Raw genomic sequence first — 72089 nt, 5'->3', positions numbered from 1 at the left:
TAATTTTAATGAGTTTTCATTTCACTACAGTCTCACAGTATGTCTGTGCCATGACCTCATGTGTGAGGGCTTAGACTGTGGTAAAGGAGGGAAATATGAGACAGATGAGTGGTTTGAGTAACTCTCATGATTAAAAACTGATTAAATTCATTTCACATTTTACATTTATTCATTTGGCAGACGTTTTTATCCAAAGCGACTTACAATTGAGGCAGAGTACAGCATGCAAAGAGCAAAAAAAAACAAAAAAAAACCCACACAGGCAAAAAGCCACATAAGGAGACAACAATATTACAAGTGCAGCATGACTGAGTTTCAAAACTTGGCCAGAGGAGGTATAAGCTAGCTGGTAGAGATAAAAGTACATGAAACCGTACATTGTTTTTTTTTTTTTTTTTTTTTTAATAGAAAACAAAGTTTACAATGAAAGAAGTTGCTTTGGGTGGTAGTGTTTCCGGTGTTCAGGTGAACACGGAAGAGTCTTCAAATTTTTCTTGAAGATAGTGAGGGACTCGGCAGAACGGATGAAGTGTGGAAGTTCATTCCACCATCAGGGGACAATGGTGGAGAGGGTTCTGGAAAGTGATTTTGTGTGGCGAAGTGACGGGACCACCAGATGCTGTTCTGTAGCAGAGTGTAGTGGTTGGGTGGGAACATACACTTGTAGTAGAGTGTTCAGTTAGGTAGGTGCAGTTTTATTGGGTGAGCTGAATGCAAGCTTCAAGGCCTTGAACTTGATGCATGCAGATACAGGGAGCCAGTGGAGCAAGAAGAAGTGGGTTGTAATGTCCCTCTTCGTTTGATTGAAGACCAGTGGCACTGCCGCGTTCTGTGTCAGCTGCAGAGGCTTAAAGGTGTATGCAGGTAGGCTAGCCAAGACAGCATTGCAGTAGCCCAGTCTTGAGATGACAAGAGCCTGGACAAGTAGCTGTGCAGCATACTCAGATACTGTAGGTAGGGCTTCCATGATAGTGTGTTTTGTGTCGATATCTGTACCTACATCCTTTGCAACCTTCGCATTTATCTCAAAATGGTGTTGCGCATTATTGAGTTTGACCTGTTAGACAGAGCTGTTTGATGGTCACTGAGTACATCTGGCAAAGAATGGCATGCTATTTTACCACATTATTTCAGCCTCAATGCATCCTACTGGATTTGGTGGACAAGTGGACAGTTTGAGACTGCAAAGTCTTCACATGACAATAATAATTGTGAAAAATTAAGAATAATGTATTATACTTCAATCTTCCCTGTAAAAGGACTACATATGCTCTGGAATGCTGATACATATAATGTCCCCGGTCTGAGGCCAGGAGGCCCTTGGACACAGTCATGTTGAGGACATCAGCAGACATGTGCATTGGGCTCTCTCATTCAGTGACAAAGCTAACACTCTGTGTGTACCATTGCGATCCTTTTTCATAATTCTATCCACCTAGCAAGGGGTCCGTATGCATGACTGAAACATCAAACATCATGCTATGAATTAATATCAGTGACAAGATTCATTACCAAGACCTAAAAGGTTTTAATTTACATCAAACAAAATTTTTTCCAAGCTGTGATTTATTTTGCATCTAAACATTGTGCAACAAGTAAGATGTTAAATGAGGGATTTAATGTCTTACAGTTTCCTCAACAGAAACATTGCTTAGAAAGGAAAGTATAACTGTTAATGCCCTCTTCAGCTCATGTTAATCCTTTGTGTAGAACAGACCAAGCAAAAGATAAGAGGGAATCAATGGGGCACAGTAAATGACACAGGCAAAGTCACTGTACTGTATATTTCTGATTGAACTGACTGGACTATTAAAAAAAACAACCAGTCTCTGAAACAGTGTAAGTCTAAACTAAAGGACAGACTTTAGCAATGACCAATGGTAAACACGCCACCTAATTCTGTAAGTCACTCATTTACTGAGTCTTTCCTTTGATGTTATCTTTAGTATTTCATTTCATATTTTGAACTGTGGACCCGGAAGGAGGTGAAAAAAACTTTCATGGAGCAGCTAAATCAAGATCTCGAAGAACTTGAATGCAATCTTTTGTCATGCACTTGTTATGTTAAAAACAAGTGTGCGAGAAATGCAGCATTAATTATGGTCATTTTTAAACCTTTGACAGTACTGACTAATCAAGGATTGTAATGCGGTCTAATAATTTGATTTGTGTGATGTATGCCTCATAGGTCATCTGACCTTTGAAAACACCCCAAAGGGCACAGTATTCTGAAGTTTTCTTTGCAGGTCTGTAAATGAGTCTGGGTCTGTGCATTCTCTTATACCTACCCTACATCAAGAAGTAAAAATAGAGACTAGTAGAGATTAGTGTGTGGAAAAAGTCTGTGAAATTTAAAGTGAAGTTACATTAGTTTATCTGATAAAATTTAGTGGAAGAGGATGCTTGGACTTAAGAAGTCTGACTTCTGTGCTTGCTCCAAATGACCAGCAATTATTTGTTCGTTTTCAAATAATTATATACTAATTTCAGGCAGATAAAATTAATGTCCTGTTTAGGGTTAGCGGCAGGGTTAGCCTGTTTTTAATTAGTTAACCAGCAATATACACCTCTAACATACATCTGTTGAGCAAGTGACCCTCTTTTTTGTATGATGAAATGAGAGGAATAATCTATTATATGCAAACACATTTTGAAATAATGATTGAAACCAACCCACTTTCAAATGTCATTTACCTTTATATTTCAAATATGTAACATCAGTTGCTGTAAATGGTTTAATTTTTTTTTATTTAATCACATATCCAAATGGTATTAAAATAATATTTTAAATGAACTTTATAAAATTGCTTTTGATTGGAAATACTTGGAAAGACCTGTTTTTTTTCAGTTTTATTCAATATAAGACTTTAGGCAAGTGAACTTGAATGAACTTTATGTCTTAAATGTAATGATACAGAATAAAATAATGTTTTGATGATTTTCAAAAAAAGTATTTTTTCCACAAAGTAGCTAACACAATTTAGTCACTTTTTTGGCCTGGACCTCATGAAAACATGCACCCCTCAAACACAGATTAAAATAGAATAAAAACAAGAAATTTCACAAAAGGGAAGAAATTAGGAAAAAATTAAATATGCTCTTTGAATGTGAAACAGAAAACCTTCAATGTAAAGTAAATAGTTAGCTTTACATTTTTCCTTTCATATAAAATAATATAGAATAAAATAGTAATAACATTTGTAAAATAAATCAGTGCTAATCACAGCGTGTAGGTACCACTTCTAGCTATAAAACAGATTCACATAATTTTTAATTAGTTGCATATACTGTTTGTAATAACACTTTTTGATAAAGCTTGTGAAAAAGCAAAACTATTTATTTATTTACTTTCATTAAAATAAAAATCATGACAAATCATTTATTAAAAAAAGGGAATCCACAGGAGCTGGAAAATCATATGGCATAAAAATGTATTTCTGCCTTTAATATTCCTTTTGTACAATGCAAACCTGTTCATGACAATTTATGTAGCTAGCTATCAAAGAAAATTGTCCTTCATAGTAAATCAATGAAAAAAGGAACAAACAACAGGACTGTGTTTCTGCATACTAACATCTTAGATAGTGCTAGACCAAAATATTAAATTTTTTTTTTCTTTGAGCAGTTTAGCTTTGGATGTTCCACTATTGGTTACTATTAGGGTTACATTCCTATGTTCAATAAATATTTAATAATAATAATCATAGTAGTAATAATAATAGTAATAATAATCAATGATCAAGAGATCAATGATGAAGAGTCAAAGGTATATTTATTTTCACAGCTGGAATGTGAATCAATGATTATTTTTTTTTAAAATACCGCTGAAATGAGAAAAGAAACATAATGCATATTACAAATTTTGCTTAATTTCTAAGCGTATAGCATATCATGCCATCCTCGTTTGTGAATGAGCTGCTATCTGTTGCGTCTTTACTGGGTGCTGTTATGGTTTTGTTACAGAACATCATTGTGCATCGAAAACATGTAGCCTATCCTTTAGCACTGTCTAGGGCACTGTCTAGAAAAAATGTTTTCCCTCAATTGTGTCAGACTTCACTCATATTTCATTTGCAATAGACTAGAGATCAATGAGGTATTCAGACACTTGAAAACAAGACATACAGTAGAATATTTAAAACAAATCACAAAGATTGGATGATTCACATTTACAATTTTGCAACCAAATTTACACATAAAAATCTCATCTGCCACCAATGACGTACCTCCCGTCCTACCACGTTGTTTTCAGATGAGCTTTAAAATTTTCCCTATGTCAGGTTTGCCCTGTTTCAGTTGTGTATGATCAATTTCACTTAATTGTCTTGAAATACTTGCTGAAGATTTACTGCTATTACTGTTGATGCTAATTATAAATCGTAAGAATTGACCACTGACTAGGTGCTGCCAGTAATTTTTATGCAGTTCTAGTGTGCTTGAAAGGTTATTTGTGTTGTCGATTCCCCTTGGAAGAACTGCTTTAGCTTTTTCAGATCTTTTGGTCTTCATTTGGAACTGATTTCTTGACTTTGTATCGCAGTTGTTGGATTACTGTATATAAGGACAATTATTTCATGTTTGATCATCAATTTCTTTGTATATTATGATAAATGTTTTAGATCATTGTCATGGTTAAAAGTCTATATTCAGCCGTGCTGGAGGTTCATGGTACAGTTTAGAGATAATTAGAGATAGGTTTCTGGTTGCCTAGAAATAAACAACTCCAAAACATTTCACCCCAACATATTTCATGGTGCTTGTTTTCTTTTTCTTTTTTTTTTTTCAACTCACTTTTAAGGTAAAGGTCCAAAAAGTTCAATTTTAATTTATTTATTAATATTTCAAAAAATGTATTATTATATAAAATATAATAGTAACACTGATTCTCTACTCTCCAGATGATATCACTTCATGTAATACCTACAACAATGGTTTACTGTCACAATGTAGCAGTGATGGAGGTTATAGGAAGAAAGTGCTTCCAAGGTTTAGTTGAAGGTATCATTAGATAAGCACAATATTGAAAATAATACAGCTGCCACAACAACTGCCACAAAGGCTTGTGTGTAAAAACTAACAAAGATCAAACAAAACAGAGGCTACATTGACCTTGTATTATAAGTCAGTGCTTTGAGCTCTGTTGATCATTAGTGATGTGATGTCTCAAGGTTAATGAGGGTAATGTTGGTATTGTGAATACCGGTTTATTTCCTGAGATGGTTGGGACACTGTGCACCACATTTGAACCATACTGATCCCTGAGGACCTACAACAGGTCAGTGACCCTACAAGTCCATGGTAGGAAGTCAAGCATAACAAAACACATTACCTTCACTTTTCAAACATGGTTGGTATGAGACAACAACACCTGGCCTTGCCATTGGCCGCTGAGTAATCGACTCTAAGTAGATATGGAGCGCATCAAAGATTCCTCTCAAAAAGGAACCCTGCAAAATTGTTAGGTTGAACATACCAAGCATTAATATTTATCAGCTATGAATAGTTGGCAAATGGTTGTTATCAGGAGTCTGGGGTGAATTCAGCCTTGGACTTAACCATCCAGGCAGTGGTCTCTATGTAAGTTTGGGGGGATGGGGTGGGATTTGGGGACATGTTGACAGAATGTAATTAAGTAACCATATTATTGTGCAGAACATACATGAATGGTAACAGCAATACCCCCTACCTCCCCGCCCCCTGCCAAAGTGTGTTCCCTATGCTCTTGATTCAGTGTGACCTCAAATGCTGCAGCTCAACACACCTGAACTGGTTGCAAGAAACACAATGGGAAAACAATTGTGCTGTGCAGGGTCAGACGGCTTTGCCTCCAGCTTGTGGCAGCCTGGGTTCAAGTCTGCTGTGGAGAAGGAAGGGGTATATGGATCCAGCAGATATCAAGCTGTGTGATTTTCTAGATGAGACACTGAATCAGTGTGAATGTAAGAACAAGATTTTTTTTTTTTTTTTTTGCCCATTTTAGACCTCCCAGCCTCCAGTTTGTAGTGTTATTCCCACACAAATTTGATTGAGTCAGAAACAAATCCTCCATTTGAATGGAAATGTCCGGTCAATGTCTTTAGTTTAAGCCATCTCTGCTCTTGCCTGGAGACAGGGTGAAAGGACATGTACAATTTCCAGTGAGATACACTATCATATCTGAAATTCTGTCACAGCAGACCTGAATGAAAATCAAAATCCAAATATCTGAGGAGACCACACAAACAGCCATGCCTGCAATAGTCATTATTAATCCTTTTACTCGAACTGAAAAGCTCTTTTCCAGCTGCACAAAATTGTCTTGATACCCTTGGATGTCCGTTTTTCTGATTAATTATTCATGCGTCCCAGCTCCAGCAAGCAAGCGTTTCCATACTCTGGACAGGCCCTTTAAAAGGAGGAGCTCCGTCACACTGAGAGACAAACAGATTCGGATTTTGGCCAAGCGTGCGACTACAGAAAGGGGCGACTCTTATGTGTTGGAGGCGTCTCCCAACAATGCAGCTTTTGTTCCCCCATGGCGTGCTTGACAACTTGTGAACTAATCAGCGTAACGATGGGGGCTTGCGCTGACCTCCAACAATGGGGAGGGGGGGGGGTTGGTAAGAGGGGGTGGGGGTTAGGAGGTTAAGCAAACAAATGCCACCCCATGACAGCAATCGTCTTGTGCCAGAGGCCCATCCGATGTCAGAGTCCAGTAAGGAGGCCCTTTATCTGCACTTAACCCAGCGACTCAAGTGGGACAAATCGGTCTCATCAAAGAAAAACAGTTTTTTTAAGGAATCCAAGACCTGCATTAGTGCCGCCCTGCTGGCAGCAGACAAACAGCGGCGCAGAGATCCTCTCAGCGGGCTGCCGTCTCCTTCTTCTTCAGACTCAATTATGAACACAAAGTGCTGCACACAGCCCGCCTATAGCACACTCGTCAAATCTCATGCACCCCACGTCAGGCTCATATCATATCGTATTGACCTCAGTGTTGTATTTTCAATCTTGCCCTCAATAATCTGTTCTTCTTATGTCAACCTTTTTTTTTTTTTTTTTCCCAAATTTCAAATTTAATTTTTGGAAGTATAGCTATAAGTGCTGTTGGCTGTGAAGAAGCTAACTAGGTACTGTATATATAATGCAGGGGTGGCCAACTTGACCCAGAGTAGGAGCCAAAGTCATAGTCAAAGCGTCACAATAAAAATGTTTTTTGCTGTTAGTATATAATTCATTCATCATATTGAGAAACATCAAATTTTTTACTATCCACATTTATATGCTAGACCTGACTCGAGGGGGAAGCGATGGAATAAGTAAACTGCAGGTCTGCTGGATTTATGCTTCTGGTGAGGCATCAGGCATAGTCTGGACACTCCTTGCTCCACAGCGTCCTCGTGCATTATCTTAACATTCAGCATATTTCACAGGACCTATTAATAAGATTTTAGTCACAGCATTAATGTGAAAAATAATTCTGTGAAAGATATTTCTGTTCCTTCACACTCCCCCTCAAGGGCCACACATAATGCTCTGAAGGACCACGTGAGGCTTTAAGGTCAAAAGTTGGAAATTCCTGCTTCTTAAGCATGTTAATAAGCTAGAAAGCTTACGTAGCAGTGTGGCATAATGGTAAGGGGCAGGGCTCATAACCCAAACGTTGCTGGTTTAATGCCCTGCTGTTGTACCCCTGGGCAAGGTAAACTATCCAGCTGTATAAATGGATAAAATTGAGACCTATGCAAGTCTTTCTGGATGAGAGCATCCACTAAGTGATAATAACATGATTTTACTTGGCACTATCATCCTAGATTTATGAAGTTATTTCTTTTTTTATTAATCCATTGATGAATCATAACAAGTTTCCTAACTCATAGTTTATTATTTTACTAGTAAAATGACTAAATATTCCACTGCTCGGAAGAACTCTCCATGTGAGACAAGGGACAGTTCAGTAATTTGTATTTGTAGATGCTAGTAATGTTGCAAAACACAAATATATTAAGAAAAATTCAACATCTGTTTCTGCACAAAGGAAAAAAAGGGTCAACACTGGTAACCATGCCATCCAGGAATCTCATGCCTGGTTTCAAACATTGACTGATATGTACAAGGCTTACACCATACTGTGCTGTGAAGTTGCTGTTCATGCTCAGTCAGCTATGGCCAAAGTGTTCATGAAAAAAATGTTGACAACATTAACATGTTTTAATCTGAAGCCACTGAAGGCTGTTCCTCCCAGGAAAATGTTCACAAAAATATAAAAAGCAAAAAATGGTAAATGAATGAACCTTCTTCTTCTGCGACCCAACAGAAGGACAAACAATGTTACCAGGTCACAAAGTGATGCCCCCTCCAGATTTCAGGGATCCCTGGCTGTCAGCGGAATAAAATCACTTTGTCATTTTCAGATTGCATTTGTACCATAAGTTGCTCAACCTCAAAACCCCTGGCACTGTCCGTCTCCGTCCCGCATCCCCCCCCCCCCACCCACTTCTTTCATGCTCATGGCTGTCCTTTCTGACAACCTCCCACAGTAAGGGAAATAACACGCCTGATTAGGTTGAATTAGGTTAGTCTGGGGTTGCTGTCCATTTTGACCATTAAGAAGCAAAACAGTTGGGCTGGGTAGATTTTGAAAAACCTTTTTATAATGCCTTACCCTTAAATGTGCTAACCAAATCTAAATTGGATTTATTTAGATAAACCCAGCAAGATGTGCACTCACAGATACCCTCTCACTCAAATGAATTTTTAAAGATTTACACACAGCACAGCACAAAAAAGCCAGATTGATTTTTTACACAGCACATCCTTTTAAGGTTGTAAACATGTAATTTGTGGGTCCTTCATTAAGCAAACATAAGAAATCATAATGGGAAATGAGAGAATATTGAGCAGAAAAAATAGTTGAAATACAGCTCCCTACATTTTTATTCAATAGGAGCAAAAACATATGAGACAATTAATTATAAACTATACATTTTCCTATAATATTATCAGTCACAGTATGTGGTACTTTGTGATGTTCATGCTTCATGCTGTGGTGTGTTCTACTCCTATAGTGCAGAGACCACCAACCCTGAGTTCATGAAGCCTTGCTCTCCCATCACTGGTTGTAGACAGATTTCTCTTTGAGGTGCTGTGCAGATTGTCTCTGTTGAGCAAATACATCATCTACAGAGATGATGTAGGCACAGCAAAAGTGATAATGCATATGCACTCATATGCACAGCCCAAAATTTTAACCTTTAGAACTGCCATTCTAGGTTAAATAGAATTCTTTTGTGTAGTGGTTTGAATTCAAGGTTTGATCCTCTGTTAAGATCATTGTAATTGACCTAAAAGATCAGGTCAAAATTGGTTATCCTTGAACTCCCTGTCACAGGCTGGCCAACGCACCTTTACTGGATTCACACTTGACCATGTAATGTAATCTATATTCATAGTTGCTGTGTTGCAAATATGAATATAGATTTTGTTAGTTACATTACATTACATTACATCATAGTTCTTTTTGAAGTGTTTCTACTGCAGTGAAATAGCTTTCTATAGTTTCTTTAGCTGTGTGGAATATTAGGAGATTGAGGATATATCATTTGTGATATGGAATGTTATCATTATGTCTCTACAGTTCTTATTGTCAGATAAACAAAAGTGCACCTGCACATACACACTCAAAGGAATATTATAAGCATAACTGAAACGAACTATGGCATCTGAGTGTCCTGTAAAATGGGTTGCATAAATACATTTTTAATTTGCTATTGAGATTATTTCTTCTACCACCAGCATTCCAATATAATTGGCATCTTCTGATTAATTCATGATCACTGTTGACCTTAACAACATGATTGAAGAAAATTATGAGTGTTGCAGTCTGTAACCGCCTCATCAGCTCTCTCACTGAATGCACTCTCAAGTCGTTCAAAGTTCTCAATACTGTTAACTTTTTGCCATTTTTATGGGCAATGTTAAGATAAAAAGAGCAGGTGAAAATGACAAAGTTTAGGGATCCCTGCCATAATTAAAAGTAAACTAACACAAACTTTGATCACTGTGTCATTCATTTACATTCATTCACAACATATTCACCCATATTGTAGCTCTTTTTGTGAATTCTATTAGATAAAATTACCTTAGCTGACGCCATATAAATCGTAAGTGGTAAGCATTTCAATAACTTTTAGATTCATTCAAGGTACAACTAACCTGTTATGTAAGTGCATTAATACATACATCAAAATACCTTGTACTAATTACTTTCTTTCCCTTACCATGAAAGCCTGGATCTGACCAATCCCTTGGGACCTTAATCCTCCCCAACACCCCAACCTTAGGGTTCCCATTACATTCTTCAGCCTGCAGATAAACACTTAATCATAAAAGTCAGGGGGGATTCCACCATCATGCTCTGCTGCACAGAACTACAAGGATGTGGTTCTGACTATGGGAGTTAAATTACATGTACTTCCTTCACAAATAATTGCGGCACATTTCCATTGAGAAATGGAGACACATCAATGTTATGGGACAGTGTTTGCCCCCACAGAGAATATGTGTGGATTACAGATTACAGTTTTTTACGATTGCTTACACAATAAAATTAAAAATAACACACAGTTAGTGAAACCTGACACTCTAGGAGCAAAACCAGCACAACTATAATCACATTCTCAGCCTCACGTGTTTTTCAAAACACTACACGCAGTGTTTTGTAAAACACTAAACACACTGCTCTACATTAGACACAGAAATCTAACATGATGTCACTTCTTTGCCATTTCAAGGCACTGCCTTTCAAAATACCACACCTATGAACCAATTGATCAAACACAGCCATCAGGTGTACAGACACTTAGGTGCTTAATTGTAAACTCACCAATCAGGCATAAGCACTATAAAAAGACAACAGGTGAGTTCACCTGTCTTCAGCAAAAATGGAAGGCAACGTTGCAGTATAAGAGGAAGAGGGAGAGTGAGGATGAGAGGGGGAGCCCGGGGAGGAAGAGGGGTAGGGAGAGGAAGAGGAAGAGGTAGAGGTAGACCTGGAGGAGGATGTGGACAGAGAAGATGAGGACCATTTATCAGATGAGATTCGAGCAACATTGGCTGAACATGTTGTAAACCATGGGTTGACATTGAGAGAGGCTGGACAGAGAGTTCAGCCCAACCTCAGCAGATATACTGTTGCAACAGTAATTTGGACATTTTGACAAGAGCACAGGTGAAAAACAACTTTTCTCTACTGTCTACAGTAAAATCAGTACAATGTAGCCTACTATATGCACTACATCAGTTCTTTTTGGTACCCATTCACTGCATTCCATGTTTGAAGCAATGCCTTGTACGCTGTCCTGTGACATTTTACATGTATTTTGATTGGTATACATAGGATTGAGGGTTGAAAACGTCAAAGAGGAAGGGGCCCCATATTCTCAGAGGAACAAGAGAGAGCTATCGTAAACATGGTTTTGGCCAATAATGTGATACACCTCAGAAAAATTCAAACAAACATCCTCAATGACCACACAGTTTTCAATAATGTCCATCAGGTGTCTCTATCAACACTGGGGCGAATCCTTAAAAAACATCACATACAGATGAAACAACTCTACCGAGTGCTATTTGAAACAAATTCTGAGAGAGTAAAAGACCTGCGGCATGAATATGTGGAGGTAAGTAATGTACACTTCAGTATTGTGCACTGCACACAGAATCTTTTTACATGTAAATTTATAGTAGGCCTATACTGAACTACACAATGTTGTCTTTTTTTTCAGAGATAGATGCAATCCCAAAAGCATTTATCTTCATAGATGAGGCAGGGTTTAACCTGACAAAAGTAAGAAGAAGAGAGAGAAACATCGTTGGCCACAGAGCTATTTTGAATGTTACGGGGAAAAGTGGCAGTAACATCACAATGTGTGCTGCAATCATGCACAATGGGGTCCTCCACCACCATGCCAACTTACTGTAGGTCCTTACAACACAGCCCACATAGTCACATTTTTAGACAGACTACACAACATCATCATAGTAGAAGACCAAATGGATGCAGAGCAGATGAGATACATTGTCATCTGGGACAATATATCTTTCCACCGATCTGCTCTGGTCCAAAACTGGTTTCATCAGCATCCACAATTATCACTCCAATACCTCCCACCATACTCTCCCTTCCTTAACCCCATTGAGGAGTTTTTTTCGGCATGGCAGTGGAAGGTTTACGATCTCCTATGTCAGGATACCCCTCATTCCAGCCATGGAGGAGGCCTGCGACCAAATTGATGCAAGGTGCAAGGATGGCTCGCCATTCAAGAAGATTCTTCCCTCGCTGTCTTGCGAGAGAGGATATAGCCTGTGATGTGGATGAAGTGCTACTGCCAGATCCAGCTAGGCAAAGAGATGATGCTTAGGGTTTTTTTTTAATTCATGCTTTCTTTTTTGTCACCACAAATGTTTTTGCTGTACTATATTCCATTTAGAATATGCTCTGTTCTGATTTTCTGTGCAAAATGCAACCTTTGGAAATGCATTGATGTATTGACTGATTTTACAATGTGGAGAGAAATAAATATGTTCATTATTGTGCAGTACTGGTCTTGTGTGATGTGTTTGGTCAATATATTCATGTACTTTACTCTAACAATATCTCTGAAAAAAATCAAACTCAGACTATATCATTAGAAAAGTAGAAATTTTAAAAGTGTTTTAAAAGTGTGAGATTGAACACAGCAGTGTGTAACTGGTTCAAACAGAATCAGATTGTATTAACCATGTGTGTGCCATACGGTCACAAAATTGGGTTTTTATAAATTATTGGATAGTTTTGAATGAAGTCTTTCATTTTGCAAAAGATCTGAGGTGTTCTGCTACTTGTGTGTGCGGTTGTGTGAATTGTGTGTAGTGTTTTGTCAAAATGAGCCCTGTTTTCAAAATTGTGCTTAAGCAATCATAAAAAACTGTAATTAATTGATTAATTTATTACAGCTAATTCAAAATCCTGCATGCATTCACCAGTGAATGTTCCAAAGGGAGTAGATGGTTCTGTAACAAAACCCAGAGAACGCATTTCTGGACATGCCAAACCTTTATGAACCTTTTAAGGCTTAATGACTTTGTATGTGTTTTCCATGTTCACCCAAATTTTCCCTATTGGCATCTTCAGAGAACTCCAGATGGCCATATTAACTGTAAGATTGATTTTTGTAAAAAAGTGTGTGTGTGTGTGTGTTTGTGTGTGTGTACTCTCGCAAAAACTGGAAATAAAAACTTTATTTTTAAAATTCAATTAATCACAGTGTGGTGTGGTGTAGTGGTGAGGAGCAGTGATTGCATTGCTGAACCAGAGCATTGCTGGTTAAATGACCAGGTGGGGCACTGCTGTTGTACCTTGGGCATTGTACTCAATAGCCTTAGTTAATATCCAGTTGTATAAATGTATAGCAGGTAAAATTGTGACATATGAACATTTCTCTGTATAGGAACATCTACTAAGAAAACAATGGGATTTATTTCTATAATAAGAAAAAGCAGCTAATGGGGAACAGTGTAAATTATTCCATGGATTCAGTCAACACTATCAGATCCTCCTGGGGGAAGTGCTATTCAATGAAAAACCTTTCCACAGAAAGGCACCATAATTCATAATTATGAATTACGCAGCTGATGGATATGAAAAATATGACACATAGATTCAATCAACACCACCAAGCTGTTTTAAGGGAAAAGCAAATTTGTTGCAGTACAATGCAAGAATAATCTTTTCTTCTCTACTCTTCAACTGGAATTGTTGGCAAATTCAGTTGGGTATTTAACTGGATTCACTGCTACCCCTCCTGCACTCCTGTGGGAAGGAGTTGAAAGGAGACACATACACTGGTGCAAATCATGCTCCCATGGCCAGCGGCTATAACTCACAGTAGACATGTGCCATACTGCAAGAAAGCACACTTTGACTGGGAGAGCAACACATCTTTCATTGATGACAACCCAGTGACTTTATAGACACCCGATGACTCTCTTGGAAGAGCTGATATGGGGGTGAGCTCAGGAACCCTTGATGATGTAAGCCCATCCTTCAGGAGGAACCCAGTTATGCCTGGCCACTGTGGACTCCTGGTCTTGATTAGTCATCTAATGACACAACCTGGACACAAACTAGATATATTTGGGTCACGCCTGACCTTAGAGCAAAAATCTTCAACAACTGAGCCAATTGGCAACTGGCACAGAATTGATCTGTTAAGAGCACTTTCTTTTAAGATAACCTACTGGTTTTGTTTGATTGCAAGGGATGGTAATGGTTGCATGGTATAATATTGCACATTATTTTATGTGCACATTAAACCAGTAATTTAGGCATTAACTTCTAGAGCATTAATAGCAAAACATAAATTGTACAGCCTATGATCAATGGGGTCAGGGGCTTTAGACAAGTCTGAACTGAGCAGGGAGTTCGTATGGAATGTGTGTCTGAGAAATGCACATGCAGATTTACAGAATGCTTGGTGAAAGCTAATGCTCAGGACTGTATCCGAGTGAGAAAGTAATTTATGAACAAAGTGTACTCCTTGTGAAGGCTTTGCTTCATTGCCAAATGCTTTTCCTGGCACAAATGCATATGCTTAGCTCAAACCAAGACTTCTCTTGCACTCCCAGGAAATTTTGCAGCAAAGCTGTGCTACAAAACTTTGCACTTTACATTTGTACTAATTAGTTGAATTATTTATTTTCGTGGCTGATGTTTGGGTGACAAGGCATTTTCAAGTGGTGTTCTTCATAAACTTATTTAACTTTAGAGTATGAACAGGATTTGGTGGATGTTAATTGTTTCCAGAGTATTTAAATTTAACCGTTCTAACCAATTTAAACACAAAAATATGATTCTGGAATTCAATTTCAGTTGGAGTTCAATTCGTGACATGAATAAAGGTGTAAGGAGTAATAAAGGTGCAATTGATGACATTTTAATTTTAATATCAAAGGAATTTCCCTTTAAGAATGATTGATAGGTGTTCATTCTGTTAGCTGATCAGGTAAAACATGTTCATGGTCCATACCCTTGGATACACTAAACCTAAGGTTTCATATGGACACATTGCGGCTGGTTACACAACTGTATTCACAAATAAAGCTATACTGGTCTACTGATTGCAGCTGATTGCTTCAGTGACACATTTTACAGTCATCATAGATATTTGTCAGGTAGATATTTGTCACATCTGGGAGATTGTAAAAGGCAAAAATAGTGGATATTTTGGCCTGTGTCATGCACATTTATACATTAAATCATAACTTAAAAATAAATCTTAAATCTGACAGGAAGCTGGTATGAGGATACAAGAATAGATGTAATATGTGTTTTGGCATTAGGAAAATCCTAGCTGCTCTGTTGTGGGCATATTGTAATCTCTGGAGGGATTTGGAAGGGAAAACCAAAAAAGGCACTGCAATAGTCTTAAATAAATGCATCTTAAATGAGATAGAGGCACAAACTCATCAAGGAGTCTAAGTCAGAGTATTATCCAAGCATCCTTAGGTGAAAAAAGACTGCAGATGTTTTTAATAAGTGACTCAAACATCATCTAGGTTATGAGTGGGATAGTTTTATCTATCTAGCAACTTATAATGACACAGTTCCTTCTGTTTTAGTTGTTGAGGGGTACCAACAATCATATTTTCTAAATTGAATTGCAGAATTGCAGAACATTTCTGTTAACCCATGACTTCATTTCCATTAGAGAAGAAACAGCCCTATTAGCATGTAGCTAGGATTTATAGTACTTTAGGTGGGATTAGAACAGTAGTGAAACTATACCCCATATGTATTGAAGCATAGTGGGAAGAAGAAAATTATCCTTCATAAAAGCAGACCATCAACAGGATCAAGGAAAGTTGCAGTGAAATTCATTTTCAGTGAAGTAGGTGTGATGTAGATTCTTTACATTTATTTACTGAGCAGCTCCCTTATCCAGAGCCACTTACATATATTACATGCATACAACTGGATATTTACAGAAGCAGTGTGACAGCAATGCCGCTTTGCAATCAAACCAGACATTTCTGCACTACATGACCTTCTCCTTACCACTACATCACACTTTTTATTACAGAGAGGCTGAGAGAAAGCATATAGGAAAATCAGCTGCATGGAGGGGGGTGTAGAAACTGGTTACATAGTGACATAATTCTGATTAATAGATGATGACTTAGGCTTGTGGATACAGTCTGAGTTACCATTCACATGTGAAATGGATCATTTTGCTTCAGGTTTGATTCCCTATTCACCAGTTTTTGATTTTGTCCTCGGTGATAACAAGAGGAGCACTTTTTTCAAATTGAAATAATGCTTAAATAATGAATGCCTTTGGTTTGTGCACGGTGATGATTTAAGACAATGCAATCCTCACCAAGCACAAACTGCAATAATTTATAATGGATTTGTACACAGACATGCTACTGTTTTTGCAGGTTCACAGATGTATGTATGTATGTATGTATGTATACATAACTGCATCCACAATCACTCCTACCCTGATTTTTGCAGGTATCCTGAGATCTATGTGGTTAATACAGAGGGCAGTGCTGGGCAGTACAGCTATCATACCCAAGCATCCTGAGGTAAAAAAAAAAAAAGACTCACAGGCACAGGTGCCTAAGAGCTGCAAAGAAGAATGCAACCAGGGAGACGGGACAGCTAGAAAGTGAGGTGGGCACAGACATTTTGGCTACTGATGTGCAGTTCATGAGTCATTTCTTCTTTTTGAACTAAGCATCTTGGAGAATCAAACAAGGATTGTGTCACTGAAATATTAAAGTAGTCATGCATGCTGAGCAACCCAGTCGGAGCTCTGCTGAACTACCAGAAGAACGATGCAAATTGAGTGTAGGCTACAGAACTCAACTAATGATATGGGTAGCCTACAGAATGATATTATTTTGCACTTTCATGTTTGCAAGCTAGCCCTTTTCCTAATTTGAACGTGTGCATCTAAAATAAAGGAACATTGCTTGCTTTAGCTGGTGACTAATTAGTTGATAAGTATAATAATAGTATATAATAGTATAATAAAGTTAGCAAAGTTAGTAGAATTAAGTGGTTCGCTAATATATATGGCATCACATATGAAAAAGATACACAGAAATATACTGAGAATTTGTGTTATGTGTTATAAAATAAATGTGTGAGATTAAGTCCATGCTATGTTATGTAATCCATACATGGTTTAAAGCAGGTCTACCTAGGACTGCGTCAGTGTGTGGTGTTGTGCTGCAGTTTTCATTTTGCCTACTTGGTTACATTTACATTTACATTTATTCATCTGGCAGATGCTTTTATCCAAAGCGACTTACAAGTGAGGTGATTGGCTGTTGTGCCTGGAGCATTCTGAGTATGTGTTCAGCTAGTACTGATTGTGGAGCAAAAGTGTGTGATATTATGTGTCTAATTAGTAGTGCAATGTCTTGTTTATTATTTTCCATTTAATGATCTCACACATTATGCTGCAATATGTAAGAAGTATGTATTTTTAACCACTGTCTGTACCTCTGTAATAAATTCTTACTGTTTTGCACCATACCAATGACTGGTCTGTAATCATCCACTGTAACACACACTACTGAATGGCACAATGATTTGTGAAAGTCAACATGCTTTTAATCAAACCAACTGAATTATTTTGGGTAAAGAAAAATACAAAAGTGACCCATGCTTAAACATCCTTTACTCAGGAAACAGTAAGTTCAGCTCACTTAGAGCCATTTTGTAACACACAGTATTTGCAAAAGTGAAGTTTATAATATGTGGGCATACTGCGTGGGACTGGCTGTCATCTGCCAATGCAGTATTAGCTTATATAGCATTTTTAGTCAATCTAACAGTTGATGGGTGGCTAACACATATGAAAATGCGTAGATGCACACAGTGAACATGAACATCCTGACATTAATGAATCAACCCTAAACCGGAAAGTTGAAAACTTGAAATTTGAAACGTTCATCCAATCAAAGAATTGAACTTCCTATCACTAGAACAGTGGAGATTAGTCTTCTCAGTCTATACAAAATATGCAATTTCACCTTACTTTGCAGAATATTGGTATTATGATTTCCATAAGATCAGTTTTCCATTTACTGAGAAGGAGGGAATCAGGTGGGAAAGGCATGCATCATGATTATTTGAAATAAATAAATACAGCTGCACATGTGTATTTTTACCCCTGGCCACTGGTTTTTGTGCATGTTGAACACTGCTAGCATTGCTAGCAATATGAAGTAGGACATTAAATATGTACACAGTGTTAATGTTTCATTGCACACATTTTTAATCTCTTGCCTATCAGTCAATAATGAAAAAAACCAAACCTGCACTTCATAAATCAGAGAGAAGAGTAATAATTTCATCACTGGACAAAAAGAGATATTGAGATATTTTGACAATATAAACAATTTTGCAAATTACTTCACATTCTTTATTTTCTTCCCTGACTCACCTGAGCTACTTATAAAATGTGCGCAGGAAGGTTCTGCAGCTAGTCCTCTAGACTGTAATGTCTTACTTATGGATGGTAAGCTGTTGCAAATGGTGTTATACCTGCATTTCCTAGTGAAATTGTTCATATTTGGTCAGAGGCCTGTGCAATGACTATGGACGTGCATACAGTAAGTCAAATATCTTGGTTGCACTTAGGTATTAATTCCTCATTCAATTAGCTGTCCATATAAGGATCTTATGCAGTGGAACTTAATAATATGACATGAGACTCTTAATGACAGAAATGAGAGATGTGGAAGAAAGTCAGAGCTGAAGCCTCACAAAATCTCAGATTTTTTTTTGTTTCAGTGTTCATTAGAGATCCATGGGTTTCTTAATTCCTTACATAGTAATATTACCATGTCTACGTACATATACACAGGTAGCTCACCTAACAACTTGAGATAGTGTTACTCTATGTGGACAAAATTTTCCAGTTGAGGACAAAAACAGCATAAATTGTTAAAACTTTCCATATTCATCACAATCAACATTTTAGACAGTAGTTGCATGTACTAAAGTGTAGTAAAATGTTATACCTTTTGACTTGTTAAAGAATAGACCTGGTTTTATTCTAGTTTCCTGGGCGTGAATGATACTTACTTCATTTGTGACAATGGAACTATTTTTCTTAATTTCATTATGTTTAATTTCATTACAGGTTTCAAGACAGAAAAATGACTATATTTGTTAATATACGTATTTGTGGAAAGTCTCAAACAAATGTGATCTTATATGCAATAACCAAGGAGAAAACTTAAAGCAAAACCTGTATGCAAGAAATGCTTAGTAGTTTGGTGTCAGACTTTAGACTACTATCAAAATAAATTATGTCAACTCGTAATTGTGCACTTTGAACACATATGTAGTTATTTGTATTACATTGTAGATCAATTATTAAAAAAGAAATATACATTATAGCATTTTTAGTTAGATATCAGCAAATAAAGCATCTATCTCAATGTAAAGTCTGTACTCATTGGACATTGGTATGTTTCTGAACATTATATATTGCTGTGTGCTTATTGTACCTGGATTGCTTTACTTTGCAACAGATGTGGATTTTCCACAGTTGTGTTTTTGTGGTTTGACAAACGGAGGGCAACATCCAACAAATGGAGGGCAAAGACAAAAAAGATAATGATAATAGTTATTCATACTAGCAGTGCAGACACATACTCTGTGTGACATTTTAATGGATGTTAATAAAACTTTCAGTTTGCACACTTATTCTGAGCATACTATCATAGTTTTCTACCTCCTGAGAGACTTTTGAATTTAGGATTAAGACCTAAGACAAATATAAGACAAGATTAAGACAGAATAGACATTACCATGATACAAATGTTTTTACAACACATTTTTCTTCAAAATTTGCAGTTTTGAATGGTGTGCATACATTATACTCTCATCAAATCATGATCTCCCAATCCCTTATTGATGTATTCATCATACTGACATGAACTTTAAGAGGAAACTGCAATATTTCTTTTGTCTCGAAAGCAGATAGGGTGCCACTTTGGTTCAATGTGAAATGTGTGGTTTATTATCAGTTGTAGTCATTTTCTAACTGTTTTTTTTTTCAATTTCAAGTCCAGCTTTGCTTAAAATCATAAGGACTCAAACAATCTAAGGAAGAAAAAAGAAATGATGTTTAATGTTAATGTTAGCTATTATGCACTTTTCCATTCCAAGTGTTTTTCTTACAGTTGTTATAAACTAGTTGACAAAAATTGGCAAGTTCTAACCTTGGACATGTACACTCACTGTGTGGTTCTTACATCACTATCTCCTAAAAAACCTCTCAATTCTGAGTGTCACTGTAGTTGTAAGCCTATAAGAATCCAGTCCTGGCAATAAAGACTCCTAAAACAGTACAATCAAAGAGGTGATGTAATGGGTGCCTAGTTGCCCTCCCATGGACCATCAGGCAACCCATTATGAAGAGGACTGTTGATGTCTGGGGACCAGTTAGTCCCAGAATACAGTGACACAGCTGGCCAGAAGCCTTCAGGGACTCATGTATGCAAGAGCACTCTCCCAGATGGCCTGAAATAAAAGTAAATTAACCAGTAATGTTTGTTCATGTCAAAATGATCTTACACTGGAAAAAAAATATTCTGAGGCTTGTGCATGTGAGCCTCTATTGGCACTTAATGTGGCCATATGATTGCACAGTTTGAAAAGTGCAAGATGACAGTGTCTTTTGTGCATCTCTGCTTCTGATGAATTTGGTGCAAATGGACAAAGGTAGTATAATACTATTCTGCTCTGCTGGTCTGATCTGCTCTGGTTGTCACTCTTGCTGACTGTTTTCCTTTCTGGTCCAAATCTGAACTGAGGCATCTGACTTGGCTGCATTCTCCCTCTAGAGACAATTAAAAATCAGTGCAAGGCTGATCCTTGATCAGTGCTAAATTTGGAGACCATCTGCACAGCTGGGGAGGATGACAAATTAGCACCTAGTGGATATTAGACAAATTACCTTTTACTGTGCAATGCATAATGCTTATTCTAAATAATGTCATCAAAATAATTAGGTACATAACAGTAAATAAAGTTTCAGACAGAGCCTTCTTTGGCTAAAAAGAGGCCAAGAAATTTTCAGGCTAGCTAATGCAATGCAAATTTAACACTGCACTGGTTACATAGTATGAAGGACTGTTATCCACTCTAGAGGTACTATGGACTATGTCCCTACAGCCAAACATTCAAAATTCTTAGTGCCATATCATTTATATGGTTTCATCTTACCAGGATAAATAATTGTTTAACCATAAAACAAAATGTTAAAATTGTGATTGAAAACAGGACATTTTACTATGTATCATACACCTGTTTGAGCACAGTATTTTTTTAATTGGAGAATTTTATATGTTGAGCTTGCGCATTATAGCTGCCACCATAGTGGGCAGCAACCACATCATGGAAATATACATATAAGCAGGCATGGAACGGAGTGGAGGTATTTATATACTTATACAAAGTCCACATTTTATTAAGTTATATAATTTATGCATGAGGATTGTGTATGATAGAGTATTGTGTTGACTATAGTTACAGAGAATACTTTGCCAAAGGGAACACAGAGAAATGATTCAAAACTGCAATCAAGAGATTACTACATATTGTAATATAATGTAAATGGTTGTATTATCTGAAACTCATGTGAAAGAAAATAATTTCACAAAATTATGGACAGGATGATGCAGACAGACAGATGGCAAAGATCAAAAACTTCACAGACAAACTGAAATCACAGAATGATCGTGCAATAAGGTCTATAAAAGCTCAGTTCTAGAATATTACACTGAGTTCTTAGAAATACTCCAGTCAAGTTTAGGTGGGAAGCAAACACCTTATTTGGGAATAAAGTTGTGTGCGGGGCTGTCATTGACTAGACAGCCAAACAAATGTCCCATTAATTGAATTAACTTGGGAAACAATGGCAACACTGGTTCACCCCCTCACCCCACTCCCACAAATCAAAGCTTCTCACGCTTTCATAATAGAAGTTCCTAATGAATGTTAACTTCTCCTCTGTTTTGTGTGCTCAATTGATAGTTTCCAGCGTTGGAGATTCACGTCCAAATTAACTGTGCTTCCTCGGCTGCCAGGGAGCTGAGAGAGCAGCTGGGCCAGTGTTCTTGCTCATTGTCATTAGCTAAACAAACAAGGCCACAATAGGCTCCGTGTACCTCTCCACTCCTCACAGTTACAGAAATCCTTAACCAAATGAAATGAGTCAGCATAACATAAACAAGTATTGAGTACTTTTTTTTTTTTTTAACCTGAAACAAATGTTTTCTGTAATTTTTCCCTTACATGAATTTGAATTTGATTCGATTTTGAGAAGGATTTTGACTCATGAGTTGTTACCTCCAAAATGGCGTACAATATCACCACCTGTATGTTTGTCCCAGTGTTCTGTTTGAAGGTAATCTATTCTTTACAAGCAGAATGTTGTAAAATGACCAATTAGTGACCAAAATTTCCATACAATGTTGAGTGTATATTAAGAAATTAATTACTTTTAGCTGTTTTTATCTGAATGTTTAGGGATAAAATGAAAAACCCAGAATAATGCATTAGACCGGTCCATAAATGTGCATATCTAGGGTGCATATGCATGAATATACATTCAAGACGAAGCTATTGCAAACAGTTACACTTTGGATGGTTATGCACAAATAGGCAGAAAATATGCTTATGTAAAGTATCATATGAACTGCATAAATCCAAATAAACATTCATATACATTGATGTAAAGACCAGCTTGATATAAACCCTGACGTATGGCTGTAATGAGCATACATTCCGTTATCCACTTCCCTCAGGAGTTATAATGTAATATACGCTTTCTTCAGCATTTTTTGAAAACAATAATACAGTAATGATATTCTTGAGAATTAAAAGTTTTGTGTGTGGAAAAAAGGATCTGTGAAAATACTTTTTTATAAACAGAAGTTACTAAATTATAGAGATTGTGTTGGTTCACAACGTGAACTGGGTGCATTCAAAGTCAGGGCCTAATTGAGATAAAGAGATCACTTCCTTCATGCATTACCCCCATTTGACATTCCCATCCTTACCTTGATTTGAGGGGGTTCCACGGCATTTGATGTTGTTGTTCTTCCTGTAAATCTGTTAATAAAATAAGCCTGGCTTGTTGGTGGTAAACCTTATTTGTTTATACTGGCTTGTTGGGCCACAAGGTCCTGTGTGTGTGAATACATAATAATTCCCAGCCAGATCCACCTAAGGGATATTTGGTCACGTCAGTTTATGGATTGTGTCAGTTTATGGATGGTGACAGAGGTTAGAGTCCATCTCTGGGTTCTCTTCACACTTTCTTAACCTGTTTCTGGTAACACTTGGCCATTTGTAATGACAATATGCAAAGATGATGCTTGACAAGTGGAAGAACCTTATAATGTGTAGGTTCAGAGACATTTGCAAATGAAATATGAATCCCATAGTATGACCAAAACGTTCTCTGCATCACCTACAGTGTCTCCAAATTAAACTAGAAGTGAAAGTGAGAACTGAGGAAGGCATGCTGCTGGTTCTCTTTTACTTGATGACACCCCAACTAAAATGTATCCAACAGCAAAAAAAACATATGAGATAATGATTAGCATGCTGCTCCGACACAACTACATGGAAATAAATGTCTCTTAATCTGTTTGCTATGTATGGGAGTGGATGTGAAATGGTTAAGTCTACTGCATGTCTTGGAACATGCTGACCTATATACATTGACTGCCACAGTGACATCGCTGAGAGCATAAATCCTGCTTACATGTGACACAGAGGATTGGAGGGGTCCTTTCAAAATGTAAAGACGTTACACGTGCTAAAAGCATGTAGGAACTTTTTAATATGTGTATTATAATTTTACATTATGATTCGTGTCCATAAAAATTATCTAGGATGTCTAATCTAATTCTACCTAGGTGAGCTACCACATGTCTTTCTGGAGTAAAGTTAAATTATTTAAATAAAGTGCTGACACACTTACTTACTTACTTAATCTTCATTCAATTCCGATTACATCTTTTATTAATGCATAAAGCAACACCAGACACAAAAAAACATGCCTTGACAATATAAACAAGTCATGTTTATACATACAGTACTGTCTAACTTTTGAAACAGCACTTTTTCATTACATGCTATCTTCAGCAAACACCATCTGCCTTGCAGTTAGGGAGCTGGACTCGTAGGTTGCAGGAGTGAATACCAGGTGGGTCATTATTGTTGTAACACAATGATGTATTTAGCTGGGTACTTAGGCAATGTATGTGGTTAAACTGAAATGCTTCAGCAAACACAATGTAAAAGGATCATAAGAAAAATGTTGAACACCCTAAATAAATTTGTCTGCTGAAAGAATAAATGATATAATGACTAATTTCCTTGCTGTGGATAACATTTTATATCATAACATGTCTTTCATATCTGTCATAACTTAAGATGGATACCTTGACAATGCAAGAGAATTAAATGGTTTCATAATTTTGGCAGGTATAGCACAAGAAGGCCTCAGGTAACATATTGTGTAATGCTATGATGCATAAATGATCTGTCAGTATCATCCTACCTTTGGAAAACTGACTGAATGATTCAAATATCCCTATGACCAAAGTGAACACCAGCCATTAGATCTTTTAGCAACAGATATCTACAGACAACCTCAGGGAGCCACTGTAAGAACCCACGGGCCTGCTGTGGAAATGCTTTATGACAGAAACTGAGAAATCAAGCTGTTACACTAAACAATCTGGCCCACCTCACATAATGAATAAAACTGAATAAGCAGCATTCCAAAGTCAAGCAAATGTTTCCTAAATTCATTGTTGTAACTTGGTACTGCATTTTTTTTCTTCTTTGGCATCTGATATTTTAATGGCAGACCTATTTTTGCAGAGAATATGATTTAATAAGAATAAGTATGGAGATGACTTGTTGCAATTCTCCTTGTTTGCCAATTTCTTATAAATGGTGAATATTTGTACATGAATACAGGGATATAATTTTTACATACATTTTTTACTTTGACAGTTTTTTTAATTTAACTTGCTGGCTTAAAATAAAATGAGGTAGGTATTAAGAAGGAGTTACAATGAAAATATATAGCAAGTGACTGAATATGAGGAGAAAAGAATGGTGAGATAAATGAATTGGGGGTAATGGAATATTTTTGATGGAGTAATGCAACAGGAAGAATAAGATGGAATAGAAAAAGAAGACAAAGAAAATTAAAGACAGTGAAAATGTTCCAGGTTTTGGAATTTACCTTTAACTGTGTGGCAATATGAGACTGTATACAATTCTGTATATTTAAGTGAGTTTGGTTGGCTGTGGCCTCCTCAACATAACTTGGCAGATGGCATATCAACCATCCAAATTATGGCCACTTAGGGAGCAATTGAGGAGACAATCCTCCACAATCACAGCTTTTTGTGTCCCAAAATGTCTTTTGTTAGGTAAATAGAAAACACAAAATTATTAACAGAAAAAGACAATTCTTTTATACTGAAAGTTTGGCATCTTTAAAGTCTGTCTTTGTGAGCTGAAACGTCATTATTCAACACAATACTGTCTTGCTGAGCCATTTTTTAATCTGTTCGTACATGTAATTATTTCAGTATACAGATAACAATGGTTTAGGACAGCTGAAAATTAGAAGTCCAGATGAACTGAGTGACCCAGTAATGAGGACTTTCAGAATGCTGTGCAGCTGACTGCCCAGCAAACCACCAGCAGATCTGAGCTGATCAAATTTACAGCACCTTTCTTTTACTGCCAAATGACCTTAAATTGCTTTGCAGAATGAAAGGCTTGATTCAATCCAGCTTCCTGACTGAAATGATCTCATTGCACAAATTATTTGTTTGTTCCCGAAGACAGGATTGCAAGCATGCAGAACAACTAAAACTAGAAGGGAAAAATGTGCCAACATTTTTTCCCTGTGTGTGCAATCAGTTCATGTAGCATATCACCAACAGCATGATGGCTTTAATTGTAATGTATTAACAAGCTATCTGATAAAGACAACTCTATGCAGTATTGCAGTAGTTGTGTTTCATGAGAGAAGCAGTAGTCACTATTATTAGTAGTGAATTCAAAGGACTCATAATTAAACATTTACATTGGTGGCATAGATATGCTCTGGACACAAACCCACAGACAAAAAACTCCATCTCTAAAGGGAAGATGTTTCAGTATTCAGTCATTCAATCCATTTACCTCAGGTTAAATTCTGTGGTGCAGGCCCATGTTTGGTAGCAATTTATTATTAAATGCTGGTATTGCAAGAAAATTCCAGTGATAACAAAAACTGTGTGTGTGTGCATACACGCGCGCAAGCACATAGAACTACAATCTGGACCATACTCTAGATTTCATGGTGTTCTACACCATCATGGACAGTGCAGGACACTGGAGGAAGAAGAGGTCTTGTGTATCTTTCCGGCTGCAATCACAATAGGTAGTGAGTACAGACAGTTTTTGTAATATCATAGGTCTTGTGCTACAAAACATTGTTATGAATTACACTTGTGACATCTTTTATGCCAGCAGACCATCCAAAGATGGCAGACACCATGGAAACTGTCAAAACTGTATCTGTACAATGTTAATGGTAGGACTGATAGATAGACTTACTTAATTCCTCCTTGAAGGAAAATGTCAGCGTTGAACAAAATCAATGAGAATATCATGAAGTACATATAAAATCTAATTAGTTCATACGTAAGGAAACATTATGTGATTATGTAGTTTGTCTCGTCTTTGGAAAAATCCATTGAATCAGAGCATCGCTGCTTATATTCAGTCATGTGACAGCATAGTGCCAGCCGTCTGTAAGCTGTTCATTTATCTCTGCAGAGTACCAATTGTTCTTACTACAATCGGTACAAACCTATTTAGAAAGTTAAGGCATACCCTGTAGAAGTCTTGTTAGATCCTTGTTAACAACACATTTTCCCAAAGTACAGCGTTGTTTATATCACTGCCTCCACAGCTAGTTAATTAATGCCTGTGGAGATCATAGTCATTAAAAAGAGGGGAATAAAGTCTTACATTTAAACTGCTAATCATCTTAGCATTTGCATGAATTACTGTGGTACCAAGACCTTTGTAACCTTTTTGCAAATTGCAATACCATTAAAAAAGGTAAAAAACTAAAGACTGGTCTCCAACCTCTATTTTTTTAACATGAATGATTTAACGCTACCAACTGTATGCTATAACGGACAATGAACGTTTTATATAAAGTACAAAAAAGTAATGTTCTCATGATGGATGTTTTTACCCTCTCTTTTTCTCTCCCCTAGTTTTTTGCATCCCCTGATTCAACCTCACAAGCCACCATTGACCTGAGGTGGTCTCTGAAACAGCATGTCTCCTCCCCTCAGTATCAACATCTGTTTTTACTGTGCTGGGCCACTAGAGAGAAAGAGAACACATCAAACCCATCAGCAATTTCCTCCAAGATGTTTTTATTTGAAATTATGATACATGTCTAGTCGAAACCAATCTTGCTGCCGTCCAAAACAGCGCTGTTCTTAATGTCGGTACACAATGTACATTTTTATTTATAGCTTGCCAACTAGGCTAATCCTTGTTATGTAATATTTACGGCTGGGAGACAATTGCACTGTTGAAATCAGGCTGCCCTACCACACTGGCCAGCAACGCCTCTGAGGCCTTTTCCCCCTTCACAGCCTCCACCAGAACACAAATGTCCACAAACACTTCCAGACACAACACCCTGTGAGGATTTGCTCCTGATACAATGTTGCACACAGAGTATTTTTGTATCAGGCCAATGGCCCATAATTCAGGAGCAATCTCTCCCACTCATGCAGGCTGCTGTCCTAACACACAACATTAATGAAAGTGGACATTCTAAAATATTAATATAGTACTATATTACTTTTATGTCACAAAGGCAAATTAAGCAGAAACAGTGTCCAGTATCTTGGCAAGTTAAAGGCTACTTTGGGTTATTCTTTGAAAAACCATCCATAGTTTTTCCTTATTTATTTTTTGATATATATACCATATATCTCAATCTAACACCATGTGAATTTGAGGTGTTCTGAGATGTATTCAAAAATGAAAGTCAGGTTATGTGTATGTAAGAAGCACATACCCAGGGCACATCAGTTATTGGCCCTAATAAGGCTGATTTATACATATACATTTATACATATCTCTGGGTTTTATTTTCTACATTGCCACCTTCTGTGCCTCTCAACGTCACTGACAAAACAGAGATGAGCTGTGAGCGGCCTTAGTTCATAGTTTGTTTGTCTTCTAATATGGCAAACCAAACCACATTTAAAAAGGAGTTATAATCATAAACTCATCTCAAGCTTTTCCTTTGCCTCCTTTTGCGAAGTACAAGATACAATTTTGGGCCAGATACAGAGCCCTGCATGTTACTAAACCACAATGAACAGGGAGCAGGCGCCCAGTGGCAAGAGGGGGTTAACAGAACAACGTGTAGAATTCCTAACAGACACAATGTTCCCAAGCAGCCCGTTCTGCTCCAGTGAGCTTGCGGTGCTGACCTGAGATCACCCAAGAGCTCATTAGTCACAGAAGGCTGCTAACAGACACATCTTCTCCTGTTCAGGAGGCATTCAGAAGCCAAACGGGAACTGTGCATTCTTCCCTGGTGCTTGTGGACTTTTCGTTCCCCGTGTTCACTAGGGTTGGGATGAAATCATCTCTTAGGAGGTTTTTGTGATTCACAGTGCCCCACCACTAGCCACCATGGAATCACTGGCTCAGGTCCTTACAGATTCTGCATGTGCAAGGACACCAGAGAGCCCTGTTTATATGCTTTCTGCTGCTTACTGTTACTCAGACAGGGATTAATCCTCATTTTGCAGGATATCAGGTTTAGGCCAGCCGGCGCTCTAACAGCTCACAAACCACCCACGCTCACACACATATATATATATATATATATATATATATATATATATATATATATATATATATATATATATATATATATATATTTTTTTTTTTTTTTTATTGAACTTTTTATTCAAAGCACACTGAACCTTGTTAAGGAGGGCCACAGTCTCATGTTTTCACTGTATGTCCTGTAAAACATACAGCATAATTGTTGTAAGACAGGTGCGTATCAGCTCTGTGGGAGTGCTACCTAGTGTGTGTTTGAGCTTTGTTCCACTTCATGCAGTGTGACAGCTTTGTTTTTGCTGTATTTTGGAGATTTGAGCTGCTCGCTGAGGGCAATCACTACATTCTTCACCAGCTGTGCCCCTTTTAACACCCTGCAAAGAAATCCTTTCACCCCCTGTTAGTGCAACCAAAGGTAATGAAAGTATTTCTGGGAGCAAGTCTTCCTTCACCAGTCTTATTCCACAAATAACCTACTAAAACTTTTTATTTAAAAAAAAAAAAATCAGTTTTTGTGAAAGGTTTTCTGGTATAGTCTGCTCTTCTGCACTGTATCTCTGGAGAGGTTGAACTTCACTGGCACACATTCCATCGAACATCATACTTCCATTTTCAAGGGAGAAGGCCAAGCAAGGCAAATGTTCTGAATATGTTCTGCTTCATGACACAATGCTTGTACAGACTTAGCACACAGTGAGTGTCGCTGGATTCAGCCTTGGATCTTTGGCATGGATTTCAGATACATCCATAGTTCCAGTTACATACAAAACTCTGTATGAAAATATGTAACATTTAACAATGGTAGTGGTCCTGATTTTACTGTGATTGAAAGAAAAGTGAGGGTTGTATTAGGATTGCACAAAATTGAAAGCGGTGAACACCATTTTGTCAGAGTATGTTGAGTAACATGGATAAACTGCATCTGACAACATTTCTATAAATGGAAGCAAAAGTATCTCTTCCTATTGCTTACCTATGGCTGCACTGTTTGACCCAGCTGTTCTTTCAGTCTTATCTTTTGTACATAACAGAATCAATTATCTATATAGTAGGTCTCTGTGAATGACATAGCCAATATGTTTTTGGAGACTGAACTAACACAAATGTGCTAATCCACAAATCAGCTCATCACCACATGTATTAATGAGTTTTTCAGTGAGTGCTGAAGATTGCACGTGCACAAAATAAGTGCTGTCACAAAACAGAGTCAAATTTTACTTTGGAGCAAAAGGGGTATTTGCTGGAAACGCTCAGCTTGATCCTACAGCATAGCCACTGGGAGAGTGCTTGCACTTGAGGTGGGCTGGTGGACACTGCTGTGTGTACGCACATGTATACATGGCAACAGCTAGACTGCATGTGACAAGACACTGAGGACACTTCCCAGCAGGCAATCAGCTCACTGGTGGCAGGACGCGAGAGCCACTCGTAGGTCCCTGACCTGTGTTACCTGGCCAACGACAAAAAAAACCCTCAGTGAGATCGGTGACAAGATGTTCCTCTGATTATTTTTAGCGTTTCTCAGCTCATAAGGACCTGATCGTTTTATTTCATTCCAGCACCAAGGTAAGCAGGACAGAGAGCAGCTTAAGTTTTTCTTTTTTGTGAGGTATACAGTCTGTAATCCAGGGCAATCCTGTCGGCACACACGAGCAAAGACTGATGAAAACAGGACTTAAAGCTTTGAGTAATCCTGTCTACGAAGAGATTGGTGCAATGATGGGAAGAGAACCTGGTGGAATTCCTGAGTAAACTGGACAAGTTAGCTCTAACATATTTTCATGTGCTCTCCTTCATTCACACGTCATCTGCACAGTACTCTCACAAACAGCCTCTATGTCTGAGCTGCCATTTAAGCATCACAGCACATTTAAAGTCATGCAAACAAATGGGACTGCCGTGGACTGCCTGGGGCTTTACCATGTGCAGAACATTCTGTACTTTGAGTCACTTCAGTTCAGTCACCACCAGGAATAACCGTACATACATAGATAATCCAGCCAGGGAAATGGCCCAGTTGCCTTCCAACCTGTACTGCTTTAATGAGATCACTTAGGGAATAAATGTCACTTAAAAAGCTCTGTGACACTGCTGTTCTCTTACCACTGCTCACCCACTATGTCATTATGTTTTCAAAATCTACTTAGACAAGTTATCAAAAGACTGAAACAAGTCACATGAAATAAGTAGATTAATAGCATTGGAGATATGGTTTGAACATTTACATTTAAATTTAGCCCATTACAACAACAGAGCACAGTGCACAGCCCAGTTGTTCTCGTCACCCTCCATACAGAACGAAATCTTCTGAGTGATTATCTGTAGTTTTGCAGAAACAGCTTAGGAGGGAAATTCATATCAAAACTTTTTAAGACTTTTCATGTTAACTTCTAGATTCTTGTGTAACCCCTTTAGGTTTACAAAATCAGTGCAAATACAATCTGGTCAGTATACTTGAGATCAGCTGCTTCAGATAGGGTCTTACCAAGGAAGTAGTTATACAGGGATCTACAACTCCAATTCAAGGATAATGCGATACTGTTACTACACTATTTTATCTCAGTTAAATGAGTACTTATGTTAAAATTACTATCCTATGCCCATTTCTGCATAACACCATTATAGCCCAAATTAGACCGCATGATTCACGGTACGGGTTAACTAGGATGTCTTGCACAGCAATTTTACAAAGGAAAAGAGAGTCAGTTAAAACTTACTTGGTTCCTCCCTATCCAGTGAACTGTGATTCCTCCCTTCTTGTCGTTTACATTTGTCTGCTTTGGGGGTGAGTCACATCTTTTGTTGGTGTTTGTAGTGTCCTGGTCTTCGTGGACTTTTTTTGAGTTTACCAATGGTAGGAGTCCAGATTTTAGCTGCCTTTGGGACTTTGCTAAAGTGGTTCGAACAGTGCAGTTGATAATAAGTGATTTGGTCCTCTAGGTTGTCATTAGTTCTCTGCATATGTTGATGGCAGCTTCCTAAATGCGTGATTGAATCTCATAATTCCAAGTCTTTACCCATGCCTGACTGATGTATGTATTTCTCATTTCCCCAATTACTGGACAGTGTATTTTGTTTTCCTGCTTCTTAATCATTTTTTCATTCCAAGTGGAAGCGATACGGTGGTATCCTGTAGGTCCTCTTCCACAGCCCACAAATTTACAATAGTATTTGAAAAGTAAAGTCTCCAGCCCTTTTTTAATGGCTCAAGACAGAGGTCTGCATCTACAAACCCCATCATAAACACAACGACCAGGAAGAAAAGAAACAATAAATGGGAATGTCCTTGACTGAGTCATGAAAGTAGGGATGAATCCAGTTGGTTTGCTCCTGACCCTGGTGTAGCATCCAAACCTTCAGTCATCAATCAACTCCAGAATCTTGCTGTTGACTTCCATGGTGCATCTTGAACTGAAAGAGAACCCAAACTTCTTTTTAAGCAGTTTTTTGAACCTTCTTTTTAAGCAGTTTTTTGGACCTTCTTTTGAATTTGACAGGGCACATTATATAGGCGATGGAAGGATGGACTGTTAATTTGAAATGATCTGAGACTCTACACAGGAGGTGCCCATAATGTTGGTCTGCCTGCTGGGAACTGCCCTGACCCCCAAAAAATTATTGTGGAGGCCTCAGACAGTGTTGGATGTGGTCCAGTGACTCGCTGCAGAGACATTCATGCCCCACTGATCTGAGACACAGTTAACGCTCCTTCTTTTGACATTGCAGAGGGATTCACCACTGTGATTCAACTGGAGGGCACAGGCACAATTTAGGAATTTGCTAAAACAATCCTTGATGAAAGGTGTGTTTGTTTTTAGCATTTGGTATTTGTGACCGTGAGCCCAATTCCTATTCCAGGCTACAATCTTTTATGATGTTCAAGTTTGAGGAGAAGTTAGCTACTTGGTTAGGTAGCCAGTATTGCTAGTTTGCTACCAGCATATAAATTGCATCTTAACTCCATCAGTCAACTGCCATCATAGCCAGCTATGTACTATGGTTGCATCATTATTAGAGCACTAACAGAAAGAAATATGGTAAATGTTGCTTTAAGATTTTTTTCCTTGTGAATCTGTCCTTAATCTATGGGTTTGAGGTGAGTGACCCAGTTGTTCCAGGCATCTTGGATGGTGTTTATTCACAGAAGTGCTCTGCATATTGGCCAGCCCACCCAGAAGAAAGGCCACGCACTGAGGTGCCAGAATATGTGGAATAATATCACCCAGACCACAGCAAGGTCATATAAGGTCCTATACAATGAACTTCTCTACTCAACAAATTCTGCATGTGATGAGGGCGGTGGGTTGTGAGCTGGGAAAGGGGTGGGGCAACCGGTGGGGGAAATAACGGCTATCAATCACTTCATCTCCCTATTGAGTAACAGCTAGTTTAAATTTAAATAGCCTGTTAACCATGAATATATTAACACATTGTCCCCCACCTATATGCATCATCACATCTGGGGAAAAAAGATCAATTTATCAGTACACCATCCAATAAAAAAAACCCTACAAAAGGCATGGGACCAACAAAAGACTCAAAATGAAGTACGGACAATAATTTAGAGCACTGGTTTTTCAAGTAAATTAACAGTTGGTTTAGAACACTCTTGCACAATGTAAACAGAAGATGACTACATAATCAAGCCTGCAGATAGTGGCACAGAAGTCATAATTAATCCATGTAGAGAAGCAGGTGACTGACAGATGAAGCAGCCCTGAAGCTGCGAGTTCTGTGAAGCTCAAGAACACAGTGTATTCACTGCTTGATTGAACAGTAAGTCAGGAGTCAGCTTTGTCTAGCAGTAGCACAATTTGCTCAGAGACTTAGGAATCCAGATCCAGTATGTACAGCTGGCCCTGATGATATGGTATTCACCTGCTGTTTGTCACGTACATAAGATTTATCGTTTATCGACAGGATGCTTTTTGTACCTTCCGAGTTACATATGTTACATATTAACTGATATATAACAGTTACGTATCAACTGATATGTAATATTCATATGAGTTACATGTCAGCTGATATCTTTAGCCTCTCCCTAATCTACAAAATGCAACAGCAGGTTACCCATGCCTCATGAGCCATCATAAATACTGTACAATTTATTGTTATTCTTTTTATTTTCATTTGTAGCGGCTGTGAAAAAATCATTTGGGGGACCACCCTGCTTCACAAACCACTGAGGAGAGACACTGTTCTCATAGTGTACATTCCAAATAGTGTATTACAACAGTAGTACATAATTTACTGTGATTTGGGGGAAGGGTTATGGGAGGGCAGTGAGTGCAACATCTTTTCCCTTGTTTTTGTTGTTGGTGTAAGGCTTTGACGTGTAAAACCACTGCTAATATTTTTTTGCAATGAATTTTTAATTTCAGAACATAAATTAAAGTGGCATTCGGTTAAAGCTTGGTCTTGCAACACAGTGAGCAGTGAATATTCAGTAATGTTATTCACCAAGCCATATACTATCCCTCATCTGTATCTTCACCAAGCATCTTGTCAACTGGTGGTTGTTCCATATGCACGCATTAAAATAAATTCCCATCCAAATCCATTTATAACTTTTCAACTATATCTGCCCGCAGAAGACAGACAGACAGACAGACAAACAGGCAGACAGATGGACAACCACACGAGGACAATCATATAACCTTGTATATCTATTCTAGAACATGAGCATAATTCCAATGTTTTTATAACATCTGTCAGAGGATGTAAGGATATTTATAAAGCAACTACACAGAACACAATGTTTTTTATGCCCGTTAAGCCCATTAAGAAGATTGTATCCTGTTCACAAGGTCTGCTGGCAAACCTTTAATGGGATTCAGTCTGATGAGGGCATTTTTAAAGCAACAGTCATGACATTCAGGGCAGAAATCCAACTGGGAGATCTGAGTGTATGCGCATGTGTAACTCTGACCAAATCTTTAAAGACTAATGTAAGAACACCACAGATCAAACTGTGAGTCACTGCAGTGGATCTTCCAGTCTATTGCCATCAATTAAACTGTACCTGACACCTGAAATTCTATCAGAACAATTTTGAGAAATGTCATGCTTTCCCAATGCCTTACTATAAAAATCAAGTATTTACAAAGTACAAAATCAAAAGGGGTCAAATGGTGCTTAGTATCAAAGTATCAAAAGGGGTCAAATGGTGATTAGTTTCATATGGAATGACCCTGAAATGACCCCGATAAAAGTTTTCATTTGGACATTAAATGAGGCTTTATTAACCTTCAAAAATCCAATTTCATTGTTTGGTGCAATTCCATTTAGCCACTTTTATATATTGCATCTAGTCTCTTAAATTCTATACAATTTAATCTGAGTTGAAGTGCAAGGGTTAATAAATTACAGCAAGTCATGAAAATATTGCAGATCATAATTGGTCCATCACAATTCTACCCATAAAACATTGAACATCAAGTAATCACAATTAGGTTTTTACAGGTACTATAGGGATTAAGGGAGATCTAAAGGCATACATTTTGATGCACATTAAATTACAAGCAATATGCTAAAAGGAAGCTTTCAAAAATACCTAAGACTTCGGAAAACACCATTGCTTACATTACTACAGTGGAATGCCTGAATGTTACATCTCAAACAAAACATTCTGATATTAGCTTCTCCAAATTAGAAATGCTTTCCACATAAAAAACTTACATATGGACAAAAAAGACACTCTCCGAATTGGTAAAAATAGATGGGTCTACTATAAAAATGAGTGATATCGGAGTGAAATCAAGTTGCACTAAATAATATGCCACAGATTACCTAAAACACATAAACAGGCACTTTATTCTAAATTCTTTGATATAACTTGTGAAAATGCAATCAGTGTTTTTTTAATAGAGGGCTGTATGCCTGTTTAATGCCTGTTCCATTGGGCCTACATTGAATAATAAATCATGATAACTATATAAATGTGTAATATAATGAATCCTGTACACAAGTTCTGCACCATCTTCTATTACCTCATAAATATCAGTCCTTAAAACACTAATTAAAAGGCAATGTGCCAGGTGTCATGATTAACCAATGTAGTCACACCTTCAGCTCATGATGTCCTCAGTAGCCAAGACAGTCATGCCTTCATCTTATTGAAAAGTTATTCCCAGTCCACAACATTTTTGTGCATGCTGTAGCTGCTGTGGCAAACTTAATAGTTTTTTTATATATATTTACCTAGGTAGTGTTGGTTTTGCTTCTGATTATTTGCGATTGCGTACAGACACAGTGGACATCTAGCTGGCTAGGTAATGTAGCAGGCAAGACTCCAAGCACCAGATAAGTTTGCGTAGCATATATCAACAATTACTGATAAAGCCTTTGTGGTTTTGTGCAATAGAGCGTAATAAAGGCTTACCTCCTACTGAATATCTGAATATCTGGTGTTACGGATGAGGAACCCTTGCTCAATTTGATACTGGCATTCTAACAAGCACGTTATGCTGCAAATACAGAACTTTTTTTACATATAACATTTTTAATTAGTATACCTGAATATGGAAAAGCTGCTTAACAAAAGCACTTGCAGGCCTTTTTGGAGAGAACCTATTATGTTGTACATTTGCTGTATGATGTATGATGTAGAAAAACATTCAAGATAGATGAGAAAAGGAACAATTTATTTTGGAAGTGATACACAAAAGTAACACAACTGATTACTTTTTATTCTGAATATCAGGGCAATAACCATTGAGAAGTATAACAGATGTTGTACTTCACAGCAATGTACCTTAATTATAATTTTTGACAGGCATCCTTTAAAATTTCATAGTTCAGCTGCACAATCTACTGCATATGGAAGTATACTCTTGTCATGTGACCTTAAACTTGACAGGCCATCGTAATCGTCTGGCTTCTTCACAACACCCACATCTCAGCTGAGAATGCTGCTGCTGCCTGTGAGGCTCAGCTGAGAAGCATGTCAAGTCCATCAAGGAAGAGGTTACTTGTCCATAATGTGGTCAGTATTTATACCCTGTGGGTTCTGCTGAACCTTTCAGATTAAAAAAAATGGCCATGTCTAACATTGGCTCAACAGTGCTACTCACAGATACATTGATTTATATAGCAAACACCCTGGAGCAATTTCACCTGGGAGAAACAAAACCTGACACTGTCTGATTGTTTGTAGAGATCCTGTCCTCAGACTAGACATTTGTGCAACTGTTGCATTCTCTCACAAGAACAGTTTACACAGCTGGTTTGATAAGCTTTTGGTTATATGCCCAATATAAGCCAGGAGCATGCTGTGTCCTCGTCTTTGTATAAAACTCAGCTTCATAATGTATTTGCCAGTTAACAGAGTTAACATTGTTAATCCTGCACTTAGAAAAGGTCACCATTAGCTTTTACATACATGGGCATTATGCGGCTTTGAGATACCAGCTTTGATTCAGTGGTCATTCTGAATTTCTGATCAGGATGAGGTCATTTCAAATACCAACTTTCAGTGGAGACAAATTAATGAAAATAGGCCTTTCGGGCGAGCATAGGATAGCAACTTCCAAAACCTGCTGACAAAAGTATCAGTCAGGATCAAAATATTAAGTCATTTAAATAGAATATTGAATACATTCAATATAGATTTGATTATAATCAGGGGTTAAACTGGGCCAGGACTGTCCGGGGCTCAGCCCCGGCATTTAGGCTTACGCTCTTCTATGTCACCAGGGGACGCTCAGCCTCGCACATCTTCAACAATATTTTTACACTTTTCTCATTCTTAAGAATTCAAACAATGACTAAAACATGTTTCCTGTAGCTGTAGAGAACATAAATGAGGTGATATAACAACTTGTGAACATCAGAACTTTCATGGAGTTGCTTTTTTCTGTCAGTGGGTTTCCTTAACCCTTTCGCATGTAACTTATTTTTTATGCTATGTAGCGTGCGTGTTATGTTACATGGTTTGTTATGTTTCCATTAGTGTTATTAAGCTTCTCTTACTTTTCAGTTAGCATTTGCTATAATTTTTTATGTTTCCTCAAATCTAAAATTAGTTAGAATTTTTCCAATCTAGTTTTCTAATCACACCGGTTTTAGCATACGCACTAAACGGCTAATCACACTGGTGTGACCATGCGCGCGAAAAGGTTAAAAGCTAACAACAAGTTAAACTGTCAAACAAGCTAGCATATATTGAAATCTCTCAGCATTGTCCTGAATATCATGGTTTGAGCAGAATATCAGAGCAATCCAAATTACACCATGGCTAGGTAATGCAGGCTAGTTTGACCATTTCTTAGCTATAACATTAATTAATAACTGGTCTTGCTGATACTTTTACAGTAAGATGTTGAGCACAAAATTTTTAGAAAGTCATGGAATTCGATTGTGATGGAATTAACTGTAATATTAACCCTATCTTTTCTACTGTGTGTATTGATGTGGTGTTAAGTGATGCTAAAATTCTTCTATCTAGCTAGTTGGGATAATGTTTCTTCAGTAAGTACACATGTAGTTGCTTCTCCATTTTTTCACTTTTCTATCTATAGATTATGGTTAGTAAGATTGTGAGGAAATGGTGATTTAAATTTTATGGGACTTTGAAAAGTCATGGAAAGGTCTGGAAATTTGAAAAGGTGTTGGCTATTGTTGTAGCTATTAAAAAGACTGTTCTGTTCATATTACTTTGTACTGTTATTCTCTCCTTTAGTGGTAACAACACCACTCCTATATTTGATACAGATACACAGGAGAGTGCGCTTACAGAAAGCTTTTATTGTCATCAGCTGTAATTTTGCGCACTGCCAACAGTATCTAGAATGACTTTGACCCCTGATTATAATAAAATTCAGCACAGACAGCTGTCATTATAATTGGAATTGGATGAACATGACATTTTTTGTATATTCCATCTTTTGAACTCTCAATTCCATTTATAGAACATTTTCAGAAATAATAATCATGAATAAGCATAGTATGTATGAAAACACTAGAAAGGAAGACCCAACCCAGTGGAAATAAATAGAATCTCTTCTCTTTCTCTTTGCAAGATCAAGACTGCCCACACTGTGCAGGGGGAAGCTGTGTTCCACATCTGTGCAGGGCCACACTCAATGCAGTTCTGAAGCCCTGTGTTGAGGACATGGGAGCCCCTGCTCCCAGCCCCATGCCCATCCCTCGTCCCCTGCCTGGCCTGACTAGACCCTGCCCAGCATGCTGCTGTAGGGGGCTAGCCCCATAAGCAAGGGCCATGCTATAAGGCCTGTGAGGCTGGCTGCCAGGTAGGAGCGCAGGGTTGACATCCTTGCCGGGCGTGCTGAAAGAGTCGGGTGGTGAGCCGCTGGGCCCAACCAAGCTGGGAGGCGTAAGGGTCCGGCTCCTCAGTGGTTTTGGAGGGGGCCACCAGGCCTCCATACTTCACTGGATTTAGAGCGCTTGCTGGGAGGGCTCCTGTCGCCAGGGAGGGCCGGATCCAGTCATCCTTGAATATCTGAATCGTCAGCGCAGAGACCAGGGTGGAGAGGCGGTTGGTCACATGGGCCAGCACCATCTGCTCTTTGGCATCCCTCCGAATTCGGACGTGAACAGAGCCAGCCTGCAGGCGCACCCAGTGGAGAGGACAGCAAGTTAAATAACCAGTTTACATAACAACTGCTTTTCACTGGCTTCATTCAAACAAACACATTATCCTGATGAGGCAGTGTATTAAGTCAACTGAATAAAAAAGAGCACCATGTTGAGCTTTGGGAGCTCAAAGGTCTCTTTCTGTTCTGATTTATGCTGTATGAAGTAACCAGGCTTAAAAGTCAAACTCCTATATATGCTACTCAATCACAATGATAATGTGCTAGATCTTGGCACCACTGCCTTTAGCTTAGTGAGCAAAGAGGAGAATAAAACATTTTAAAACATTACTCATACTGACTACTCACTTCTTACACGCTTCTCTTCACATTCACTTTTCCAGTGTCACTGGAATTAAGTTTTTATGCAGCATGAAAAAGTATCACAGGCAGACAGGACAATCCAAATTGTATCTACTGGAAAATTATCAAGCCATTTGTTTAAGAGAGTATCTTAAACCTGTCATCTACTTAAGTGTCAACCAAATTTTCAAAGAAACCACTGTGCTCCATAAATGTAAATATGTCTACTATAACAAACCCCATTAGATTCTATTTGTAGAGGTTTAAATGTTCCTTTTTGTGTAATGGTTCTCTACGCCATATTTACGATATTTATTTACAGTCAACAAAAGTACTGAAGTACAAAGGTTATGTTGTATAAACATTTTGCAGAACACCATTAGGGCCTCTTCTACTATGGCGAAGCCAAGAAGACCACAAATCATGGATTATCAACCAAGAAGCTGGTAGGATTCCTAGTCATGCATTATCCATTAATCTTTTTCACAGCACCACAGCCAGCCACTCCTGTCCACAATCAGCTTCAGCAAATTAGGTATGAAAAGCCTTAAATGACGTGGTGGCACATCTACAGCTACAAAAACAAAAACAACATAAAATATTCTTGAAGACATTACTGCTCTTAGGCTGCTAACAGTATTAAGTATTTACCTCTGCTCTCCTCTGAGATTAGGCAACTAAAATATGTGCTTGTAGCTGGCTAGAATCATACAATAGCGTTTTGTTCAAAACTTTCCAGTCTTCACTTGGTCAAGCTTTGATTCACTTTTGCTGTTTTGGCTAATCTGAATGGTGGTGTAGTGGCTACAGAAAGTAATAGTAGATGACAGAATGTCTATTCGAGCAAGCTATGAGCATATATCTGTGATGGCAAATCAGTTGATAAATCAAAGATTACGTCCTCAGTACAGTTGTTTTCATTTCAGTAAATCTGTTGGTAAAACAAGCAATCTACCTAAAAGCAGACATTTGTCCAAAAACAGCAATGCAATTTGCTGAATTCTGGCAAGTCTCACTGTTACTTCATTGGCTGTGACCGGTAGCAGGTGCCCCACCTCTGCCTACAGTTCCTGGTTACAGACAGAAAAAAAAACGAAAAAAAAGGAAAGGCATGCAAAAGCACAGCTCTGTAGCTCAGCCTTGTTCCTGCACTGATGGTGGACTGATGAAAATCTGAATTTCTTTGAATTTTATGATGAATTTTATAGTGTGTTTTTTTTTGACAATTTCATTAGACCAACAGAAGCCCATTCCTTTTTGCTGGTGTTGTTCCAACAGTGAATGAATGCTGATTTCTAAGATTTCCCTGACCATGCATTATACTACTTCTGGCAGACTAGAAAAGAAATGATGAGAAGTGCAGATATTCAATGGTCAAAAAGGTCTCGACATGTGTCAGGATTGAAATAGAAGGTGGGATACATAACCTTGGGAGAAAAGCTTCACCGTCAAAGCTATCTGTAGAGGGTGTGCTGTTGATCTGCATGGGCTGCTAAAGACTGATGTCACTTGTGTGAACACTGTTTCCTGTGCTTTTAAGTGCTTTTCAGACTACTAGGTTTACTCTAAGGCCGGAAACAAGAGAGGCTCAATTAATCAAAGGGGAAAATTAATAAAAGCACTCTGTTCCCTTTCATTTGATCAAACCCCTTAGGAATCCCACCATATTACTGAATATGAAGGATAAATGTGATCCATTTTTCTATTGCAAAGAAACAATTAATAAAGCTGAGGCTGACAGCTGGGCTGTGGAGGTACACTGTGGGCTGAAGACTGACATACCAGGGACCTAAAGCCAGCAGTCCAAAAGTGTTCATTCCTGACCTCCAGGACCCCATCCAGAGTGGAATCCTGAGTGGGGATTAATAAACATTTGGGCATTCATAAATAGTGAGTAGAATGAGATCAAAATGTAGACCACCATGATTTTTGAGAAATAGGAAGATAAATACTGTCCACTCTTCAGTGAAACCGCAACGGAGAGACAGAAGCCATTCTAAGGATGTTGCGGTTGATATTAGTGATATTAGTTTATTTGTTTTTACTCTCACCTCTCTGAGTAGCTTATCCAGCTGACCGATGACATGTGAGGGTGTTGTTTGGAGAAGCAAAGCAGACGTGTTAATGCTGCAGTCCATTGCTGCACTGGAGCTGGATACAGAGTTATGAGTTTTTAAAGTACACTTATACACAAATTTCAACTATATTCACACCAAATCAGTTTTAAATTTTTCAAGAAAAACAGCTTTGTGAAATCAATTTCATCCAACATGGAAACAGAAGAAATATTTCATCTGCTAACGATGCATAATAGCACTTGGGAGATTCAAGCCCTTGTGATTTATACAACTGGGATGTTTCATATTGTTTCAAGGTCTTATTAAAAGCCTCTGAATTGCTTTTACAAGTGCTAAGCGGGCTTAAATAAACAGGACTCGTACAGATCCATACAGAAAGAAATCTATAAACTCATTACAGCGGAAAGCCTGTGAAAAGCTCTGTGCAAAGTGTTATTTTTGCCCACTGTTTAGGATTATTGATTTGAAAGGCACATTATCCTCAGATTACTTTACATGTGCGGGACTGTGTTGAGTTGCAGACGATTCAGCTGAAATGGCTTCCTTGTTATAGCACAGTACAGGTTATAGTCAGCAATCTTGTGCTCTGTGTGGTGGAGAAAGATCCTCGCACAGGTAGCTGAGCATGCACACTGCAGCATGGTTTTAAGGGTTAAAGCTGTGAGGATGTGTACTGTCTATTTCCCACCATGCTCTGACCACAGAGTACAGGTGTACCATGGCATGTGTATGATCTGTGGTGACATAAGTGGACATGATGTCGGCGACCCACTCGATTTCGATGAGCGCATAGGTGAAGCATTGCGCCAGGGCACCGGCCAGGTCAATCAGGACAAAGGGGTTCATCTGAGGCAGGAGGACACCACTCAGCCCTGGGATGAACCCACAGTGGCTGCGAGGGGGATAAGCACGTAGGAAATGGCAGTGAGACACGGGGAAGGGGGCAGTGCAAGGTTTTGCAATTTTCCCCTCGATATCTGCTTGATGATGTGCATAATTCTGCTTTCACACAGGCAGAACTGAGTTTCGAGGCATACTCTACAATACAGCTGTATTTCAAACCACTATGCAAAATGTTCTGTGCCACAATATTAGACTTGTAAAACAACAACAAATCAGTTTAAAGTCAATATCCACATGAGCTTCTTTGCCAGACAGGACTCACTGACATTTTTCAAGATCTCCAAGTTCCAGACATGCTTGCATGTTCCAGTCATGGTGTTTCCGCATAGTCCTTTACACCTATTGTTATTAACATTGCTGGTCAAAGCAAGGGATAATGCAAAAAAGTAACAATTCCACAAATGCTCAGAGGACAGAGGACATTCAAGGACAACATGCCATAGCTACACAACTCTTTATGTAAGAGGATGCAGTCAGTGTGGAGAAGGGCACTGTGCTTCATGTACTGCACTAATGTCCATGAAGTGGTAGCTGCAACGCATTAATCCAAGTCAGATGATCCAGACTAATGCCTTGAAAAAACAGTCATCTGAATAGAACAAACTTAGCACTCAGTTTTCTTCCAGTGGTGGACATCTGATGCCACTCTCCTAAGACCTCACACAATATGGAGACCTGCCACACGTCCACATTGTGTCAGCATGTCATAGAAGCCCATCTCGGTCCCTTAGCTGAAAGTTAAACATGATCATTGCCAATGACATGAAACCATCTTAGAATCCTTAACCTAATCCTTAGAACCCTTCATCCTTTACATACTTAGAAAATAAACAAAAGATCTATGTTTTTCAAAATACTACTATTGCAGGGACACATCTTTCTTTCTGCATCACAGTAGGCTTATATTCTTGTATTTGCCTGAACCACAACACTCACCAGTTTAAGAGCTCAAAATGACCTAGGTAAGAGCTCTCTTTCTGCAAGAAGCTCTGAATGTGGAAAAAAGTATGAATATATGCTTACATATGACAGTATGCATAAAAATGAACGCAACATAGCAGTGATTCTTACTTAGATATAAATTTCGAAAAAAAAAGATAGATATGCTAATAGCCACATATATATTTTAAAATGTTGAAACTATACAAGACTGTCATCATTACAGCCCTACCTCTGTAACTGTATGCGGACATTCTAGGGGATTTTTTTTTTTTGGGTGAGTAGGAGTGTGAGGGGGCTGAGTAGATTTAAAATCCCATTTCATAATAATCTCCCCAGAGCAATGATACAATTTTGGTAGGAGACAAACCACAATTCTGTGATTCCCAAAGCACTCATCTGCAGTCTGTCCTGCAATGCTGTCACTTAAGGACAGCTCTTTATTAAGAAGAACATTGTGGCTTTGTTTTCAGAGCGATGCAGACTGTGTTTTAATCCCCTTGGTTTGAGACAAAAAAAAATAAAACAAATAAATAAATAAAAAACCACAGGATTACCAGGAGCCAAACAAACACTGGATATGATGTTCAGAGGGTATATCAGAAGAAATCATATTCCACAAATGGTGAGCATTAAAAAATATTAATACATTTAACTCAAAATACTGTAATCAATATAAAGTCCTGAGCTGTGTAAGACCTGATTACTTTTGATATTGAAATAATTAATGCAGCGTAACCCTGTCTATAATGCTTCTAACACTGAAACTATCCTTAAGCAGACAGTTCTGTAGATTCTATCAGGGCAATGCTTTGGGCCTGGAACGCTGTTCCGTCATGATTCACCTAAGCCCCTCTGAGAAAACAAGACCTCAGAAGGGTAAAAAACATATAACTTAAAGTTACCAGTCTTAAATGGCCCAGGGGCAGGAAGACCACAGATGTCTGCACAGTATCACAAGATCTGTATTACTTACTTCTCCAATTATGTTCAAAGTATAATTTTTAGAATGGTGCACACAGGTATCTTATAAGAAAAACACCAGTGCTTTCATCACTGATGCATACACTAGATCTGTAACAAGCATTTCTTGAGGGTTTTCAGAACTAGTCAGTTTCCTTTTTGTACTCTTATTCAGATGTTCTTATTCATGGGCTAAGATTATTGCCCTTTGGGATATGCTGTTCTGTCTCATATATAAAAAATGATCGCCAGGAAGAATACAGAACGCTCCAGCGATTACAGGGAAGGCCCAGAAAAATAACTCCACTGATTTCACATCATTGCATGTTGGCAGTTCTTGTAATGGAAAGATGATGCTGAGCTGAGTGTCCATCTAACTGTCTGCCTACATAAATAACCTGCCTTGAAATGATTTCCTGGTGTCATTAAGAGGGGGGTCATTTAACGGACTTCAACCAGACGGAAGGATATCCTGGATCTACAGTTCACAACCATCGTTATTAGTAAAAGGACCTTTCACTTTGTTGAGGAAGAAAACCAAATTGCAGAGCTAAAGTTTAACAATAGGCTGAATTAATCATCCAAACCTTTGTGAGTGTGAAAGGAAGCAGCTGGGGCGACAACTGCCCGGTTAGACTGTTCAGTAAGTGTTGCCCCTTTTTAGGCAGGGGGCACTTGAAAATATGGGAGATGCTAGCTGAAAACAAGCAGTGTATGTCTTTGGACTTGCAATGCTCATGAACTAGCCAAAGTATGTCATGTCAAGTATGTCAAGTATATTTGGGAAAAGAGTACACCGTTCTTCTGGTACATCTGAAAGTTGTACTGCTAGTATGGCAGTTAAAATATTACTCTTGGCTGTGGAATATGGCACCTTATTTAAACACGTCATTAGCTATTTTGTCTTCCTCACGTCAAGCTGTGCCTTCTTGTCTAGCTGCGGTCAAGCAATTTCTATACTTGTCCACTGAGGAAACTCCACTGAGGCAGTGACCACCCCACCATTTAACACGAGCAATAGAGATTAATAAGGAGGTTAATAATTGAAAAACGATCTTACCTTCGACTCAAGTCCACAACATGCTCCTGGAGCCAACTGGTACTGGCAGCTGTTGGGGGCAAGGCAAACCTCAGGGGTAAGGATTACATATCCACACAGTGCGCCATTCCTTCTTACCCCCCCCCGTACCACCACTGTGACATGTGTGCCCATAATGGCTGCTATTGTCAAGGCTGTAACTGTAGAAGTTGCGCCATTTGATCGTGCAGTGGCCGGTTTTGTGCTGAGCCACAATCCACCCTCAGTATTGGTTACATTGCCAGATGACTGAAGCACTGAGACATGCTTTTAGTCTCCTGCCATCTGTCTGATTTAATGGAGAAGAATAACCTGTGGTCAATCCTGAGCAGTGATGAACCAGGGAACGTTGGCTTGCTTGCCGTTCATTTTATAGCTACCAAAAGAAGCAGCTACACGTTTATGCATTCAAAAGCATGCACAGTACATGCATAGCTGCACATGGCACAGACAGACAGTGCTCTTTGATGTGACCCCCATAGCTCCTTTGTCTTTGCTCTTCTTTAACCTGTATTTGTGATATGTCCCTCTGCTGAAAGGCCCAGAAGCAGATATTCGGCCATTTCAATCTGCAGACAAATCAGAGCCTTCGCTTGAAATGTTGTTTGACATGTTGTCTTTGACAGGGTCTCCCTCTGGCAAGAATGCCTCCCAACATAACAAGTCATCACCACAGTTCTTTGTTTTGGCATAAAGTTCAGCCTCAAGGGAAAGCACGCACACATCTCTCAAGCTGATAGATTACTATCTGATGAGACTTCACTGTATGAAACTGTGTTCTCATGGTCATTGTATAAAACAGGCCTTGTACTGCACCTGTTGCATGGTGTAAATAAGCCCTTTTAGGATGCTTGTGCTTCTCTCAAATAATTTAGCCCCTGCTGCATCAGAGTCAGACCAAAATGACATATTCTTTGTTCTGCAATCGACTTTTAATGAACTTGGAGTGGTTGGCTGGGAGCCATTCGTCTGACATGAATGTGCTCAGAGACACGTGTCAATAGGTCGCAAATGAGTCTGACCTTGCTAGGGGTCATCAAAGGGTCAATGGCAGGGCTGGATTAGCTGCAGAGTCTGTAGGTCGTAACTGCACCAACCTCTCCCAATTAAACTAATCAATTAATTATGATCTCAGTCCACTAATGTACAAACAAACGAAGTGATTCCAAGAGTGATGACAAAACTGCTGTTCTTTAGCTCTCTAAGGCTAAGGTCAAGTAGTCCTGGTCTATGCTGTTTATTGAATGAGTCTTCATATACTTAGCATAATAAGCCAAAGAAGCAGGTGTCAAGGCTGATAAGCAGATTGTAGCCTGGTCTGTTCCTTAACGAGATGACTGCAGTGCGTCTCTAAGGGTGCTTTCACGCCTGCAGCCTTTAGTCCATTTGAATCGAACCGTAGTGCATTTAACCCCTTGGTTCGGTTCGTTTGCGTAGGTCAGAACAAGCAATCGAACTACAGGTCTGAAAACGCCCTAAGAGCCTTGCCTAGCATTGCCTGTTTGCCTCTTTAATCTGATATAAATTTTGAATATGTATGGATACTAAGTAATTAGTGAATATATATACACACACATACACACACACACACACACACACACACACACACACACACACATACAGCATACACACGCAGCTCACTTGTATATCCTAAAATGGATGGTACAAAGTTGTGCACTTGGAATAAATATAAATTGCCCTGGAAAACCATACCTTCCTTGCCTGGAGCCTGGTGGTAGATTTTTTCAGAGTTATTAGTTGGCATTGCATGAATGTAGTTGCAAGACACTCATTTTAATTATGAAAGTTCAGAAGACACCACTGAGAAAATAATTCTGGAGCAGAGATCAGCATTTTCAATACTTCAGTGTAACATTAAGAAAATTAAAAATGTCAGTAGGCTATAAAATTTTTTATGAATAAAGAAAACCACCACCCTAGTTCACAGTTTTCTTCCACATTATTCATTAGTTAGTTGAGCTGATTGTAGGGGAAGTATCTGTGTGCCATAGCATCCCACACAAGAACTGTCTGAAGCCCCTGGGCACTGAGAGGAGGTTGTCCATTGTCTGAAATAGTGAGTGGTTAAGAGTAGCTAGCTTGCGAAGTGGTCCTAAATGCTGTCTGTTCTGGGACAATTTTGTCAGCTCTCTCATGGCACCATGAGCTGTTAGATATTTGCGTTTACATTTGTTCATTTAAGAGACACTTTTATCCAAAGCGACGTACAAAAGTGCATATAGTGGGCAAACAGGGGCAAGATGTGTACAGGTCATACAGCAAATGTTAGCAATTGTATTTATTCATATTATATGGTCCTGTTCTTCAGTGTGCGTAGACATCAAGTTCAGTTACTGCAGCTGAGCTAGCTAGCCAACTAACTAGCAACCATAAGAACATAAGAACATTTTATGATGAGAACAGGCCATTAGGCCCAACTAAGCTCGCCATTTCTTAATTAAAGAGTATCCAAAACTGCATCAAGTCTAGACTTGAACACAGCAAGGGTCTCTGCCTCAACTACATGACCTGGCAACCTATTCCATGTATTGATAACTCTTTGTGTAAAATAATATTTCCTTATATCAGTGCGGAACTTACTCTTAACTAGTTTCCATTTATGTCCTCCTGTTCTACAGACTGAACTCACCCTAAAAAATCTATTATAGTTAACCTTATTGAGCCCTTTTATAAATTTAAAAACCTCAATTAATTCACCCCTAAGCCTCCTCTCACTAAGTCTAAATAGGTTGAGTAACTTGAGTCTTTCCTCGTAGCTTTTATACCATTTATATCTCATTTTATACTAAGGTTTTTATAACTATTTCAAGTATAGTGACATGGTGCTGCCCCTTTCAAACACCACAGTGTTAAAATGTGACGTATTAAAATAAAATTAATACCTATTTGGATTTTCTAGTTAGCTAGTTACTGCAGTTTCAGATGAGTTGACTGTATTCACAGAAGGGTACATCTATCCTTCCTTCACAACTATGGTCCTACATGACCATATCATGAACATTAAAAAGGTTCTAACATTTAAATGCTTGCAAGACATGATGTAGGTCGTATCTACAGTATAATGAGACCATGGACACCAAAGTAGGAAAGTGTTGCTGAACCAGTGCATAATGTATTGGCTACATAAGATATTGCCACCATTTTTGAGTACTCTTGGTTGTAAGATTCCAACAGTGTGTAACCATGTGGCAGAATCACCGGTTATTTTCATTATAACTGGGATGGCAGTAACAATTTATGAAGTTTCCAGGTCTTTGGCAAAGAGCCAGCATCATAAATTTCCATTTTGTCTAGCCAAAAGTGCCAACTATAGTTTGTTTGACAACACCATACCTTCCAAACGAGGTCTTGAGATGCCACATCCTCAACCTCTCCTCCTTTCAAACAACAGAGAGAAGATCAAGCCGTAAAGAAAGTAAACATTCAACATTTCATTGCTGGAATAATTATGCAGGGTTATCAATTGGAGTTAATTTATTCAAATGTGTAATTGACTACACTTATTTTCACTGTACTTTGCCTGTCTGATTACCAACAACGTTGTTGTTACACACAATGGCCACTGTGTTACACAATTTATTCAACCCTTTCCTGTGGGGAAGGGTTGCAGAGAGAAAACAGACTTAAGTGTCATATCAGAATATGTGTATCTCGGAAATAATGACATACTTTTAAGGTGTATCATTTTGAGTGACACACCCTAATTTTGGGCAAACTCCACCTGAAATGCACATCTCCTACCCAGGAGCTTAAACCACATTCTTAGTGGTAACACAGAGTTTACATATGTGTTTCTCAGGTCTGAATCGGCCCCAGTGTGGATTGAGGTTTGACTGGGAATTGATTGATTTTTTGTAATATTCTCCTTTTGAATTATTGCATATTCAAAAAAAAAAAAACTGTGAAGTTTCGTGTCATTTGTAGAAAGGACACCAACACCTGGGATCTGGAAAATCTTTAAGAAAGCTCAAAAAACTGTGGAGGATTAAAAACGTAGGAAAGAAAAATTTGGAATGGCCTATAAATAAATACAGAAATAAATAAATAAATCCATTTCTTATTTTAGGCATTTGCCATTTTGGATAGAATCCCTTGCCTTCTTCTTGTATCATAATGCAGCTGGGAAGACCTACATTACTGGAGCTGCTGTAAAAGATTTAACCTATTTCTATTGAGTCCTTTATTCATGATCTTTCTATCTGAGCCCCCAGAGGCAAAGCTGTCTGGATCACAGTTATGTAATGCATCACTAACCTCTTATTCTGTGTGTGTGTGTGTGTGTGTGTGTGTGTGTGTGTGCACGCGTGTGCTTGTGTTTCGACCCTGCAATATAAAGAACACAGAATATACTTACAAATATTTACATAATTATAAATACAATATACAAAATATATAAAGACAAAGCTAATAGGCTGTATTATCCTTCTCTGTACTATGCCTATCCTATGGTGTCACTCTGTATGACAACCCAGAGGCACAGGGCGGATATGACACCTTGTGTCTCTATTTAACTCTTACTTTCTTGGCATGACACCCATCACAACTGCAAATAGCTAACAATGGTTGTATCGGTGTGATGACACGTTCCAACGTGTCTTTTTCAGACCTCTTGCATTCTATAATTATCATTGGAAATAGAAGTAACTTCTTCTCTTGAGGTGGCTGCATATAAACACAATTTACTGTATGTGTAGGGTAAAAACCACAACCTGTAGCAAGAAATGTAACCCAACTGGTATCATTGTAATACATGTTGTACAACATGGATTACAATGATACCTATTCAATAATAGCAAATACTATTTTTTCTGTTACTAGTTTCTGTTTGACAGCATGGTACACAATGTAGCTAGTTCGCTACGTCATTAATTTGGACCTAAATAAAGACTGATAAAGACTAAATAAAGACTAAAGACTAATTTGGACCTAAATAAAGACCTAAATACAGGGGTAAATGCTTATAATGCGTCAGACCTCAATGTCTTTGTGGTTATTTCAGTAGGAATCCCCTTCTGGTGCTATACAAGCCAAAAGGCCAATGCGTAACTTAGCAGATAACATATGTGCCATCCAATATTGAAAGTTCCCTTTCAGTACGCAGTGTTGTTTTTTGAAGGCCACCAAAGGAGTTTGGGATGAAAGCTGGAAAAGGCCAATGCATGGACCCTGAAGTGCCACATAGTCAGATAACCCTTGACAGGGCAGGGCTGCTCCAGCACTGCCATGCCCTCAACAACACCATGAGAGGAAGTCAATGTTAGGATATGTACAGTGATAGGGGAACACACAACCTACCATTCCTGGTGGAATGAAGCAGATTCTACTCATGCGGGCTCCTGGTTACTGTCGGCAAGCACTGGCTATAGAGCACAGCCTGTTATTGAAACAATAGCTTTTACTGTCTAGTAACTCAGGAGACTCAATTTTGGTTATTATCAGAAAAAGAAAAAAGGCACCTGCTTGTATCAACTTGATCAACTGCTTGTAGTGGGACATCGCCTGTACAGTTTACATAAAGACTACATGCTTTCCACAAATATATAATAATTGTAGGAATTCATTTTTGTGATACAGTTCAAGAGACCATGTGTTTTCATATTAAGGCGTATGCAGCTTCTCTGTTGCAGTCTCTGAAGTCAGAGGACGAGGGGCAGTGTTTCAGAGAGGCTCACCCTTGGAAAACCTCTTACGAAGGCCAAGTGAATTCAGCACCAATTCATGCAAAACAGCAAAATGAAACAAACTGTAATGCTAAATATTCTTTGACCCCTGAATGTCCACCTGGCAGATTAATTATTTGTCAGGAGCTGGCCAACAGTCGCTTTGCTAATCCAGCACTGCATAGCTCCAAAGCAGTTAATTGCCTAACAGCTCAAAGCCAATTAGTTTGTGTGACAATGACCTAATGATCAGGCTTTCAGAGTCTCTGGATTAACTGCAAAACAAGTATAATAAACTAGAACAATGATTCAGCTCTTTTGTATACAGTGATATAGCCCCATGTTCAAGTCATCAGAGGTTATGTCAAAAATCAAGCGATGGTTTTTTAAGATATTATACATTAAGACCCTTGGTGTTTTATAGTTTGAATGAAATTCTCTCAGGGTTTGCCTGTACCCAGGAGTACTGTTGTGTTGAGGTTTTGTCTATGGCTCATCATAAATCATCCTCTTTACAGACGGACAAATTGGTACATAAAGACAGAAAAATTGGATCTCTTCACTGCAAATGATTTTGAGTGGCATGATTGCTTATTGTCCCTTTGAGCCAGTTAGTTGGGCATTCAACTGCAAAGGCTTTCTGCAGTTCCCCTGTGTGTTGGCCAGTTGTGTAATGCTGTGCTGCAGATTGGAAGATGCAGACCCTGGAAGGATGGAGACGAATGTTTAATCATCAACAGGGAACAGTGTGGGAAAACAACAGCTTGTCCCGGCGAGTAAACCTCACCAATATCCTGTCTGCGTCTGAAGTAAACACAGCTGATACGGATCAATCTGCTAAACGGCGGCAACACATTTGGGCTTTCTGAATGACTAGCTTCATTCTCATGGGTTTAGCTCTCATCCCTCAAATTGCGTTTCAGCCCTGAGCAGCTGTTAATCTACAGTAATCTATGTCCTGTCTGCCAGACCTCTGCATCAGTGCAGCACTGGGACTACCTAGGAATTATGGGCTGTGCCTAGAAGGCTACAGGCATGGAGGGAGGGGCAAAGATGGAGGAAGGGGAAAGGGGGTGGGGCTTGAGGAAAAAAGGAGTGGGGCTTCCATCCACCATGGCTCTTCAGATTCATCTTTTGTGACTAAGGGTTTACTAAACCCCACAACCTGCTCAGCTTCTCATCTGTGTCTGTTGTTCAAGACTGCACATGCAGGTCAGTACTACAATGCACACTGGGATGCTGCTTCATTAAATATGTTAGGCCTGACATAATGGAGTGGGTGACGAAGCATAGTTTGATGTAACTGTACTGCATTATTGACTTCCTCTAAATCAATGGCAGTGATGGAGAAGTGCTAAATGAGGAATCTAGGGCAGAGGCTTTCCAACAGATATTGATATTCACAAATGTTAAATGCAGGGGACCTCACGAACCCCTTTTTTCTGCTGCATAAAAATGTGCGCTCCCAAATTTCACTTGTGAATAGTTGAGGGTCAGCTGTTTTGTCTTTATGCTTGAGTGTTAGGCTTCATTGTGACCTGTAATCTTAGAGCATTAATGAGGCTCTCTCAAGACACGTCAATAGCAAGGGCAAGATATAACTTACAGTACTTGAATGTTAAGGAGACAAAAACAAAAATAGACCTCTGGTGGTGACATATGGTATTGCAGAAAACACTTCAGCAGTAATACCTGCCTATTTCAGTAGTGCCTGCAGGGGCAGAAAAAACTCTGGGTGGGTGCAGAAACTTTGTAGAATGTAACTCAATCCAACCTGTGTGAGACAGAGAAAAGTAATTAGAAGAGTCACATAAGGAGACCAACAGTATGTGCAGTACAAAATACTGATCTTCATGTGGGGAAACAGATTCCCAGGTACCACCCTAATATAAATAAAATGTTGATTATTTAATACATCTTCGTGGTTATGGAGTATTTCTATCAAGTACATCTATCAAATCCGTGAAGATCTCAGCCATGTAGATGAAGGTGAGTGCTTCCTCAATGTTGGCAAGGAAAGTGAACTCAACTCCACCCCATAACCCCATGAAAGAGTATGAGCTAGGCTGATACCAAAGCCAGTGTAACAAAAAAAAATACAATTCTGATGTGACTGCAGTTCTGTTATAATAGCTTTACTAAAGACCTGTTTTTAAAGGTAAAGCCATATGTTGGATCTGACTGTAAATATGGAATCAGCCACTGAGTATCATAAATAGGTAATCCACAGGTAATCCACACTGTGTAAGTGGCGTACACTCACATATGGATCTCTGGGTGCTCCATAAAGCACTCTACACTGGAAAGACAACATCAGTTGATTAGTACAGCATCAGTCCCACATACCATCAAGCTCATTTTACAAAATCGTCACAAAACTTTATTTAGAAATATGTGGACAAACAGTGAAATGTGTATTGTAAGCGCTGAAGGCCTGGACTAGGAGCTCCAAAAGGTCATGTCTGGGTAAGATGAGCACAGAGAAGGACTGTCCCTAGCTGACACATATTTACCCTGACGGGACATGCTGGGTGCTAATCGCGGCATGGAGGGTGGCGGGTAATGACCACTCATATTGAATAAATCATGCAACCCCTTCTAAGTACAGAGCAAAATGCTGTAGTTTTTTTTTTTTAAAGGAAACAGAAGCTCTCATTCAGTTTCAAAACGGGTTTGGTGGTCACCCAGTGGATTCAATCAAAATTTTCCTCGGCTTTACATCCCTTTCTAAATGGAAGTCATGCTTTAAAGAAAGCATGTGACTCGTGCAGAAGGTGCTAGGCTAATTTAATATTGAAGCTCCACCCACTGGAGTTTGTCAGTCTAATTCTGTCCTTGCCCTGCCAGGGTGGGGCTTGCTGCTGTCAGGCCTGCATGGAACTGTCTTTTTTAAGATAGTACCTACTGCAAAGTGGCATGACATTCACAGGCAGCCCCCTGATCCCTGCCCCCCTTGCTGTGAAGTGACCAAGAGGTAAACCCCTCTCCATCACACCCCTGACTACTGTGACAGGACACTCTAGTGACGGTCCCTCTGCCCTGAAATATGTCTCATGCTTGGAGATGGGCCTTTTTGAAAGATTAAAAATTAAGACGCGGGGAAGAGAGAATGCACTACCTCAAGCTGGGCCAGTACAGAAGGCAAAGACAGCCAGAATTTCAAATCGCTCAGACCTGGAGCACAAATATCAGACATAAATTACATGAAATCTATGTACCTGCAACATATCAAATAAACACATACAACCCTGTAAAACAAACCTAAGCATTTAACAAATTCATTTGAACTATTCTTATGTTTGTAAAAATTGATTAGAAAATAAGCAACAAGGGCTAAAATGTAGAAGATGCACTGATACAATTATGAAAAATTATTTTCTACCTTTTGGCACTGTTAATTATCAAAGGAGCATGCATGATTCTGGTAAGATATTTAACTGTATTTTACTTAATGTACATCAGATTAACTTGCTTTTCAAGTTTGAAATACAAAACAACTATCATTGACTACTACATGCGAATGATGCTTTCATATATACATACACACACACATACACACACACACTCCTCATCTTTTTTTTTATTGCTTAAACACTTTCAGGTCTCGTAATTTTTAAAATAATTTTTTAAATTTATGGCTGATGAAACTAAAAACATCCATGAAGCTGAACTTGAACTGAAAGATTTTTTACATACACCTGTAATCCTACTAATAATTTATTTTTTTGTCTGTGTATCTGTATGGAAGTCTACGGCCTCCCAAAAAGCTACAGGGCCATATGGATTTTGTCCAGCACAAACCCTTAATTACTTGATTGGATCTATGATTATCAAGCTTAATCAAACCAAACAGCTTCTGGCTCAGGGTGTTTGATCTTTTAAGAAATTTGACAGATTACAGTGGTCCAGGAAGAGGTCTGTCAACTCCTGCTGCACAACAGAAAACCTCTGTTAGGGCAAAATATGTTGTTCCATCAAACAGACAAACACTAAGATGTTCGTGGTTCATTCCATGTTTACTAGTCCAATAAAAGCCATTTGGGATGTCTCCGAACACACGTTTTAAAAACAAAGGCTTGAGAATGTTCCCACAGAGAGCTTAATGCGTTCCCTCTCACTATCCTGGTTCAAACAAAAGTCACTCTTAATCCATTACCCGGAAAATGGAAGACCTCCTACTCTACAGATCAGTGTTACATGACAGTCTAAAAAAAATGAGAGAAAAAAAACATCCCATCTAAATATTGAAGTTGAAGTTGCCCTATTACTAAAGCGTGACTGACAACCTTTTTAAACGATTGTCTGTACAGGACATAATCTGGACGGTGTATGTGTATGAGAAGCATGCGGTTGACCCATTGTGCTGGCCCAGTAAGCACGTTAGGGCAAACTCGAGCCGAAAAGCCGCTTTGGTCGAAATCATTGCTCCTCAACACCTCTGGGTCAAGAGTGGCGGGCAAATAGAGACACTCTATCCTTGGAAATCCGTACCACCAACAGAGAGCTGGAGCTGTGCCAGTGTGGTGAAGCGCCCTGGTCACAATAGTGCTGACGTATAACCATGCCTCCACCCCCGCCACTCTAAAACACATGGCGTGAGCCTCTCTCTGTCAGCCCCCAAATGCGCGGGTAGTTGACTCATTGCTTCCTAAGTCTTCAGATGCAGCAAGGAAACACATACGAAAATCAAATGCAATTTGTTTATAAGGTGCATTGGAGTACATCACCCTGATGCTGACAGTCTGAGGCCATTTTGTATGTCTTTGTGTATGAGCCTTATTGCAGGCATGGTGGAGTATGACATTAGGACTTTGATTCAGAATTCCATCTGACCCCATATGCAACTAAGGGCCACTGAATTATCTCTGGAGATTGCTGATTTTGGACGTTCACTGAATAAGGAGACCAAACTTACCCAAAGGAGTAGACCAGGCCAGGTTTCTTCATCGTCATTCAGGAGCTGACCAGGCAGGTGATCAAGCTGAAGAGAAGAAATATGACAGATCAAGGAATGCTTTCCTCACCATACTGCCGTAGAACATAATCAGCACCACAAATTCAGAGCCTTACCTGAAGATATCAAAAATGGTGAGGCAGCTCTACGCCGTCAAGGCTAAAATGCGTAGTAAAACAACACAGTAAATACACTAGTCGTTCATGGCTTGATTTGTTCATGTCCTTTAGAAAAAAGCAAAAAACAAAAATACACTTCCATTTCCATCAGCAGGTTTCTCCACTACACAGGGCTCCTAGCCTATCTGTTAAAAAAACTGAGTGCACAAACAATAAATAAATAAAATAAGCTGAAAGTCATGGGGCCTGGAACAGCCCTTCACTGAGTGCATCCTCAGCTCTTGTTTACATTATCTGACTGTGCCATTCACTGTAGCGGAAATTTCTGAGACCCCCCTCCATGATGTCTGGCTGGCAGCAGTTGGGTATCACCTGTCGGGGTCCACTCTCTGCTATTACAGGGACTCAGGGGGATTCATGGCTGGGCGGCTCTCAGACACCATGAAATCTGATTCCAGCCAGGGGAATCTTTTACTGTGTAGAGACTGTGTACTGTGTACAGAGTGACCAACATGTGTGTGTGTGTGTGGTACACTTTCCATTTCTAGGCCTCCCATGGAAAGTGTGTCCCTCCAGTAGGATGAGGATCACACAGTAAGGGATATTCCTCTGAGGTTCTATGACAGTAGAAGGACAGTGAACCTTGTGTGCAAGAGGTTCAATGGTTCTAGGGACAACTGGATCCTCTCTGTCACAAGGAAAAATGCCTCCTTTCAATTTTTGTGTGCGCTGCTACTGACGTGCTTTGGCAGGAATTACATGTAGGTTATGCTTAGTTCACTGTGTGAAAGGTAAGCTACATTAGTCCACTCTCGTAGGTACTTGTCTTTTATTACATTTAACAAAGCAACATGTTTAAACTATGTGAAACTATATGCAAACATGTGTGCAACTGCTCTCCAACTTGCAGTTTGATTTGGTTTGCTTTGTAATGACTATGATTTCATAGTCCAACTAATACCTTAGTGTGTCTCCTAGAATTTCTGACTAACATCCACAAATGTACCAACAGTCCTGCCAAAGATTCTAGTTAAGTGATACACTTTATATCTTTAATTATAGGCTATTTGAATACATAAATCACTTGAATAATTGTATGCACTTATGCATTAAAATGAATGTATTCATTTCAAAACACAAAAGCAAGAATAACTGTAGGAGTTGAACTGGCTGAAATATTTCCCTTTACATATACACTCCTTGATATGGCAGAGATGCAACCACTGTCCTGAATCTAATGTGTTGTTATGGTAACCCCATATAGAAAGTGAGACAGCTGAGCATATAGGATGATAATTTCATGAGCCGGGCCACCTCTACCCTCTTTCTTCTCTGTCACATTGCTTTAGTTCTGCAGCAAACCCAGGCTATGCACAGTGTGTATAGTGCTATTGTGCCACAGTGGTTAAAGAATTGGGCCTTGCAACAAGAAGACTGAAGGTTTGGTACTGCCAGTTCTTGGGCAAGGTTGCTTTAGCAAGTGGACGAAATGTTAAATACAGCCCTCATAAAGAATACAGGCCTAATATAGCCTAATATAAAGCTATGTATGTAATATTTAAAGAAGAGGAAACAAAAAAAATATATATATATGGTGGATATAGGTGATATGATATGTATAATAACAATTTTGGATTGTACTGATTGTTCTGATCTATAAATGTGTTGATTGCCTGAACTGCTTAATTCTGTGTACGTACGTATACATACATATGCCCATTCGCATATTCTATTATTGCCTACATGGAGCACTGAATGGCTTCAGATTTTCAAACAAAATGGGAACAAAGGGAACCTGAGTAAACACAAAACGCAGCATTTTAATGATTATTTTGTTCCTTCAGAAAATAGTTAAACACCCGTATCACCCCTGTGAAAAAGTAAATGCCCCCTTAAACCTAATATCTGGTTGGACCACCCTTAGTGGCAATAACTGCAGCTAAATCCTTCTTATAATTTGATTTGAGCCTTGCAGATCTCTGTGGAGGAATCTAGGCCCACTCTTCTTTGCAGAACTGCTTTAACTACTTTAACAGATTGGTAGGTCTTCAAGCATAAACTGCTCTTTTCAGGTCCTGCCACATCATCACTATTAGACTCAAGTCAGGACTTTGACTAGGCCACTCCAAAACTAATTTTGCTTCTTTTTAGCCATTCAGATGAGGAATTCTGTGTTTTGGATCCTTGTCCTGCTGCATCACCCAGTTACGCTTTAGCTTCAGCTCATGCACAGATTATGGGACATTCTCCTTAAGAATTGTCTGGTACATAGCAGAATTCATGCTTCCTTCAATGACAGCGAGTTGCCCAGGTCCATGGCAGCAAAACATCCCCATACCATCACACCGCCACTACCATGTTTCACTGTACGCATGATGTTATTACAGTGGAACGCTGTATTCACGTTAGTCCAGACACAGAAAGACTTGCACCCTCCAAAAAGTTCCACTTGTGGCTCATATGTCTGTAGAATATTATCCCAAAATTCTTGGGGATCATCCAGGTGCTTTTTAGAAAATGTGAGACAAGCTTTAATGTTTTTCTTGGTGAGCAGTGGTTTTTGCCTTGTGACTCTTCCATGAAGCCCATTTTTGCACAGTCTCTTTCTTAGGCCTGCAGTTCTTTGGAAGTTTTTTTGGGATAGTTTGAGACTTCCTGGATGAAGTATAACTCTGCCCTTGGAGAAATTTTGGCAGGTTGGCCACTCCTGGGAATATTCAACACTACTCCAAGTAGTGTTCATTTGGAGATAATGGCTTGCATTGTGGTTCAGTGGAGTCCAAGAACCTTAGAAATGGCTTTGTAACCCTTTCCAGACTTAGCTGTTCTGGAATTCCCTTTGATTGTAGCATCATGTGCCTATAGAAGCTTTGTGGTGACTACTTCTCTCTGATGGTAAGGTTCAATATATATGCCATTTAAACTCAACAGAACTAATTGCAATCAAGTCTGACTGTTCAGTCACCTGAATCTAATAATCAGCTAAAATTTTGTTGATTTCTTTGTTTCAAAACTAAGGAGGCAAGTACTTTTTCACAAAGGCAATGTGGGTAATTCGTGACATTTTCTATTAAATGAATGAAATAATCCTTTTAAAAGCATGTTTTGTCAGGTTTCCCTTGTCTAATATTAAATTTTATTTGATGATATGAAACCATTCAGTGAGATAAACATGCAATAAAAGAGGAAATCAGGAAGGGGTCAAATAGTTTTTCACGCCACTGCACACAGTGTGGGTCTGATAAAAACATCTTATTGTCTGAATAATAGTCACACATGCAACATAAAAGAGCAAAGCAATCTTTTCTCAAACATAACAACATACAGGAAGCAGATGTGCTTACTTTGTATTGGCAATTCTGATGTTGCATAGTGCTACACTCATGAACAAGCCATGGACTCAATCAATAAGAGAAATAAACACAGAACGTGTAAGGCAGCATAGATCTTCTACAGAAATGTTCACTGTAGATTGAAATGTGAACTTCCACAAAATACCAGAGATGACATGTAAAAAGCAATGATATTAGCAAAAAAAGAAATATATTTGTTTTATATTCACATAATTTCAAATATCATCAAGGGGCGTCAAGACTGTGTTTCCTTGCACATGATGCAATCCACAGAAGTCACATCTATCCTGGCTGCATGAAGCTCATACTGCTTTAATGTGATTGCCGATGTCCCCGTCCTGCTGGGTCGCAATACCAAATGTGGCGATTAATTGGGTAGTGGAATTTTAAAAGGGAGTTAAGGAGATTGCTGTGAAAATCCGTCTCTGAAACATAAAAACCCCTCTGCAGTTGGAACAGTACAGGGTGCTCCGATTTGCTGAATGCAAGCAGCAACTTGATCTGCTTTGGCAGCAGCAAGGATTGCCAAGGATGCACAATTAATGGACTAACTGACGCATCCCCGGGTTCTTTAATCCAGTGCAGCGCCGAGGAGTCGCCGGCACCAGCGTGCATCTCTGCCATGGGACAGTCACCTTGGCTCTGGCTGGGCTGCAAAAGTGATGCGCGTAGAGAAATGGAGTCAGTGCCGCTGATCACGATGGTGTTCAGGGGCACACAATGTGTAGCGCTGCAGTGGACCATCTGACCTAAGCTTCCAGTTGTAATCCAACTGTAAGGCAATCAGCACTTAGTATTTTCCTCATAGTTTTTCACTAAACAAAGTATGTTGTGCCCATGGACACTGGAGAAGAATCCCTGATTAAGATTTTGTGGGATTTAGACAGATTATGGAATACAGAAAGCACACACATAAACATGCATGTACACACATGCAAATGAACACAGGGATAGCACTTAGTGCTGATGGACTGTGAGGATGAAACGCATATGAATTTAATAAATCCCCACTGCTTTCATTCACAACTTCAGCCTCATCATTTAGCTACATAACATTTCAACACCATCTAAAAGGAAGTAACATTTATGGGCCTTCAGTCTCAATACAATCTATTTAAAATCAAACTACCATTAGGGCTGAATTCAATCTAAAACTTATACATGATTCTGGCATTTGACTACTATGAAATAACTAATAAAATAAAAAAAAATACATCTGCTCATGCATATTAGTCACGTTCTGTAGACAAACTACAGAAAGAGATTATTGAAGAATCCTATAAATTTCAGTTGAATTCTCTTACCCCTGAAACTGCATTTTCTCAGTCTCAGGTTTTAAGAAATAAATAGCTTTAAGCCAATAGTGATCTAAAAAAGGACACACCGCCTATTCTACAGTTTATGGGCTATGTGCTGCTGCAATTACTAAAATATGATAAGATTGCAATTTAGCAAACCAAGTTAACGGCTTAATGTAAGAATTAAAGGATGAACTCTACTGCTACTGAATTCGACGGTAGTTAAACACAGACAGAGCTCTCCTAGCTGAACTGCCTCAATCCACCTCTTTAAGTAACCAGTAAACTGCATCCTGTTTGCGCAGATTACTAAAGCATGTACTGTAAGCACAGCCATGGCATGTTACAGTACATGCAAACAGGCATTACATGAGCATTGTACATAGGACACTATTGCCTGTGTTGATCCTATCCAGTGTTTCAGACTGCAACAAAGAGAAATATTCCGCAATCCAGCACACATACATGCTGCATGAATCCAGAACAAGTGCTGTGGGATTTACACAGTTGCACACCACATAATGATAATTTCACTTTCAGGTTTGGCTGGAAACCCGCTTTACGTAAGCTGGATACGATTTAAAACAGATTAACTGAGATTTGCATCGAGGTATACCTTTGTTTTCACATGTCACTTTGACATGTTTAATCAACCCACTGTGCCAATCCATAAGGGCTAGATTGAACAGCAAACACGTCTTAAAGCTCAGGGGCAGAGAAAAGGGACCCAATCGGACAGTCTGTCCTCTTCCCTGTAAAGACACATGCTGGGCCTAGAAAGGCAAAACTGACCAAAACGTCCCTCCACATTCTACTGCAGCTCAAAAGCCATTGTTGGACGATTATATTAACTAAGGTCAAGGTGCCGCCCCAAGCAATCACATGGAAGTGTTATGTGGTGCCCTGTAACTTCCATTCCAAAAGATAACGTCCTACACAGCTCATAAACCCATACACAGAAGGGAGTCATGGAAAACAACCTCATGATCTTATTATATCTAAGGAACCATGTGAATCAGGGGGGATATGATTGACAATACCGGTTCAAACTCATGATTCATAATGGTGAAGCCAGACGCATACATTCTTTAAGAGTCCAAGAGTCCATGGTTGAATGGTCAACCATGAAGATAATACATAGTTTTCATAATACACAGAATAAAATGTTAAGAGGATGTGATTTTTTTGCCTTTACAAAGGGTAAAACAGAGGACATTTTTTGATTGGAAATTTGATTTGATCAAAACAATTTTTGCCATGTGATGGTGATGTACTTTCTTCTCTACTGCCACAGACATCATGATAATGTCAGTGGCAAGACTGTAAGGCCTGTATTTGTTTCATGTGAAGTGTTTCAAACAGGCAGGTAAGAAGTTACTTACAAAGCTATAGTACTTCTGAAATCAGCTCAGCAGTGACAACACCTTGAGCATTTTGAGTTATGTAGTGAAAATGATTTTTCAGTAAACATTTTGACTGTCATATAGAACTCAGCTTTACAATGTTAAACAACACCCTCAAAGAAGCCCAATGCCATTTTTCCCTCGTTAGTAAGATGTAGCATTTGAATGTGTGTATAATGGCAAATTGGCCAATTTTTTTTCTATCAGGCAGCCTAGACTTTCTGCATTGTTTTCTGATGTTTGCAGACAATTTTACTGAAGACAGCTGTACAACCACTAGAAAAATCCTTTGTTAACACAATCATATGTATTTGGCACTTGCCATCAGCCATTGGGAGTTTTGAAGTCGCATATATCACAGACAAGCTGCTGTACACTGCTCAGAAGGAACAGTGGTGGTATGTGTACTGATTACTATATCACATTAGTGTAATTAAACTGAATTATTTCAAAGAGGGTAAAACATCTTTTATGATTATAAGACATGTCCAATTAGGGGGGTTAATCGCAAAGAATTAACAATCGTACATGTACTGTGGAGTCATAAATGTAACCAGTGGCATGCAAAGAAAGAAAATGGACAAAACCGTCAAGAGACCACCTCGCTGCCCCCCCCCCGCCAGAAAAATGGAAAACCTTGTAACACACTAAAGGAAGATAAAGGTCACTTGTGCATGTTTACAGAACAGATCAATCAAGATAAAAGAAACAAGCTCATTGGAGGTAAATGAAACCATCTCTGGAATTGAATTTTTAATGTTGTCTGCAGGACAGAAGACAAAACATTCTGCACTACCCATTCAATTCGTTGGTGCCATTTTATTTCCGGCCCTAGGGAAGAGATCTATTACTCTGCATTAACTGCTGACTGGTTTTATAAGGACGAGGTAAACTTCGAGGAGCCTCATCCTTTTTCCTCTTTTTAATCTTATGTGAGCATTGCACCACTCCTTGCACTGGTCCCTACTGCTGGGGTGTGGAAATGTTTGATTTCTGATGGAGTGGGTGCAGACGCTTGTCATATTTCACGTAAGGGATTTGCAAACTGCAGCATTCCGTTGTCATTGCCCTCTGAAACACCCATTGATCAGACGAGCTCGGGTGTCTGCCGATGTGGCGCATTAAAAAACAAGAAATCTTTAGACATGTGAACTAAAATCTTTATTGACTGACTACTGAAGAGCACCTGGCTGGGACCCCACTGAAGAGGGGGGTAGGTGGTTGGGGAAACCAGAGCCTTTAAAAGGAAGTGGTGGTTCGGCTGGGCCGCGGGCCCATGCTGTCATTAGCAGCTCGCGGCTCGGGTTTAGTAAAGTGAGACGGTGCCAGTGCTGCGGCTGATGCGGCAGCACTGAGAGATCTTCCCACGCCGGGCCCCCCCCCACCTCCATGGACCTTACGGATCCGCCGGCCTGTCACAACACACCACTGGAGCCTGTCACTTAAGATGCCTGCACCACTTGCTTGCGGTGTTCAACAGTCTGTCCCACTGCCGCGACCAAAGGACTGATTCTGCACCGCCTGAGAGGCGCCGCCACAATGTTAGCCCATGTGCTGTCCCTGACGGCGCAAGTGTGGACAGCATCCCAGCAGGTCTGAGGATGACTTTATGTCAAGCCAGAGAGTTACTACAAAGCTTGGACAACATTCACTGAAAGAGCGCAAGAGACATTGTTAAGAGGATGTCTGCCGCACTGAATAATTGGCTCAAGACAGTATTATTTGGCATGAATACACCTCAAAGGCAGCAGAGCCGCTGCTCAATTCAGGACTGGAATTTAGGGACTCTAAAAAAATCTGAGTGAGAACACAAGCAGTTTGCTATGCAGTTTGTACTCTGTAATGCAGTGCAAGCATACACATGCTGCTTTCATTGTTTGGTGTTTGCTTTTGATGATATTCTATTTCCCTTTGCAGCAAATTGAGCCAAACAGTTTGATGATATATGGTCATTATTTATTCAGTTGGTCCTTGACTTTGTCATAATATAATATATATCTGATAAATGCTGAATTGTTTTCCGCTCTTTGACCTACCACACCCAGCAGGGTTTATCTGAATTATGAATACAATTTAAATTGGACCTCTAAGATTGCGTTTGTTGTCATTATTATTTTTACATTTGTATTTGTGGGTGACACATCGTCACTGCTTGATGTCTTCTCTTGATGTCTCCCTAAACCTAAATTAAAATCATCTATAGGAGCCTTCAGCTGTGCAATGCAGAAGACCTTTCCTACCAAAAAAGCAATGAGTATCTCTTCAGAACTACAGGATACCTTATGTTTGCCGCACCAACAGAATCAAACAGTTAATTTTAATGTTAATGTGATAATCAGGGGCCTGAAAATGTCCTGTCCTGTCTATATCACATGCAGTTTCCAATCAGATTAACATGTTTCTTCATAAATATGGTACAGTCAAAGGTCAACCATCTCAGGCAGGATTATGCCTGCTTTTCTGCACATCTATGAAATAAATGTATTGGGTCTCAATCACATGAGTCCATATTCACATTAACGTTTAGTCCCATTCAATCAGTTTAACAGTACATTCAATATTAATCTAAATCTTAATCTCAAATGCCAATAATATGCAGTTCACATGTATTCAGAAAAGTAACTGTTATAACAATGAGGTCTAATAATAGAAAGGTAGCAGCTGGATGAAAAAAAAAATCTGTCACATATAGAAAATGATGTGTTGAGCATTTGTAAATTAACTTAACGCAGATTAATTTTTGCAAAATCCGTTTCACATTTTTATGTCACAACATCAGTTGTGTTGGATGTACATACATGTCATACTTCCAAACCCAATGTTTTGGGGCTACAAAGTGAAAGTCAGATGCACTGTGAGAATTTTCTTAATGTACAACAAAGTTTCGACAACCAAAAACAAGCAACTGTTAAATTACTCTTAGCAAACTAATTTTGCCATCACAACTACAAGACCTATTCTAGTGATTTCTAAGCTTTATCAGCCTCAGTTCTCCTCAAGCACTGTACAGCAACACGACTTAAGCTACATGACACATCTTCAATGATGATTTATATAAGGGATATTGGTACAGGGTAACTATCTCTAAAACTTTTATTACCAGATCACATGTCACAGAATCATGAAACAATCTGTCTTCTTCATCTTTCCTGATATCCCATGGGCAAATATCAAATCTGTGGAGGGTTTTCCTCAACACGTATCATCTTAAATGTTCATTGTAACTCACCATGAGCTCAAAAACCTAAAAAGAAAATTATATTCATTCAATTATTTTTGTTAAATCTATTCTTTGAAAATGAAAGCTCAGAATCATCTTCCAAAAACCCACGTCTTCACCTACTCAAGACTAAAAAGCTACTGATTGTTCCTCATACGTATGAATGTTACAGCAAACTATATCATACAAAAAAAAGAAATCTCCTGTCAGTGCTCTTCATTTTACAACAGAGCCCAACAAATGTTTTTTTTTCTTTTATCCCTACAAAAGTTCAGTTTGTCTGAAAAATAAATAGGGAATGGGATTAATACACATGGTTGCATAAGGGCTGGCACTTTTAAACATATCATCATCTAGATTTTTCAATGAAGTATATTTATAGTCCCTTTAAGATGACAACAAGAACTGCCAACACTTGAGCTTGCTTGAGCACTGTAGGATACTTCAAACATGACTCATATCTCAAAAATGTGTAGGGACATCCCCATGATTAATTTAAACCTGTATATTGTCTTTACAAAGTGTTTCAGAAGTTATTTTAAATGTTATGAATGAGTAAACAAATTTGTATGGCCTTGTATTGTCTTGTCGTATGATTTGAGATAATACAGTTTGTATTTGTATTAAATATTAAAAGTTTAAATTGGGTTAACCCCTACTATCACATGGAATCCTGATCTCTCCGTGAATAAGGTGAAACATTTATTTGAAATACACCCATGGCTTCTATGTCAATTCGACAAAATTTACCTTTTAAGCAAAAAAAAAAAAAAACAAGGTTGCAAAAAATTTTACTTGAGTACATCACTTCCAAAACCACAACAAAACAAACATCCTGATTTAAAATACAGTTATGTGTATTTCAGGAAGTTGTAATCTCTGTCAGACTATGGTGGAAAATGGCCTCCGACTAAACCACTGAGCACTGTCATGAACCTGTCAATCAGGCTCATCTCTTAACAGCTGGTGTCTCACTGGCAGTGGGCACAGACAGATCTCAAGTAGCATAAATCACATTTTTATGAGTTTGTGAGCTGAATTTCACGTGTTTGCAGAAAGGCCCTAGTTCATGGTATGCTGTATCTTCAAATTATGTACCATTCCCTACTCCCCAAAACTTTTGACTGACTTAAGGATGGTTTCTAGAAGCAAATATAATGTCATATAAATATAATTTCACATGATTTAGAAAACATCTGATGAGGCCCCTGCCTTCTGCTCAATTTCAAACACTTTCTGAAACTATTTTAGCAGAGGAATTCGAAGAACGGGTGAGGTAGCAAAATAAAAACATTAGAGTGCTTTGCAACTTTGGTGCTTGCCCCCTAAAAAAGAAATAGAACAATTTCAGAAAAAAACAATGTTTCTACACTAAATAATACACATTACTGATCAAGTCTGCATATGCTCAAAACCAGCTTAATACCAATTTGGTGACATCTTGCAAACTGCACCGTAACACCAACTAAGAATTAATGCTAACTGGCACCTACCACCTGAAAGGATTAGAAAGAAATATGCAACTGTACAAAGATGGAGCACTTGAAATGGGCAGATTTACATTCTTGGCCCCAACAGCAACAGCCGCTGGACTTAAATGTATAAGGAACAGCAATGGAAGCAGTGCAATGACTGATCTGGACAGTAATTCCTAGCTTCTCTTACATAATGTGAGACTGCAGATGGCTGAAAGAACACTACACTTTAAGTAGTCCACCAGTGATGAAAAGATGTGGAAGACAGGTCCCTAAGGACTAGACTCATATTAATGCTTCAGGCCCAGATGATGTCACTTTCCAAAACTGGTTAAAGCCAAGACACTTTCGTGTTATTATTTTTCATGTGTGCCCCTCCACCTCCTAAGTAAAAACATATGATACAGAAACATAATGCATCCACAGGACAAATACAATCTGATCATGTCCTACAATGTGGTGACTGCCATAAAAATTCATTTTCTTAACACGGATTCTTTCCTTTACAACAGAATGTACATCACACGGTTTTCTTAACATATCATACATATGACTGTTATGTTAAGACTGTTAACATAAGACTGTTACGGTCAAAATATTAAAACATTTAACACTGCCATGGAAATATATTCCCAGTTTGTTATGCAGTGAGGTAGTCAAGTGTCAGTGTTTTTTTTTTGTTTTGTTTTGTTTTTTTTATTTTTAAAAAAAAAACACTGTCCTGATTAAGGGAAAGCATTCCACAGTGATTGAGTCAATGCAACTATCCTTTGTTTGTTTGCAACTGAATGTTTGCCACTGTTTACTACAGCTCATGCAAACCAGACAACACATCCCTGATTCCAGGGGCAAAATTCCTCTAACAGCCGTATGGCATTTCATGGCTGTGTTTTCATGAATAGGAACAGTTGGAGCCCCAGGGACTTGGTGACAAGCTTATTCAGTTAACTGTGCGGTGACTGCAGTAGACCATGTAATGTGCCAAAAACACAGAGGCACACAAACACATCTCAGTGAGTGATGCAGCTGTGAAATGAGCACAGGATGTGAGGTGTGATGCCTTAATAAAGAATTTTTTTTTGCCTGATGTTAAACGCTACCATAACAAATGAATCCTAGTCGCTCTTAATCCTTTTCTTCAAAGGCTGAATGCTTGCTCCCTTTTCAAGGCCGTCATGTTGATTTGACATATTTTTAAATTGTGCAGAAAAACTTTTTAAATGAACACAATACCATGTAGCCTCCATCATGAATTGCCAGTGTATCAAGATATTTCGATGCTTCGAAAAATCAGCCAGAAAAAAATGTCATTGTTTCACTGAACGTGAAACAATGACATTTCTCACTGAGGTTTTAAACATGTTAATAATTTGGGAAGGAGAAAGGGGAGGTGGGAGTGGTGTTAGCGCCAGGGAGGGGGGCAGGGTTAGCCCCACAGCCTGGTCACGTGGGCATCTAAGGGGTGGTTGCAGGGGGCCTACAGGCGAGGCACTTGACCTCATTTTGCTTGGCTTCTCCCAGCTGTGGCAGCGCGTTCAGATGCGAAAGCACGCTGGAGCCGAGACCCGAGCTGCCGCCGTGCGGTGAACCAGAGTAGACGGTTTGGAGGCTCGCCCCTTGCAGCCTGTGTTTGTTTCTAAATAGAGCGTGTTTATTAAGAGGGCTGCATGTAAATAAACATCGCGTGAAAGCTGGTGGGGTGAGGGGGGGCCACACTGATCCGTCCCTTTGTCGAGGATTCTGCTCGCTAAAACATCGCGACTGTACCCATGCTCTCCGGTGTCTGCCGCTGGCCCGAACGCGTGACAGATGGTGGCTGGGGAGACGGACAGATGAGCGAGAGTCACGCGGCGTGGCGCTTTGGTGTTTCCCGAAAATGCGACGGGCCAACAGGGAGGTCGCCTCGTTGAAAGGCCACCCCATCCCCTACCTTGAGGGAGCTCAGTCGACGGGCTTGTTCGAACGGTGCGGCTCAAATCATGTGTGTGCAAAACCTTTGCCGGTACATTAGATCGCGAACGCAGCGCCACGGTGGACGAGACAGCATCAGTGGCTTGTTTCGTAATCTTCAACACGGACGGGCAGGGCTGTCTGGAGGCTGCAGACGTGATGTACTGAACCAGCGAATGTAGGGCACACACGGAACACTGTGTACCACTGAGTGATGACATCACACCCTGACTTCGCTGCGCTGGCGTCCGAAAGAAAAAGTCCGATATTACGCTTCTGTGTGCTCTTGTTTAGAGCGTGATGCCCTGAATACTGTGCGCAAAGCCTGAGGGCAGGTAGAAGCCATTTCTTGTTGTACTGTGCCTGAGATTTTCAGCATCATAGTGGCTTAATAAAGGTCAGTGTCATACATAATCTCTCAAAACATCTTTATTTAAAATCTTTTGCTGCTCTTGACTTTATTTTTATATTGTGTTCTTTTTCACTTCTTGCTATTTACAGAAACCAAGGGAACAGAACGGACTGTATGTCATCTTCACCGTGCGGACCACGTTCACGTTCATATTTCCAGAGCTTATTCTGCAACTTTTCATTGTTCATTTACCGTAAGCGTTGTGTGCAGCACTTCCAATCCATCCGGCATGCTCTGTGGTACAGCATTACAGTTCTTTTTTCCTGCCACAGTTGACATACAATAATTTGGGCATTCAAGGGTACAACAGCAGTGTCTTGTCGCAGAGTCAAACCCATGAGACTGCTGGACTCACAGCTGCAGAGCAGAAAACTAAGATAAGTCCAGGGGTCTTGGAGGCAGTTGCTGCCAGATTACCAACGGGCCCTCTCTTTGCAAAGATGACAGTATGTTGGACAGTATGTCCAGCACATATGGAATGTGTAAACCTGACCTTTGCATTTTGCCCTGAGTGTTAAAGCAGACAGAAAGAATACAAAATGTGAAACTACATGAATAGGAAGCATTCATCTGGTACCTTGTGCTGGTCAATTACCAACATACAACACACACACACACACACACACACACACACACACACACAAAAAAATACAACACACATTCACAAAACGGGTCACGGGCCCGTCGATGTTCACACTCCATCTCAATCACCACAGGACACTCTTCCAAGCGGGAGAATTTCTCAGGATATTAACAGGGCATTAACAATGTCAACTGGCATTGTTTTGTGAGAATTAAGTCCCAGGCAAAGTGTTTGCTTTAACATCAAGAAAATTGTCTTGTAAGGCCACCTGATTTCATGTGCTCTTGGTATATCTAACTAAAACTGATGTTCATTGTTAAATACTGACATTCCCATTTCAAGCTCCCATATGTACTGTATGTTAAGTGGCTGTTGTATGGTAAACTGCAACAACCAGCTCTCTTAAGGTGCATCACATTTTGAAAGGTAAGACATAGTAGAGTGTGAGGGTGCTCTGTCATTTCTCATTTTGCAGCAATTCCTATTCCAGAGTTCCACGTTACAAAGTGTACATTCTGAATATTTTCTTCACAGACAGCTATAAGTACTCTTCACAAAAAGCCAGTTCTAGATTTGAAATAGAAAGAGAATCCCATTTAAAACCGATACATATCAGAAAATCTGAAGTCCTGAAAAAAATGACAGGAAAAAATGCTCATTTTCTCTTTCATTTTCCAATTGTGCATAAAGCACAATTTTCCCAGAACGGAGTACTGTGAGGATGTGCATCAATCTTGCGAAAGAAGTGTTGACCAGAAAGGAATGCTCATATCAAGTTAAAGTGTGTACATTTCCAAGAGTTCGTAACTTGATATAATCTGCGGATGCACAATTTGATATCACCTCACTGACAATAACAAACAAGGTCCTGTAGGACTCGTCTATGTTTGGTTTTACAAGCAACATGGCACCTGAGGCATGGGATCGGTTACTCCTTTGGTTGAGTGATGTGCTCTGAAAACTGAAAATACCACCGGCATCGATATCACTTTACTTCAAATGTGCACACTCCTTAGAAAAGAAACTGCTGAATTTTGAGATTACCCTCAATAAGGCTGGCATAGTGCTTCTAAAATCGTGTCCAAAAAATCCACCACAAAACCCTTATATTTTTAATAACAGTTTCAAGATGCACATACGTGTTTTGAGCAGTGTCACCGAGGTGAAAGCCTTCTCTGATGATGAGCTCGGAGGGCATTTGCACATCCCCTCATTGATGACTACTGGACAACACACCCTTCGCGGTTCACCGCAAGGTCACCGGCTCCTTTGTTCCCCATTTCAGTGTAAACTGAAAAAGGGCGTCTGCATTACAAACCAACAAAAAGCTGGATATTCCACAGTTTGGCAGACTGTGTTTTGCAGATAAGCCTTTGGAGTAATTTATGCCTTTACATAAATTGTGACTGACACATGTGGAATTTGGGAACAAACTATTTGACCTCTTTTAAAACCTGTTAGATATCTCATGCTGCTTTAGAAACTCACTTAGTTAGGCGTTTATTTTAAAATGTCTTTTATATTAGAAACATGTTGGTAATTAGCATTGACATTAATATGAAACACATATGTAGACTCTTTTTTTAATTTTGATTAAGGGACTTCAAAATGTGATTTTTTTTTTTCTTTTAGTGTTTCCATGATTTTGTCTACCCATTACATAACGGATATATACAAGACACATTCTTCCCACTAGAAACTTTTTCTTGACCCCCCTTCCCTGGCAGAAGTAAAATAATTGTAGATCCATGCCCAATACATTCTAGAGATTTAACAACATTTTGCAAGCAGTGATTCAAAAGTTGCAACACAGTAATAATTG

At 39.0% G+C, this 72089-nt stretch overlaps 1 pseudogene; it reads right to left on the bottom strand.

The window, feature by feature from the left end:
* Positions 1–38983: 38983 nt before the first annotated feature.
* Positions 38984–69835, bottom strand: LOC118795170 (annotated as a pseudogene).
* Positions 69836–72089: the final 2254 nt, after the last annotated feature.

This window comes from Megalops cyprinoides, chromosome 1 (genome assembly GCF_013368585.1).
Source record: "Megalops cyprinoides isolate fMegCyp1 chromosome 1, fMegCyp1.pri, whole genome shotgun sequence".
In the NCBI taxonomy this organism is placed as follows: Eukaryota; Metazoa; Chordata; class Actinopteri; order Elopiformes; family Megalopidae; genus Megalops; species Megalops cyprinoides.
This window is presented reverse-complemented; position numbering and strand designations above follow the sequence as displayed.